Here is a 72089-nt window from a genome sequence, read left to right on the forward strand (position 1 = left end):
TCCAGGGATCCAGAGTCAGTGAACCAGAGGGTCCAGTGAGAGACCAGGAGCTCAAGGAGCTGAAGAACTACAAATAGAAGTTGTAGTGAAGCTGAGAGGACTGTTACGATTTGTGTTAGGAACTGTTAAAGACAGCAATCCTGCATGTGCAGATGTGGCGCCTTGCTGGGGCCCTTCCCAGTACGGCTGTCCTCCTATTGAAGTCTCAGAGTCTGCCAATTGAAATTGCAACTGCTTAAGGGTGTCCTGGCCCTAACCCTCTTTCCCTCATAAAAGAAAGACTGTAAAATAAATAAACATCTCTTTTGCATTCAAGAAGTGTCTGGCGCCCAATAACCTTGCACCCACTATGCCTCACGACCCACTACTCACAGAAGCATGTCAGCTATCTTTGGCCTTAGAGGCCCTCAGTAGACTGGAAGAGGCTAAAGACTTTGCTACATTTGTGTCTACTTTAATTGTCTGCCTAGAGTTTAGAAGCTTGAATACAGGCACTAAGCCCAAAACCAAAAAAAGTAATATATCGATGTGGTGGCTGCATTCATTTTGTTTTTTCAGGCTTTTTTCTCTGGTGATCTGGTCAGTAACACAGTTCCTGTATTAGGCCCCATTCACACCTGAGCATAGCGTTTTCAGGCAGAAAGTCACGCGATTTTGATGCATTTTTGCCACAATTTTGTACAGGTCAAAAGGTCACCAATGTAGTAACCAGAAAAACGCCCAAATCTACTTAAATATTAAAAAAAACAGAACTTGTTTGAGCTTCAGGCGTTTTGGAGCTTCTGGCTTCAAGTGTTTTGGAGTGGAGAATAATTGATTTTTTCCCCTCCAGCGTTTTGTAGCTTGAGGATTCAAGCTACAAAACACTCAGGTGTGAATGGGGCCTTACACATGGTCGGAATTTCCGACAACAAATGTTCGATGGGAGCTTGTTGTCGGAAATTCCGACCGTGTGTAGGCTCCATCAGACATTTTTTGTCGGAATTTCCGACAACAAAAATTTGAGAGCTGGTTCTCAAATTTTCTGACAACAAAATCCATTGTCGGAAATTCCAAACGTGTACAGACAATTTCGACGCACCAAATTCCACGCATGCTCTGAATCAAGTACGAGACGGAAGCGCTCGGTCTGGTAAAACTAGCGTTTGTAATGGAGATAGCACATTCGACATGCTGCAAATTTTTTAGTCTTTTAATGCAGCGCATTCTCTTCTTCTTTATAATGCTAGAATAATGAAGTTGTTTTGCTGCTGATATTCACACAGAGTTCTCACAAACTGATTTCTTTATTATTTCTTGTGATCTCATGAATAATCATTTGTATTTTTTCGCCAGATCTCCAGAATAATGTTTATAATATATGTTTATAGTGATCTCTTTTTTTTTTTTTTTAATCGAGATCTCCTGCTTTTTTTTTTTTTATAGTGATCTCTATAATATTTTTTGTCGTTTTGTGTGTCAAGTTACCACAACACCATTATTATCTCGCATTTTTTAACCTCAAGGAGGTTGGTTGGTGTCCCTTGTTCAGGGCTAGTACAAGGGGTGGGCAGAAGGGGAGGATGCCCTGGGTGGGACCATTTACTGGAGGAAGGGGGTAGCTTGGGACCGCTTTGATCTGTGGCTGCAGCGCTCCCCTCCCACCTCCTCCTCTTGTTTGTCACACAGCGCTGGGAGCGCTGTGTGTCAGGGAGCTGGGTCTGTGTGTGTGTTCGGTGGCGCCATAGCAAGGTCCCGCCCTCCTAGACCGGCTCATGTGGTAGCAGATTGAACCAGTGTTCCGCCTATCACATGACCCGGTTTAGGGGGGCGGGAACTTGTTACGGCGCCGCCGAACACACACACACAGACCCAGCTATGTGACACACAGCGCTGCAGGAGATATCCGCTGTGTGATCCAGGGCAGGCTATGGTGTGTCTGCATTCATAGGCACAGAGGCTGCTATTGGCACAGAGAGGCTGCTATTATGGGCACAGTGTCTGCGATTATGAGCACAGAGAGGCTGCAATTATGGACACCGAGAGACTGCGATTATGGGCAGAGAGGCTGTGATGATGGTCACCGAGAGGCTGCGATTATGGACACCGAGAGGCTGCTATTATGGGCAGAGAGGCTGCGATTATGGGCACCGAGAGGCTGCGATTATGGACACCGAGAGGCTGCGATTATGGGCAGAGAGGCTGCGAATATGGGCACTGAGAGGCTGAGATTATGGGCAGAGAGGCTGTGATTATGGTCACAGAGAGGCTGCAATTATGGGCACAGTGAGGCGTCATTGATGGGCACAGTGAGGCGGCATTGATGGGCACAGTGAGGCTGCATTGATGGGCAGAGAGAGGCTGCAATTATGGGCACAGTGAGATGGCATTGATGGGCACAGAGAGGCGGCATTGATGGGCACAGAGAGGCTGCAATTATGGGCACAGTGAGGCGGCATTGATGGGCACAGTGAGGCTGCATTGATGGGCACAGTGAGGCTGCAATTATGGGCACAAAGAGGCTGCAATTATGGGCACAGTGAGGCAGGATTGATGGGCATAGTGAGGCGGCATTGATGGGAACAGTGAGGTGGCATTGATGGGCACAGTGAGGCTGCATTGATGGGCACAGAGAGGCTGCAATTATGGGCACAGTGAGGCTGCATTGATGGGCACAGAGAGGCTGCAATTATGGGCACAGTGAGGTGGCATTGATGGGCACAGTGAGGCTGCAATTATGGGAACAGAGAGGCTGCGATTATGGGCACAGTGAGGCGGCATTGATGGGCAAAGCGGTAGGCTGCATTTGATGGGCACTGGTAAGACTGCATTGATCACTTTTATCATGTCTGCAGTCTCTGACCATCGCCTGCATCATCTCCTCAGTCTCTAACCATCTCTTGCCTTATATCATGTCTGCAGTCTCTGAGGGGAGTTTGCATAATTAGCACCCTGGGCACCAAATGACCTTGTCCCGGCACTGCCCTTGTTACCTGCCTACTCACAAACAAACTGTCCTTTTTTAATTAAAACACATAGCCAAAGATTTGTTCAAAAAAATAGACATTTATTAAGGGGTCATAACAAAATAAAGAGGAAGGCAACGCTGGAAAAAAGGGGAAATTAGGAAAGCCTTTGTGCCCCACGGCACACATGAACTATTTGACAGGCAAAATTGGTAGCCTGAGGAGTCAATTTAATAGGGAGCACACTCCGGTCCAGGACTCCAACAGATCAGGAACAGCAGCAGATGACATATATGTCCCCAGGCTGTGGGCTTACAACTGCCTGCTTCTTTTGCCATACCAGACTGAACCCAGGCCATCACTCTCTTGTCTTCCTGAACTCAGGCCATCACTCTCTTGTCTTCCTTCCACGCTTCCTTCCACGCTTGCTTCCAGGTTGTGGCTCTGGTGTTGGAGTTTTGGCAGGAGGTGGAGGAGGAGGAGGATGGTCCAACTCACACAGGTGGGTTTTGCTCGTGAGTTCGCCCAACAATTCCTTATTTAGGGCCATATATATCACCTCACAAAAGAGGCGTTGGCCCACCTCCATTTCCTGCATTTTGTTGGCAGCCATGCAGGCATAGGCCTCAAGAAGACTGGGGGGGGTTCTGAGGGCTGCAGAAACCTGTCAAAATTAACCCAAGTGCTGACTCCTCCACGTTCCTCCCCTTCCTGGGCCTTTTTTGTTGAAGGCAGAGGGGAGGGACCTGGGATTCGGTCAGACTACTGGGCCCGGCCACCTCCTGGCTGCCACTTACCTCCGCCACCTACTGGCTGCCACTTACCCCCGCCACCTCCTGGCTGCCACTTTCCACAGCCTCCTCCTGGCTGAGGAGTTCCTGTGTATGAAAAAAGGGACATAGTTTTAGTTTATTGTTCATCAATCATACACAATTTTGAGAAATATGTTGAACAATGCTATACCTGACTCAAGCTGGGCTCCTCCACATCTTCTTCCTGGGTGGAAGGCCCAGGTTGGACATCGGAAGCCTCAGCTGGGGTGGAAGGAAGAGTGAAAGGAAGGGTTGAGAGTGCTGGTCTGATTTCAGTCTGGTCTGACAGAAACCGCAGTCTGTCATAGTACCACAGCCTGGGTACATAAATGTCATCTGCTGCTGCTCCTGATCTCATGGAATCCTAGACCTTCTTGTGCTCCTTATTATAAGTGCTCCTCAGGCCACCAATTTTGCACTTCAAATAGTTGATGTCTGCCGTGGGGATCTACGGCTTCACAAATTCAAGCAATTTATCCAGTGCTGCCTTCCTCTTTATTCCATTAGTATAAAAAGGGTGTATGAAAAAAGGAAGACACACATAAAAAAGAGATAAGAAAGGCTGCGCACCCCGAAAATTGCATTAAAGAAAAATAATTTTCCCCATGGGGCTTTAAAACAGCAATGCACATAATGAAAGGAAGTTCTTAATAGATGTATAAAAAGTTTTATCCAATATCATGGTTTGAAGTACAGTATAGAGAATCATCTGGTACAGTAACACACATCTTATTCCCCAGTGCAGTAACAAACACATATTAATACACATAATTAGGTTACATAATGTTACATAAATAGCAAGCCCCGACGCGTTTTGACCTGTATATGGTCTCTTCAGGGGGACAGTTGGATCTAAAAAAGAATTACATCAATTAAATTCAAATAGATAAATATATATATTATTGTGCATCACTTGGATTAGACCAAGATAATGAGTCTTTACCGCTAAATGGTGGAATGGGTGTTCTCTAGTCCAGGATATGTGCTGAGGGCCAATGGAAACACCGGAGGGCTCGGGGGGCCACCCTCACTCTCCCAGGAGAGCCAGCCTCAGGGGGCTTACAAGGAGCCACACTTAGCGCGCCCCCCGGGAGGGGGGGGGGAAGGGGAGATGAGGGGGAGGAGCCCACACCTGCAACAGAAACCCAAGAATAGCCATGTATTAGTTAGAGGAAGTTTGATAATTAACTTGGTAATGTACTGAGTGTTTCCAATTTGTCTATGTGGAGACTGGCGTTGGATAGGATTTTTACTATGTAAATATATTGAAATGTTAATTCCATTCCATGGATGTAATCGATAAGATTTAATGATCGTGTGATCCAACAATGCAGTGGTATGGTAGGTCTGTTATACTATTGTAATGGATAGGTAAATAAGAAGGATAAAATGGGTGAAAAAGAGGGAAAAAGATGTGTGTGTGAAAAAAAAAAAAAAAAAAACACAGCAACAACGATGGCCTAAATGGAGAGGAGTGCATTGTGTGGTGGAGAATGGTGTGAATGAGGTGGTGCATGGTGTGGTAACATGACATGGTGCTTGCTTGGTGCCTGCTGTGTGAAAACAAAAATGAAAAGTGAACTAAAAAAGTGAAAAGCCAATCAAAATGTGAAAGTGTGTGTGTAGGATGGTGGAGAGTGCTGTGTGGAATGAAGGTGAAATAACCAAAAGTTTACCTTATCAGTTGTATAAATCGTGTAGGCTGAAGGTAATGTTGGACTTGTTGATAGGTTCAATGTGATAAGCTTGGTGGCGATCATGCAAAAATAAGGGCTCTAGTGTAGAAAGAACCTGGCAGCAGTAGCATTCATCCTGGCCTGTAGGAGATCATGATCTAATTATCAGGCCTCCAGTCTCCCTTTATATCCAAATTCAGGCAAATGGGATAATCATGTGCAGGTGCAAACCCCCCACCCACACCGCCCCCAAGAAAAAAAAAACAAAAAAAAAAAACAAAAAAAAACAAAACCCGGAGGGATTGGCGCTGGAACCGCTGATGGAGCGGCCCCTGTGTGGCTCCCTCGGCGTCCCGGAAGGCCTACAGGCCCCGACCACTGTCGTCATCTCCGCCGCAATGCGCGTGACGTCATGACGTTGTGCGTTTTTGTCGCACTCCGTCAAACGTCCGGAGATGAACACGGGACGCCGCCGGCAGGATAGAGCTCACCTTAACTGCAGCGGTGAGCAAAAAAGGGGGCACGCAAAGGAATTCGCATGCCCCCCCCCTTTTCCTGCCGGGAAGCCGCGAGGGGTCAGACTCACCCCAAGAAGGGAGAGGAGGCACCACCAACACCCGCCAGTCCAAAAAATGGCCCTCAAAACAAAAATACTGGGGATGGTGTCAGTAGGACATGAATGACTGACTTCATGGGATCACCAACATAGCACACAGCAAATGTTGATGGTCTGGTATGTTTTTTGTTTATTTTGCATTTTTAACATTTTTTAAATTTTTTACATGGGCTGTGTGTTGGTTCCAGGTCCCCACGTTCCTGCATCGAATGTCAGTATGAAAATAGGTAGAATATAAATAAAGTTTGTCAGCAATTGCCATATAAGGCAATTGAATATCATGCAGTGTGGGGGTCTAAGTTAGATTCCCCCTCATGCATGGGATTTTTAAAAGTTGACCGAGTGGGAACAATTGATTAACAATGTGCAGGATACGTGAAGAGAAGGAAACACACAGCCCATGTCTTATCTCTAATGTGTCAAGGTGGGGAGGGGTGTTTAACCACCCAAAATTGAAATATGAAAAAAGGAAGACACACATAAAAAAGAGATAAGAAAGGCTGCGCACCCCGAAAATTGGATTAAAGAAAAATAAAAATAATTTTCCCCATGGGGCTTTAAAACAGCAATGCACATAATGAAAGGAAGTTCTTAATAGATGTATAAAAAGTTTTATCCAATATCATGGTTTGAAGTACAGTATAGAGAATCATCTGGTACAGTAACACACATCTTATTCCCCAGTGCAGTAACAAACACATATTAATACACATAATTAGGTTACATAATGTTACATAAATAGCAAACCCCGACGCGTTTCGACCTGTATATGGTCTCTTCAGGGGGACAGTTGGATCTAAAAAAGAATTACATCAATTAAATTCAAATAGATAAATATATATATTATTGTGCATCACTTGGATTAGACCAAGATAATGAGTCTTTACCGCTAAATGGTGGAATGGGTGTTCTCTAGTCCAGGATATGTGCTGAGGGCCAATGGAAACACCGGAGGGCTCGGGGGGCCACCCTCACTCTCCCAGGAGAGCCAGCCTCAGGGGGCTTACAGGGAGCCACACTTAGCGCGCCCCCCGGGAGGGGGGGGGGGAGGGGAGATGAGGGGGAGGAGCCCACACCTGCAACAGAAACCCAAGAATAGCCATGTATTAGTTAGAGGAAGTTTGATAATTAACTTGGTAATGTACTGAGTGTTTCCAATTTGTCTATGTGGAGACTGGCGTTGGATAGGATTTTTACTATGTAAATATATTGAAATGTTAATTCCATTCCATGGATGTAATCGATAAGATTTAATGATCGTGTGATCCAACAATGCAGTGGTATGGTAGGTCTGTTATACTATTGTAATGGATAGGTAAATAAGAAGGATAAAATGGGTGAAAAAGAGGGAAAAAGATGTGTGTGTGAAAAAAAAAAAAAAACACAGCAACAACGATGGCCTAAATGGAGAGGAGTGCATTGTGTGGTGGAGAATGGTGTGAATGAGGTGGTGCATGGTGTGGTAACATGACATGGTGCTTGCTTGGTGCCTGCTGTGTGAAAACAAAAATGAAAAGTGAACTAAAAAAGTGAAAAGCCAATCAAAATGTGAAAGTGTGTGTGTAGGATGGTGGAGAGTGCTGTGTGGAATGAAGGTGAAATAACCAAAAGTTTACCTTATCAGTTGTATAAATCGTGTAGGCTGAAGGTAATGTTGGACTTGTTGATAGGTTCAATGTGATAAGCTTGGTGGCGATCATGCAAAAATAAGGGCTCTAGTGTAGAAAGAACCTGGCAGCAGTAGCATTCATCCTGGCCTGTAGGAGATCATGATCTAATTATCAGGCCTCCAGTCTCCCTTTATATCTAAATTCAGGCAATTTTCTAGTATAAAAAGGGTGTTTTACCTGCCAGAGACAGGGCAGCTCTCTGTACATATCAATGAATTGGGGGAGGAAGTCGTGATCGTTGAATCGATCCATTTTATCTGCAAGACACAACACAAGACAAACCCTAATGTCAGGCTAAACTCGCATAATATTGTCCCAATATAGGCCTCAATCTCTAAGCAGTATAGGCCACTTATGCCCCAAGTTAAAATTGTACCTTCGTTACTCCTTCCTCCGCTCACAGATCGTACGTGCGACGCACACGTGTTCTGCTTTATATACACTGCGCATGCGTTAAACTCCGCCCGCCACTGACCTTCTTTCTAGTCTATTTCCCGCCCCTTCTCTTTTGGCGCAGTGGGAGAGCACATGATGGAGAAAGAACAAGTGCATGCAGACAGCAGCAGCAACGACGAAAGCCCGGAGCCACGAACGTCCTGATCCCGGAGGAGATTTAAAGCCTCAAATATGGCCTTTGTAGAGATGGTGGAGATGGTGGACATCTTGAAGAGGGCCGACTATGATGGGAAGCATGGACTATACCTGAACCCAAATGTGAGAAAGGCCAAAATCATGACTAAAGTTGTGGGAAGTCTGCACAGGAATTTTGGGGTACGACGATCCAAGGATCAATTGAGGAAACGCTGGTCAGGCCTGAAAATGAGGGAGCACGATCAGTACAGAATGATCAAGAGAGTTCTGCAAAAAAGTAAGTATTTGTCGTGTGTTCCTATTATTATTATTACTTTAGTGCTGCTCCATGCTTTTTTTTACTGTTGTACTGTTTAAAATGGCAAGTTTCAGGTTCATAGGCACAGTAATCGTTCGTGGTAAACATCGTTCGTTCGCCCACTAATACGATGTTTTTGGCAGGTGCAGGTTAACTACATTTGGTCATGCCTATTTATATTAAACGAAGTTTAGTACATTTTTGTCTAGATGGGTTTGTAACTAGAATGAAATGCAAACTTGATTCAGTGTAAGGAGAGGACACTCAGCAGCTGTTTACACATCTGGACGCAGGAGCACTAGTATGGGACACCAGAACAAACTTTTTAGGGTATCCCACACAGGTGCTCAAGGGTATACTAGGGGTGTCTCCATGTGTGAAACTTGACCAAAACAGGTAAGTATTGCAGCTTTAGAAAGGGACATAAAAAATGTCTTCAGCTTGGAACTCTGCCAAAAAAGACAATTGTACGACACTTCCAAGCAATGTTTCATTTTACTATTTCTGGCCTCAAATATCTGTGTACTAAGTATACCTTTTTTTTATTCACATAGGGGAGAAAAGACTCAGGACATCAGAGGACACCAGGGACCCCCAACCTCCTAAAGAAGGGGAAGTCACCACACCACAACCAGAGGATGTGGAGGAAGGAGAGGTTTATGAAGTGGGCGAAATAGTGACCACAACAGGTGAGTGTCTGAGAACACAGCTTCAGGTAATAGATGTATGCCTGCATATTTATAATACTTGGTGTGTTTTTTAATTTTAGGTGATGTGGATGTTGTGGAAGAAGAAAGTGCACAGATCCTCATCGGGGAGATCATGGTGTGCAATCGGGAATTACAGAAAACCAAGGAAGACATCAATGATGTTGAAAAAAGACTCAAAAACATCATTGATGTTTTAGGCAGAATCTAAAACACACCAAAATTAGTCAATTTTTTATATTTTTTATTATTTTCCTAACTTTTTAAAAGTATATTGAAAGCCAAATTTTGAAGATGCACACAGTGTGTCAACATGTGCTATCTGCCATCACAGGATATCAATGTACGCGTTTTGTGGGTGCAACCCCTTCCACAGCAACTAAAGTAGCTGAGAGGAAGGGGTTGCACCCCCGAAACATGTCCATTGATCCCCCATGATGGGAGCTAGGACATGTTGACATTATGCATGGGATCAGGAGGGAAATCCCCATTTTGACTCTCAATTTGTGTGCATCTTCAAAATTTGGCTTTCACAGGGGTGAAATCACCTGATCTGATGAAGGCAAGGTCAACACAGTTTGGACATACTAATGTCTGATATTGCCTTCAATTTATCAAAGTTGAACTTTGTAAGTTCCTGAGTTGTGTATTGTTTTATGGTTTTAAACATGCCTGTTTACCCCAAAAAAGGATATTTCTACTGTCAAACAAAAAAAATGTTTTTCAAAAAATATGTTGGTTTGTTGTTTGTCAACAATGTGTGGCTTCTTCTTTCAATGCTCAATACCAGTTTTTGGAGTAAGTTGGTGTTTACAGTGACAATGGGGGTTATTTACTAAAGGCAAATCCACTTTGCACTACAAGTGCACTTTGAGTGCAGTTTCAGTGCAGTTTCAAGTGCACTTTTGCAGTGCACTTGTGCAAAGTGGAGTTTCCTTTAGGAAATCACACCCATGGCGCTGAAAATGATAAATATTTTTATCATTAATGCATTACATACATTACCAATAAAAACAAGGTGTGTGTGTAGCAGACCCACAACATAATAGTTAGCTGAAGAAGAGATTGTTACCTCATGTATCAAAGAAATTATGTTTGCACTATTGAAGAGAGCCTGGGGAGCTGATCGGTATAGCAGAGAGGCTCGGTTCTGGTGGAAGAGCTTTTGCCAAGAGATGTCCTGATGATCTCCCGCCACTCTACTACCTGGCCAGGCTCTTCTTCTAGCAGCGCCTGCAAGCTGCAAACCACAGGAGCTGTGTACCTATTCTGCACTCCAGGTCAGGAGTTGCAGATATCCCCACTGTACCAATCTCAGGATCTCTCCTTCCAGTCACAGTGCTTTTCAGAAAGCATTGACAGGCAGTTAGGAGGTGTTATATCATCTCTTCACTGCCTGATTTAGACCATTAATGACGCTTTACTGTGGTGTAATTGTGTGCATTGCACGCAGTTGTGACACAGCCCCATTGAACGTGGGCGAGTTTGAAAGTGGTCCCGCTTGTCAAGCTCTTCACCACGAATTAAAAATGCTGTGGCCATGGCATGTGAACAGACCCATCCTACTGTTGTTTTACAGTTTGGGTAGTCGACTTGGCGGCAGTAAAACTGCAGCACAACCGCCCATTTTTAACCCACCCCCAGACTAGCTATCAGAAAGAAACCTATTTAATGACCTATTTGGTACTTATTATTCCAAGTGTTTGTTTTCTAGATGTTTGTGTACATACGAACCTTCCAAGGTCCAAAATAAATATTGAGTAGAATTAGGTTTGGCCCTCCACAACATTCAAAGTTTCTCATGTGGCCCCAGGGGAAAATGAGTTGCCCACACCTGCTCTAACATGTGCAGGACAGCTATATCTGCAGGACAGCAGAAAAACAACAAACTTACTGGCAGGATCACCAGGTGAAAATTGCTTTTGGGTTTAAAGTGTTACTAAACCCACAACAGTAAAATCAGTGTATATGCAGTAAAGCATGCTTGTTATACTCACTGTGGAACCTAAGGGGTTAATCCTATTCATTGTGTAAAAAGGATGCTTGATCCTTTCTTCTTCCTCCCCTTCTTCTACAGTCCCCAAACCGTCTCTTGATAGAACAGAGCCTTGGGGACAGGCTGCATATGCTCAGTTTGGTGTGTATTGCTAGAGAGTTTTTTCTTTCTAGGGAGAGAGCATGTGATCAGCACAGGGCCAATCAGCCCTGTCCAGACAGAGGGTCAGGGGTCTTGCAGCCTCATAGGACAATTGGGGGAGAATGAAAACTCCTGCTGCAAGCTTTAACCAGACACTGATATAAGTCACAATACTGCTCTAACTGCTAATGAGAAAAGGTATTTAACAGTTTGTATTTACTAAAACTATTGCATTTCCATGTTCTGTGTACTGTGGGAGAGCAGATATAGTGAATGCAGGGTCTGTTTTGTAACACTTTAATACTGCTTCAAGTAACCGAACATAAGAAGTTATATACGGATTGGTTTTGTTACACATATAATGCTAAGTATATTGCATACTTGGTGAAGGTCACAATGAGATTACAGTAAACTCATGACTAATAAGTCAACGATTCCCAATTCTTTGCTCTAGAGTAGACAAATAGCAGTAGACAGGTCAGTAACACAAAGGATATTAACATTACTAGGGGATTCTCCATCTGGTCAGGAGGTCTCTATTACTTATTAATAATGACGTTACCTATTAAGCTACAACTACATGCTCTGTAACTGGATATACAAAACGCATCAAGAGAAATAACTAGAAACCTTGTTTTTTTTTTTGGGTGGGGTGTTTTACAATGCTATTATTTTATTATGTGTCATATTTATGGCTATTTATGGCTTTATACAAAAGGGATTTTATGAGCACATTTAGTTCCTTATACTAATCCATCATTACTATCAACCAGTGGTGAACCAGTGGTGTGTGCTTCCCCTAATCTATGCGTCCTGTCCTAATCTACATGCAGGGCGCCGAATGCATGGATCTCAATGGGGTTTTTTTTTATTTTTTTATTTGACGCACATGATTAGAGGCCATCCAGTTGTTTGACATTAGGGAATTAATATTCGCTAATGTTTAACTGCTTCTCCTCCCGGCCAATCAGGAAGGGGGTCCTGAGACCCAATTGGCCAGTGAGTCTTAGGACTCCCGGCCAATCGGGTTTCAGGACCCACTTCCTGTTCAGCCGGGAGGAGAAGCAACGGCCCCGTTTCTTCCCCCTGACCCATCCATAGAGGGGGGGAAGGAGCTAGATTTGGGGGCCCCTGCCTCCCCCGCTCTGCTCAGCCATGAATTCAGCCGAGTAGACCTTGACATGGCTCATCACACTCGCAGTGCTGGAGTCCTCCAAGAAGACAATCATAGACCTGGAGGGCTTCCTGCAGGCATCCCTGATGGACGGAGTGGTGCTGTGCAGGCTGCTGGAGAGGCTTCTGCTAAGCACCATAGTCAAGGTATGGGCAATCCCTCCCCTGACATCTACCCGCCTAATCCTATGACAGCTGGCCTGCTCCACACCAGCACTGCACAGGTTAAGTGCGGAGTGAGAGGGCCAGGTTTGTTTGCCGCTCTCCAAAATATTGAGCACCAGCCGCTACTGCTATGAACACAAAAAATGATCACATTATTTTAGCACATATTTTGGCATTTATGGTTTTTGTTTACATACTGCATATTACATTTCTTCATAGCATTATCTTTGTTCCTATCCTATTAACCATGACAACTCTGAACCTCTAGTACCACATTGCACAAGCATTGAACGCTCACCATTGGATGGCCTGGATCACGATTTCAGCCTGATGACTCAACTAATGTATGTATTTGTAAAAGTGCTTTTGCCATGCTTGCTACTAAGTAATGCATATCCACCCATGCGAGTGAGAAATTCACCCAGCTTGACATTTCCTTGATGTAGATTTAGATACAGAAATATATGCTTTATATGTTTTTTTATTTTTCCTCTTTGCATATGCAAGACCGATTTAAGCTGAACTTAAAGCTGAACTTTGGGCTAAATACAGTACACTGGTGTTAGTTTCTTGCTTCTGACTTGCATTTGTGAAGCAAATTAGAAGGATTTGGAATGCAATGTTTGACATTTGATTTGCATCTTATGGAGCAGTGTCTAGCAATTTGAATGGCAGATGCTTTTATTTAAACCACAAGCCAATGGCGTTATAGTATCCAGTGAATTTACAACGTAATAAACATGTAAACAGGGCAAGAAAGCACACACAGGAAACCTTCTGCTAAAGGCCACGTGCTAACGCGTTTCACCACTTACATGGCTTAATCATGGAGACATATGTGTGCAGTGTGGAGCAGAGGCAAGCTCCTGGGTTTTGGTACCTGACTGTGCTGTAGGACAGTGGTATGTATCCTCTATTTATTGTTGCATGAATGTGGAGCCATATCCTATCAGGAATACCGAGTAATAACGCTGGTGTGGAGGAAGGAGAAAAGCAGTGGGGCAGTTTATATGAGAGATCTTTCTTGGGAGGCTACTGATTGGAAAGTGGATACAAAGTAGCTGGTCGGATATGGAAGAGATGAGACCACAGCTGAAAGAAAGGAATTGTTTGAGTCTTTCTGACTCATGTATGAGGTGAGCAGGAATAACGGCTGGTGAAGGTGTGCACATAATCTGCTGAAGACACGATATGCACAGTGGTGGATGATATATGAATTGAGCAGTGGCGGTGCGTCCATAAAGGGCGCAGGAGCGCCGCCCCCTCTCTCCTGCACCGCTCTAATCACCATAGATAGATTCATGCATTGCATGAATCTATGGTCACTGCTGATACCTCCTATTCAGGTGCCCGGCCCATTTTCTGGCACAGGGCATCTGAATTAAACCGGCGGGGGTGTTTCTTGGAAGCACCTGATTAGAGCCATAGGCTCTAATAGGCGCCCAAAAATGTGAACAGCAGGCGCAATGCTGTGCGTTCGCTGTTCACTCAGCTGTGTGTTAGCAAAGTGAAGGAATTCGCTTTGCTAACACTGAATCCACCTCAGCCAATTAGGTTGCCGGGTCTGTTACCGGTCACCTGATTGGCTGAAATGTCAGGTGCTGTGAGAGAGGATGGAAGAAGACATGGAGGACGTGCAGGAGACCGCTGCTGACCGGCTCCGAGGTAAGTGCCGGGAAGCATCTGATGGGGCACACTAACAGCATCTGATGGGGCACAGTAGTGGAAATTGATGGGCACACTGGCAGCATCTGATGGGGCACAGTAGCGGCAATTGATGGGCACAGTGGCAGAAATTGATGGGCACAGTGTCAGTAATTGATGGGCACAGGGGCAGAAATTGATGGGCACAGTGTCAGTAATTGATGGGCACAGTGGCTGCGTTTGATGGCACAGTGGCTGCATTTGATGGCACAGTGGCTGCGTTTAATGGGCACAGTGGCTGTGTTTGATGGCACAGTGGCTGCGTTTGATGGCACAGTGGCTGCGTTTGATGGACACAGTGGCTGTGTTTGATGGCACAGTAGCTGCAATTGATGTTTTTTTTTTTTTTTTGCAGTTTGTTTGTGCCCCCCCAAAAATTTTGAGCAGCAGCCGCCACTGGAATTGAGAAGTCACAATAATTCAACGCAGAAAAGTTTCAGCATGTGATCCTTAATTGTACATATTATTATATAGATTTATTTATTTATTTGAATATAATTTGATACCACTGGATATTTCACATGATAGATTAATAGTGCTGCACTTATATATATTTTTTCTTTTATACGTTGTATGGTGAGGTGAATTCACTGGAAGTGTACAGCAGCTGTGGAGTACAAATTAGTAAACTTTATAGTTTATTTATAGCACAAAACACTTTAGGTAGGTAGCACTAATTGTCTTTTATACACGATTCATATAGACTAACAGCTTTTACTTAAAAGTACTGGAAACATTCTGCATTTGACTTGCTTTGGAGTCTGATGTTCACAATTTCAAATAAAAACCTCATCATAGTATTTAGAAACAAGCCAAATGTAGGATGATTGCAGGTGCTTTTAGCGAACAATAGCTTACCTTTGAGATGTGGTTGAGATGCGTCTAAGCTGTTTCTTAGTTACTTTAAATTAGTTGTTTTTACTTGCATTCACACTGAATCACTTAGGCCCCTTTTACACTGGGGCGGTTTGCAGGCGCTATTGCGCTAAAAATAGCGCCTGCAAACCGACCCGAAACAGCCGCTGCTGTCTCCCCAGTGTGAAAGCCCCGAGGGTATTCACAATGGAGCGGTGCGCTGGCAGGGCGGGAAAAAAAGTCCTGCTAGCAGCATCTTCGGAGCGGTGAAGGAGCGGTGTATACACCGCTCCTTCACCGCTCCTGCCCATTGAAATCAATGGGACAGCGCGGCTATACCAGTGGCAAAGTGCCTCTGCAGAGGCGCTTTGCGGTGGTTTTTAACCCTTTCTCGGCCGCAAGCGGGGGGGTAAAACCGCCCCCGCTAGCGGCCAAATACCGACGGTAAAACGCCGCTAACAATAGCGGAGCTTTACCTCCGATGCCATCCCCGCCCCAGTGTGAAAGGGGCCATAGGGAAATGTTAGCATTCTGTTTGTACAGACATAGTGCAGCAACCATTCTCTAATATTATGCACATGTGATTTGTAGTTCTGCCACTGAGTGCTAGTAGTAATATTTTTAAAGCATGCATAATGTAATGTTCTTCCTAGTGGAACTACATGGTTTTGATGTAATGTCCTGTCTCTTTTACTAAAGGCAAATAGACTGTGCACTTTTCAAAGTGCAGTTGCACTCTGCAAGAGCAGTTGCTCCAGAGTTTAGTAAATGAGCAGAAACTCTACTGACTTCCATTAGCCAATCGTGTGCAAGCAAAAATGCTGTCTAACTCTTTCATTTTCCTGGCACGTGATTGGGTTTTCATTGCAAAGTGAAGCCTCGCCTCATTTACTAAGCTCTGGAACAGCTGCAACTGTCTATTTTCCTTTAGTAAATCAACCATGTGTCCACCACTATTTTGACTGGTAAAATCATATTTGCAGCAGCTTTTCAACAGATTATGGACCTACCTACAGCCAAAGTACTAAATACGGCTGCAGATACAGATCAGAGTCACAGTTAACAGTCTGTGATAAACAAAAAGGATAAAAAGTTTATAAATAATAATTACTAACATTGTTTCACCCAAATGGTAAATCCATAAAATGAGGATGCTGCTGATAAGAGAGGAAGAGCCCAAAGCAAACCTACCTACAGATGAGTGGACAGAGAAAGATCAAAAAGCTCAAAGTATTATATCCCTGAGTATAGATAATGGTCAAATTGTGCAATGATGTGAGGGTGATACAGCAAAAGAAACATGGGAAGAGCAAATCTTAGCAATGTAAATTAAATCTACATTGAACACAGTGCATTTTATATATATATACATATATTTTCCACTTGTCCACTCACATCTTGCGAGTGGAAAATGATGGGTAGCGAGTGTGGGCTGAGGGGAAGAGAGAGCTGGCCGGATCATCAGAGAGCAGAGGAACATCACTGTAACGGCTCTCATTTAAATTGCAGAGTGTCCTCCGCACTCGCTGTCACATACAGCCCCGCCTCCTGGCACGGGTACTTTGATAGACAGAACTCCTGTCCAATCCCAGGACGTGTGATGTATATCAAAGTACCTGGGCCAGGAGGCAGGGCTGTACAGTGCCTTGCAAAAGTATTCCCCTCCTTGGCATTTTTCGTGTTTTGTTGCCTGGAATTAACATGGATTGTTTGAGGATTTGCATCATTTAATTTACAGAACATGCCCACAACTTTGAAGATGTTTTATTTTTTTTATTGTGAAGCAAACAACAAATAGGACAAAATAACAGAAAAAGTCAATGAGAATAACTATTCACCCCCCTAAAGTCAATACTTTGTAGAGCCACCTTTTGCGGCTATCACAGTTCCAAGTCACTTTGGATAAGCCTCTATGAGCTTGCCACATCTTACCACTGGGATTTTTGCCCATTCCTCCTTGCAAAATTGCTCTAGCTCCTTCAGGTTGGATGGTTTGCGCTTGTGAACAGCAATCTTTAAGTCTGACCCCAGATTTTCTATTGGATTAAGGTCTGGGCTTTGACTAGGCCATTCCAACACATTTACACCCATACATTTTGGGAGTCTCCCACATGCCTTTTCGCAAACTCAAAACGTGCACTTTTGTTTCTTGCTGAAAGTAATGGCTTTCTTCTGGCCACTCTGCCATAAAGCCCAACTCTATGGAGTGTACGGCTTATTGTCGTCCTATGTACAGATACTCCAGTCTCTGCTGTGGAACTCTGCAGCTCCTCCAGGGTTACCTTAGGTCTCTGTGCTGCTTCTCTGATTAATGCCCTCCTTGCCGGTCCGTGAGTTTTGGTGTGCGGCCGTCTCTTGCCAGGTTTGCTGTTGTGCCATGTTCTTTCCATTTGGTTATGATACATTTGATGGTGCTCCTAGGGATCATCAAAGATTTGGATATTTTTTTATAACCTAACTCTGACTTGTACTTCTCAACAACATTGCCCCTTACTTGTTTGGAGAGTTCCTTGGTCTTCATGGCAGTGTTTGGTTAGTGGTGCCTCTTGCTTAGGTGTTGCAGCCTCTGGGGCCTTTCAATAAGGTGTGTATATGTAATGACAGACCATGTGACACTTAGATTGCACACAGGTGGACATCATTTCACTAATTATGTGACTTCTGAAGGTAATTGGCTGCACCAGAGCTTTTTATGGGCTTCATAACAAAGGGGGTGAATACATACGCACATGCCAATTATCATTTTTTTTATTTCTGAAAAATAGTTTTATATATATATTTTTCTAATTTTACTTCACCAACTTAGACTATTGTGTTCTGATCCATCACATATAATTCAGATTAAAAAAAATAGAACTAAAGGCTGTAATGTAACAAAATAGGTAAAAAGCCAAGGGGGGTGAATACTTCTGCAAGGCACTGTATGTGACGGCGAGCGCGAGGAACGCTCAGCAATTTAAATGAAAGCTGTTACAGCGATGTTCCCCACTCTGTGATGATCCGGCCGGCAATCCTCTTCCTCTCCTCTCTTCCCCTGCACAGATGAAGCAGCATTCATGTACACAGGTCGGCTGCATTGCTGGGCACAGGTGAAGCAGCATTGGTGGTAACAGGTAGGCTGCATTGTTGGGCACAGGTGAAGCTGCATTGTTGGGTACAGGTGAAGCAGCATTGATGGTTACAGGTAGGCTGCATTGTTGGGCACAGGTGAGGTTGCATTGATGGACACAGGTAGGCTGCATTGTTGGGCACAGGTAGGCTGCATTGATAGACACAGGTGAAGCAGCATTGATGGACACAGGTAGGCTGTATTGTTGGGCACAGGTTAGGCAGCATTGATGGACAAAGGTAGGCTGCATTATTGGGCACAGGTGAAGCGGCATTGATGGACACAGGTAGGCTGTATTGTTGGGCACAGGTGAAGCAGCATTGATGGTTACAGGTAGGCTGCATTGTTGGGCACAGTTGAGGCTGCGTTGATGGACACAGGTAGGCTGCATTGATGGGCACAGGTAGGCTGCATTGATGGACACAGGTGAAGCAGCATTGATGGACATGGGTAGGCTGCATTGTTGGGCACAGGGGAAGCGGCATTGATGGACACAAGTAGGTTGTATTGTTGGGCACAGGTGAAGTGGTATTGATCATTGATGGATACAGGTAGGCTGCATTGTTGGGCACAGGAGAGGCTGCATTGATGAGCACAGGAGAGGCTGCATTGATGGGCACAGGTGAGGCTGCATTGATGGGCACAGGTGAGGCTGCATTGATGGGCACAGGTGAGGCTGCACTGATGAGCACAGGTGAGGCTGCACTGATGAGCACAGGTGAGGCTGCATTGTTGGGCACAGGTGAGGCTGCACTCATGGGCACTGATAAAGTTGTTGTTAATGTTTATTTTTATAACTTAATTCTGCATAAAACATTTAAGTGTAATTTCATGAGTGAGCGGATAGCACCATCTCCTCCGCCTGCTACGTAGACTCATCCCCTTCATTCCAGAAAAGGAGACAGCAGTAGTAGTTGGAACCATCATCAACTTCCGTCTCGACTACGCAAACTCCCTCTACATAGGTCTACCTAAATACCAGATTCAACGCCTTCAAGCCGTCCAAAACACGGCAGCAAGACTGGTAACGGGAAAAAAACCCTGGGAATCCATCTCCCCATCGCTGAGGACCCTACATTGGCTAACTGTGAAGGATCGGATCACTTTCATGACCCTCTGCCTCACCCACAAATGCACACAAAGAAATGCTCCTCAATACCTTTGCGAGAAAATAAAACACTACACACCCAATCGCAGCATCCGCTCAACCAACCAAAACCTCCTCCTCATCCCCAAGTTCTGCTACAAATCAAAAGGAGAACGAGGATTCGCAGTCCAAGGACCTCAGCTATGGAATGCTCTACCCACTAACATCCGCATGGAAGAAAACCATCGGGCCTTCAGAAAAAAACTGAAGACCCACCTCTTCTAAATATGCAGGACAACACAGGACGGATCAGCGCCTTGAGGCGATTCAGTTTGCATTTGTAGCACTATACAAGTCATTCATTCATTCATTCATGAGATAATTTATGAGACGTGTTTAGGGGCGGAATTAGGAGCGTGACAGGTTAGGGGTTGGATGGGGCAACTGGTGGCGAGTAACCCTTGAGTCCTGGCTAGTAGCTCAGGACTTGAAATTTTGAGCCCTGTATATACAGTATATATATATATCTATATATAGATCTATTGTCAAAAGTTTTGGGACACCGCCTTTACGCACACATGAACTTTAATGGGATCCCAGTCTTAGTCCGTAGGGTTCAATATTGAGTTGACCCACCCTTTGCCGCTATAACAGCTTTAACTCTTCTGAGAAGGCTGTCCACAAGGTTTAGGAGTGTGTCTATGGGAATGTTTGACCATTCTTCCAGAATCGCATTTGTGAGGTCAGGCACTGATGGTGGACGAGAAGGCCTGGCCTACAGTCTCCTCTCAAATTCATCCCAAAGGTGTTTTATCGGGTTGAGACCAGGACTCTGTGCAGGCCAGTCAAGTTCATCCACCCCAAACTCACTCATACATGTTTTTATGGACCTGATGGGTGTCACTGATGGGTGGAACTGAAGGGCATTGATAGGTGGCACTGAAGGGCACTAATAGGTGGCACTGATAGCTGCCACTGATGGGTGGCAGTGATGGGCACTGATGGGTGGCAGTGATGGGCACTGATCGGCACTGGTAGGTGACACTGATAGGCAGCACTGCTAGGTGGCACTGTTGAGGCACTGATTGGCACCACTGGTGGGCATTGATAGGTGGCACTCATGGGCATTGATAGGTGGCACTGATTGCTTTCACTTATGTACTGGTGTGCACTCATTGATGGGCACTGTGGGCACTGATTGGTGGGCACTGATTTGTGGCACTGGCAGGCGGTACTGGTGGGCACATATGAGGCAGCTTTGCCTCTTCCTCTTCGGGACCGATGTCCCTTCAACAGAAGGCAGTGATCGGCTTTTTTTTCTCCTCACGCTGTCAGCGTGAGAAGAAAAAAAACTGATTACCGATCTTCTGTTAACATCACGTGATCAGCTGTCATTGGCTGACAGCTGATCACCTGGTAGGGGTTAAACAGTATAGGCATTTATTTTTAATGTTTTACATATACAGTACCTATAGCGGCAAAAGGGGCCAGGCTGAAATGATCTAGCAGGACTTAATTCTCTGACTAAAGTTCCCCTTAAGGTAAAAAAAAACCTTCTCTGTACAGCTCCCCCCAGACCCATCTTATACCTAACTGAGCCTGCTCTCGATCCAGCGATGTACCCAAGATCAGCGGTTCTCTCAGCTCTTTTCACTGGACAAAGGCAGCAGTGGGAGCCATTGGCTCCCACTGCTTTCTATCACAGCCAGGGAGGACAGACTGGGGTGCAGAGCTGAGCGGTTTGAGCGCACCAAGCGGCTTGCTATGGGGGCACTTGGCGGGGGGGGGATGAGCCAGGAGCACTGACGAGGGACTCTAGAAGAGGAGGATCAGGGCTGCTCTGTACAAAACCATAATCTAAAATATGGACTTTATATAAGATATACCTTAGTAACGTTGGAATGCCTGTGAGTCACAGAAGAACAAACCAATCTATTAACCTTCTATGAGGAGGTGAGTTGCCATCTAGATAAAGGAAGGCCCATAGATGTGGTGCATCTGGATTTTGCAAAAGCATTTGACACAGTTCCCCATACATGTTTACTGTACAAAATAAGGTCCATTTGCATGGACCATAGGGTGAGTACATTGAAAACTGGCTACAAGGGCGAGTTCAGAGGGTAGTGATAAATGGGGAGTACTCGGAATGGTCAGGGGTGGGTAGTGGGGTCCCCCAGGGTTCTGTGCTAGGACCAATCTTATTTAATTTGTTCATAAACGACCTAGAGGATGGGGTAAACAGTTCAATCTCTGTATTTGCGGACGATACTAAGCTAAGCAGGGCAATAACTTCTCTGCAGGATGTGGAAAACTTGCAAAAAGATCTGAACAAATTAATGGGGTGGGCAACTACATGGCAAATGAGGTTTAATGTAAAAAAATGTAAAATAATGCATTTGGGTGGCAAAAATATTAATGCAATCTATACACTGGTGGGAGAACCTCTGGGGAATCTAGGATGGAAAAGGACCTGGGGGTCCTAATAGATGTGTCAGAAACCATGAATCAGACTGAAACAGAAGTACAGTTAAATCTCACTTGTTTAATAATATTAAAAAAAGGTAAACGTAGTTAAAACATAGCCAGAGTTCAGGAACCAGAATGGATAGTCAGACAAGCCAAAACATCAGGGAGCCAGAGATGCCCGTTAGAAGGAAGGTCTAATGTGTAAGCCACTGGGCTAATCCTGCGAAGAATACGGAAAGGCCCAATAAACCGAGGTGCGAACTTCAGAGAGGGAACAGGAAGTCGGAGGTTGCGAGATGACAGCCAGACCCTGTCCCCAACCTGGTAGGAAGGCGCAGGCAGGCGTCTGTGGTTAGCATTGAGTCTGTACCTATCATTAGCATATCACAAAGCCTGCTGGATGTGCTCAAGTGGAACGAAGACCATGGAGATGCTCCTCTAACGCAGGAATACTCTGCGGAACAAATGAGACAGGCAACATGGAAGGTTGGAAACCATAGTTCGCCATAAACGGGGACAATCGAGAAGCAGAATTCAAGGCACTATTGTGAGCAAACTCTGCCCACGGTAAGAGGTCTGACCAGTTGTTATGATGGTCAGAAATATAGCAACATAGGAATTGCTCCAAGGACTGACTGGCTCGTTCTGTGGCCCCATTAGACTGTAGGTGAAACACAGAGGAGAAAGCAAGCTGTGCACAAAAGGGTTGCCAGAACCGGGACACAAACTGACTACCCCTGTCTGAGACAATCACCTTGGGTAGCCCATGTAAGCGAAAGATCTCCCGAGTAAGAATGGAAGCCAGTTCCTTAGAAGTGGGCAACATCTTAAGTGGAATACAATGAGACATTTTCGAGAATCGGTCAACCACCATAAGGATAACTGTGTTGCCCCGTGAGTTTGCGTAACTCCACAATGAAATCCATAGACAGGTGGGTCCAGGGCCTCTCTCCATTGGGTATGGGTTGTAGGAGGCCCACTGGAAGGTGTCGTGGAGTCTTACTCTGAGCACACACGGAACAGGCAGCTACGAAGGCAGTTACATCAGCTAGTAGACTAGGCCACCAGAATTGTTGGGAAATGGCTCAAAAGAGTTGATTCTTCCCAGGATGGCCAGCAACCTTGGGAGAATGGTAAGTCTGGAGCACGGCAGTACGGAGAATCTCTGAGACAAAGCAGGGGTCACAAGGTTTCTCAGGAGGAGTATGAACCTGAGCAGTGTCAGAAACCATGAAATTAGACCGAGACAGAAGTACAGTTAAATCACACTTGTTTAATAATAAAAGTAAAAAGAACAAACTTAGTCAAAACATAGCCAAAGTTCAGTAACCAAAACGGATCGTCAGCTAAGCCAGGAGTCAGGGATCAAAGTAGTAGAACAGCAAGCAGGATCTGTAGCCTGTAGGGATGTCAGCAAAGCCAGTCTTTAAACAGGAACGCAGGAGATAGTTTCTTGTGATGTGACCTAGGCGAAGGCAGAGCTCCTCTGGACTGGACAGCTTAAGTAGGCAGGACTGACGAGCAGGATCAACAACAGCTGGGTAACTGTGGAGACAGATGGGAGCTGGCAATTAGCTGACAGCTGAGTGGCCAGCTCAGAGAAGGAAGGGCTGAGCCCAGCCCTGACAAGCAGCAAGAATTTTGTCACCCAAAGGAGAAGTGAGACTGGTGTGAACCGTAGCCAGAATATGATCAGGAGGAATCACAGGAACCGGAACCGACTCCATCTTGGAAGTGGAGGAAAATTGTTGTGACAAAGCGTTAGCCCTTACATTCTTAGTACCGGGTAAGAATGAGACAATGTAATTAAAACTAGACAAGAAAAGAGCCCATCGTGCCCTTCTGGTGTGTAGGGGTTATTTATGATCAATGCTGTATCACTGATATATTTATGTTTGATGTGTTAATAAATTAAGTATATGCTGTATTCCTCTGTCAGCATTTCAGAAAAGACAAAAACATGTTTGGTAACAAGAATATATGTTAGCAAGTTAAGATAACAAAGTGTTTTGTAAGCTGTTGTAGATGGTATTCACCTTGTAAGCAGTTGTATGAATATGTTAAATCATTGAGTGCGATCCACTGATAAAAAAAGGCCAGTCATGGTCGTGCGTAATGACAGAGAAATGGTAGACACTGATAAACCAGATAAGCTAGGTGTGTCGACCATAGAAGGTGTATAAAAGAAGAGATGTTTGTCATGCTCATCGGGACATTTGCTAATATACACACGTTCTGTATAATGCTTTTATTCCCCATATATATATGCTAATAAACATTTTTAATTTGGAACCAGTCATGTTTCCAGGTATTTTCCCTTTACAATCAATGGTGCCGTGACCCGGATTGCTAAACTGAACACAGGATCTGTGGTCCACCTGACGTATAATTGCAAAACAGACAAGGGCCCAAGGGTGAGTGTCAGGGTCCTTACCTCGGCAGGCGGGGCGCCCGCGGTGGTGTGCGTCAGGGTGCGTCGGCGCGCGTTGGCGCGCGCGTTCCTGCGGACCTCGCCGTGCGGGCTCCTCGCGGCACCGGTGTGTGTGTCCAGGATCGTTCCACTGTGCACGCCGGTGTGCGGGGGCGCGCGCGCGGGCGTTGGCGGGCGCGCGTGCCTGTGTGTGCCGGGGCACGCGCGTGCACGTCGTTTGGCGCCAAAAGCCCTATTTAAGCCAGTGAGTTCTGGTGACCAGTGCTGCCTAATCAACAGCTAGTCGTTCCAGAGCCTGACCGTGTACCTTGTCTGTTCCTGCTATACCTGTTGACCCGGCCTTGTCCCCCGACCTCTCTCTGAACTCTGCCTGCACCGACCTTTGCTTGTCTGACCATCCGCTTGCCTGTTCCACTGTACCTCTGCCGTCTGCCTGTTGCCAAACCCGGCCTGCCTCCTGACCATCCATCTGCCTGCTCCCTGGGATCCTATCAGCCTGTCTGCAGACTTCCTGCCTGTTGTCCACACCAGCCTGCTCTGCTCAGTGAAGGTGCTCCAGCCTACTCCAGTCTTTCCAGCTGTTAACCCTGTGACACCCGGACTGCAATACCAGGACAGCCATACAGGCCTTCATACCACTCCGTACTGTCGCACCCCCTGTTTACTCTACCAGGGGGCCGATAGTCGGAGGGTAAGGGAGCCTACTCTCTGCCCGACAGGACTCGCCGGTCTGGTAAGTAGGAGCCTGATAGTATTAGGCAGCCATGACCGAGTCCGGGCAGGGGGCCTCCCCCATGGATGAACTTTGCCGACATCTGGCGGGTCTAACCCAGGCTGTGAAAAGCCTACAAGAGGGATATTCCAGCTTGGAAGAACGTGTACAGGCCTTGTCCGCACCTTCCGGTCCACCAGGGTCCGCAGCAGCCACCTCAACACCTTCTGTGGTCATGTTACCTCCTGAGCCAAAAGTACCAGTACCCGAAAGATTTCTCGGAGACCGAAGTAGGTATCGTGCCTTCCGGAATGCTTGCAACCTTTACTTCGCCCTACTGCCACGCACGTTCTCCCTGGAAGCCACTAAGGTGGGCTTTGTTATTTCCTTACTTTCTGGTGAACCACAAACATGGGCCCACCGACTCTTGGAGCAAAAATCAGTCGCCTTGGATAGCCTGGAGGCCTTCTTTGGAGCCATGTCCCAACTATACGAAGACCCCCAGCTCACTGCCACCGCGGAAGCCACCTTACAGGCCCTTCGTCAAGGCCGTCGAGCAGCTGAAGACTATGCCGTCGAGTTCAGACGCTGGAGTTCTGACACGGCGTGGAATGACGCTGCGTTGCGCCACCAGTTCAGGATGGGGTTGTCAGAACCCCTCAAAGATGAGTTGGCACGAGTAGGGGTACCACAGACCTTGGAAGAGCTTATCAATCTGTCCATCCAAATAGACCGTAGACTGCGAGAACGACGTACTGAAAGAACCACCAGTACCTTTCGTCCCACCTGGATGATTCCACAAGTACCCTGTCCTCCCAGCAGATCTCCCGCTCCACCACCTGCCTCAACCTATGATGCTCCTGAACCAATGCAGCTTGGTCTATTCCGTCCTTCTTTGACCCCAGAGGAGAAGACACGTAGGCGGGCACACAACCTCTGCCTCTACTGCGGGGAATCGGGGCACTACGCCAGCGGTTGCCCCAACAAGATGCGTAAGTGTCGTTCTGATGTTCGTACCTGTGCTACTATTGTACCCACTATGGGCACGCACCTAACCATTTCTGTCACTTTACAGCTTCCCGGAAAGGCCATCCAAGTCCCAGCTATCATTGATTCTGGAGCCTGCAGCTGTTTTATCGACCGGACCTTTGCCTCTCAACATGCCATTCCTCTCCAAACCAAAACTCAAAGCCTTGCTGTTCATCTTGCTGACGGTTCTGCTCTCCGCTCCGGCCCGGTCACTCAGGAGACCGTCCCCTTAGAAGCCATCATGGGCCAGCAACACCATGAATATCTCTGTCTGGACGCCATCTCGTCCCCCCTCTTTCCAGTCATTCTTGGAATACCTTTGGCTACAGGTGCACAACCCCCAAATCAACTGGGCTTCAGGTAATGTCGAGTTCCTCTCTGGATATTGTCTTCAACACTGTATGCAAGGGACAGGCCGTGAGGTTACCCAACTCCTCTGTCTACATCCAGATGTTGATCTGCTTCAAGCTATCCCTGAGCCTTACCGAGACTTTGCGGATGTGTTTAGCAAAAAGGGGGCAGAATTGCTACCCCCACACAGGCCCTACGACTGCCCAATCGAATTGCTTCCTGGAACCGAGGTACCTTTTGGCCGGATCTTCCCCCTGACTGAGCAGGAGCTGGGCACCCTGAAGCAGTACTTAGATGAAAATCTGAAAAAGAAATTTATCCGCCCGTCCACCTCCCCGGCCGGTGCGGGCTTATTTTTTGTGGAAAAGAAGGATCATTCCCTGCGGCCATGTATTGATTACCGCGAATTGAATAAGATAACGATTAAAAATCGCTACCCGCTCCCTCTGGTACCTGAGTTATTCCAAAGGCTGGGCACTGCCAGAATCTTTACTAAATTGGATCTCCGGGGTGCTTACAACCTAATCCGCATCCGAGAGGGTGACGAGTGGAAAACTGCGTTTCGCACTCGTTTCGGGCATTTCGAGTACCAGGTCATGGCCTTCGGTCTTTGTAATGCCCCAGCTACGTTCCAGCACTTTGTGAACGACATCTTTAGAGATATCCTGGACCTCTACGTCATCGTTTATCTGGACGACATACTCATCTTCTCCTCTTCTTTGGCGGATCATCGCAGGCACGTCAGGAATGTTCTCGTCCGGCTCAGGCAACATAGCTTATACGCTAAACTGGATAAATGTGAGTTCGAACGCCAGAGTATCAAGTTCTTGGGACTCATTATTTCTGTTGAAGGAATCAAGATGGACCCACAAAAAGTATCGGCCATCCTGGACTGGCCTGCTCCTACAGACAAGAAAGGGGTCCAACGTTTCGTAGGATTTTCCAACTTCTACAGGAAATTTATTAAAGACTTCTCTAAGATCATTGCACCAATAACGGAACTTACTAGACAGGGGGCACGATTCTGTTGGTCGTCCCGAGCACAGGCAGCGTTTGAGAAATTAAAGGGACTGTTTACTTCTGCTTCTATTCTCAAGCACCCGGACCCTGCGTTACCGTTTGTGCTGGAAGTGGATGCTTCTGAGATCGCAGTGGGGGCAGTACTTTCTCAACGTCAGGGCCCCAAGGCCCTCTTGTTTCCTGTAGCATTCTTTTCCCGTAAACTCTCGTCATCTGAGAAAAATTATGATGTCGGAGACCGGGAACTGTTGGCCATCAAAGCGGCTTTGGAAGAATGGCGCTATCTACTAGAGGGTGCGGTACATCCGGTTCTCATCTTTACCGACCACAAGAACTTGGAATACCTAAGAGCAGCCAAGCGACTCAGACCACGACAGGCTAGATGGGCACTTTTTTTTTTCCCGCTTCTCCTTTCATATCACGTACAGGCCCGGATCCAAGAATGGAAAACCTGATGCCCTATCACGAATGTTTCACGACTCCAAGGAAAGTACTCCTCCTGATACTATTTTGCCTGCAGGTAGTTTCTTACTTCTCCAGGGAGATTTAATTTCCAGGATTAAACAGGCCTCCTCTGAAATTCCTCTACCTACTGGAACCAGTTTAAGCGATGGGTTGCTCTGGCATGAAGGCAAGATTTTTGTACCTGAAAGATGTAGGGTACTGGTACTGGAACTATGTCATGACCACAAGCTGGCGGGTCACTTCGGAGCCCGGAAAACCTCAGAATTGGTGCTACGCACCTTTTGGTGGCCTTGTCTCCTGGAGGACTGTAAGAGGTATGTGGGTTCTTGCCGCACTTGTGCCCAGAATAAATGCAACCGCTCAAGGGCCTGGGGTTTATTGAGACCCTTACCGATTCCTGACAGACCTTGGAGAATGCTATCAATGGACTTCATTGTGGAGTTACCCCCCTCTGAAGGTTTCTCAACCATCTTTGTGGTGATCGATAGGCTATCCAAGATGGCACACTTCATCCCTATGAAGGGTACTCCCACAGCCGTAGAAACGGCGAAGATATTCGTCAAGGAAGTAGTAAGGTTACATGGGGTGCCCGCGAATATTGTATCCGACCGGGGTGTTCAATTTACCTCCCGGTTTTGGAGAGCACTGTGTGCCGCTTTGGAAATTGAATTGGCGTTCTCCTCGGCCTACCACCCTCAGACGAACGGCCAGACAGAAAGAACTAACCAGACGCTGGAGCAATACCTCCGTTGTTTTTCTGTATTTACGCAAGGCGACTGGGTGTCCTTGTTACCAGTCGCTGAATTCTCATATAACAACTCCCTACACTCTGCCATCAACCAGACTCCTTTCTTTGCGAATTATGGATTCAACCCTTCTTTCCTTCCCAGTTCTATCCCGGAATGTTCTCTACCCGCAGTAATGGAAACTATGGAGTTCTTTTCTAGTAACTGTAAGATCTTGCAGGAAACCATGGCCCAATCCCAGGCTTCCTTCAAGAGGATGTTCGACAAGAAAAGGCGAGGAGAACTCGTCCTTGAGCCTGGCAACCAAGTGTGGCTCTCTACAACTAACCTAAAGTTGGCTTGTTCCTCCAGGAAGTTGGGACCTAAGTTCCTGGGCCCGTTTCGGGTGAAAAGAAAGGTGAATGATGTTGCCTTTGAACTTAGTCTGCCAGAGTCCCTTAGAATCCACCCGGTCTTCCACGTTTCGTTACTGAAACCAGTTATCCAGGATCCTTTTCCTGACCGTAAGGCCAAGCCACCGGAGGCTGTTTTGGTCAACAATGAGGAGGAGTTCGAAGTCGAGGCAATCTTGGATTGTAGGAAGAGGCAGAATCAGCTCCAGTACCTCATTAAGTGGAAGGGGTATGGACCCGAGGATAATTCTTGGGAACCCGAAGGTAACCTACATGCCAACGAATTGCTACGAGCCTTCAAGAACTCCCATGCACCCAGGCTGGCCCAGTTGGGCATCCGGAGGCTGCCCTTGAGGGGGGGGCACTGTCAGGGTCCTTACCTCGGCAGGCGGGGCGCCCGCGGTGGTGTGCGTCAGGGTGCGTCGGCGCGCGTTGGCGCGCGCGTTCCTGCGGACCTCGCCGTGCGGGCTCCTCGCGGCGCCGGTGTGTGTGTCCAGGATCGTTCCACTGTGCACGCCGGTGTGCGGGGGCGCGCGCGCGGGCGTTGGCGGGCGCGCGTGCCTGTGTGTGCCGGGGCGCGCGCGTGCACGTCGTTTGGCGCCAAAAGCCCTATTTAAGCCAGTGAGTTCTGGTGACCAGTGCTGCCTAATCAACAGCTAGTCGTTCCAGAGCCTGACCGTGTACCTTGTCTGTTCCTGCTATACCTGTTGACCCGGCCTTGTCCCCCGACCTCTCTCTGAACTCTGCCTGCACCGACCTTTGCTTGTCTGACCATCCGCTTGCCTGTTCCACTGTACCTCTGCCGTCTGCCTGTTGCCAAACCCGGCCTGCCTCCTGACCATCCATCTGCCTGCTCCCTGGGATCCTATCAGCCTGTCTGCAGACTTCCTGCCTGTTGTCCACACCAGCCTGCTCTGCTCAGTGAAGGTGCTCCAGCCTACTCCAGTCTTTCCAGCTGTTAACCCTGTGACACCCGGACTGCAATACCAGGACAGCCATACAGGCCTTCATACCACTCCGTACTGTCGCACCCCCTGTTTACTCTACCAGGGGGCCGATAGTCGGAGGGTAAGGGAGCCTACTCTCTGCCCGACAGGACTCGCCGGTCTGGTAAGTAGGAGCCTGATAGTGAGTAATAAAAATTGTCTCACTGTATGTCTGATTTGACCTTGTGCAGCCAGGGGAACGCAGATCGTGTGTCAAAACGCAATCAATGAACCTGGGCAAGAGGGGTGATATTCTATGTTCTGTTTGTCTACTAAATTATATGAATGGGTTCCTGAGCCGTAGCCATTAGGGCTGCTGGCTGTAAGTCCTTCGGGGCTCAAGAAGAATTAAGGCTGTGCTGGCTTAACGCCTGGCCAGTCCAACGGAGGTGTGTGAAAGTGTGAATGTTTGGGGAAAGTTGGGGTCTCAAGGTGAGGAGAACCCCTTTCTGGGCAAGTGTGAAGAGTGAACATTATTGTCTGTTATATGTAAAAAAGTGAAACTGTTGTCTTTTAAGTAACGCAGAGTGCTAAATTGTTTGTGAGTGTTGATTAGAGGGTTGCCTAGACGTCAAAAGCTGGCCTGGGTTCATAGGCTAAGGTGAGGCCATACATGTATGCGCTGCTTTGATGCCTATGACGTCACAGGTGCCTTCTGAATGAAAGTATATTGTCTATATGTCATAGAACTATACTAATTGTTGATGTTCATGCATACTAATTGAAAGGTATTAACGGCTACCCTGTATGAGTGGGTTTTGCTAACAGGGTTCATAGAGTAAAATAAGACTTCTGCCTAAATGAATAATACTGGTAATCTTTGTGCAAATTCTCTGTTTGTATTTGAAATATTGACGGTGGCATTGGGGGCAATTGCTTGGGTTCTATTAGCAATAATTGTGCTTATACCAGGAGAGGATGGAGAATACACAAAATTGCATAACCTTGCTGATGTGTCCAAGCAATGAATGTGAGCAACTTGGTGTGATAGTAGATACATTGTTCATCTGTTATATTATAGTGTTTGTGGTGTGTATGCTGCTGAAAATCTGGCGAGATAGACAGCGTGGTTTCCCTGTGTGTAATCTCCAATTCATGCTGTAACAAACTGTGCCATAAAAGTCCAGTTTAAGAAGGGGAAATAGACCGTCAGGACAGATCCTCCATACTGGGTGCAGTAACAGCCATGGGGTTCTGCATTCGGGGTGGTTAAGTGGGAGGGAGAAGGTGTCCTGTCAGAAGGGCTCTTATCAGACCTCTGTGGTCCTGCATTGAATAAAGTATTCTGTGCGGTCAAGTGGGTAAGAGTTCTGAACAAATTGACCCTGGGATATAGCCTCATCCAAGAAGGGGGTGAGGGCGTGCTTTCAGTGGAGGAAAGCACAAGGGGAGTATTGGCCAGCTCCTATAGGAAAGGAAAAGTAACTGGAATCTTACTGATGATCCAGTAATGGGGAATTAGGTGGGAGGAGGTGCTAAGGTTTACGGGGCGCCATTGACACCCCGGGAGGAAGTTTTAGAGGGCGTGGTCAACATCACCCGGTGACCACACCCCCTTATGACGGCACAGTCCCAGCATGCCGAGGGACTGTGATGGCATAAGGGGGCGGGGTCACCGCCTATATAAGTCATAGCGGGGCGCTCAGAGAGCATTCCAGCCGGAGACAGCGTTGTGTCAACATCGGAAGAAGAGAAGAAGCAAGAAGAGAAGAAGGCAGAAGTCCGGGCCACCGCTAGCAAAAGAGCGGCAAAAGAGCAGAAGATAGCGGAGGAGCCCGGCAGAAGAACCGGAGAGACCCCCGAAGTCGGAAGAAGACCCCCGTCTAATAAATTACTTTAAAAACCTGTGTAGTGTTTTTTTTATTTAAGAACAGATAAAAGGGTAAGTACAGCGCTGCGTTAGATCAAAAAAGAACACTGAGGTAGCAGCTAACACACCTGTAGACTCAGGGTAGAAATAATAACAAAAGAAAAAAGTGTAGCGCTATAAACTCAATAAATGTGTACATCAAAGGCCCATAAATGCACATATACAGTGAATAGATTTGGTCAAACCATATATGACTATAAAAGTGAATAACAATATGTAGTTAATCAGCAAAACTATTAAGTGTAGCAATGAATAGTGCACCATGTAGGCAAATATAACAGTGACTAATATGAAGGAAACAGTGACAGTTCCATAAATTCAACACCTCAAATAATATATGAGAAACCTTAGAACAAAGTAGTCCATTTCAAAATTGTGAAACATTTGTGAAAAGCACCAAAAGTCTATGGGGGTAGTGCATAAGCAATGATGGAGAAAATGCCTCCCAAGTTCACAGGTGGGTATTTAAACCAAATCTGGCAAGTAAATGGACAGTAGAAGAACCGTAGGTGCATAAAAGATTTAAATCAGTGCCGGGGCCATCACCAGGAAATGAGGAGGCTTACCGGAACTCAATGACCCGAAATGGCATATGCCATACAAGTCAAGAAAGCTTGATGACCAACAGGTCTGGACAGTATGTCTTGTCAGATGTCATCAGCATACAGCAGAAAGGGATATCAGCACGGCTTCCACATCCATAGACAATCCTTGAAGATGAGGTTCTGAACATGCCTGGTCTTCACCAGAGCTCCTGTTGGTGGAGATGAAGTTCTGTGGCTGACACTCTCAAGCTGCGGGCCTCACATGAAAGAGAGACAGGCGGTCTCTAGGAGTCTGACCGTGTATGTCTGCAGGAGGCAGATGTGGCCCGCGACCAAGCAGCACACAGCTTTCCAAGTAAGCTCCAGGAGTGAGTTTGACTAAGTAAGATTGTGACGAAAGCGAGGGCCGCAGCTTGAGAGTGTCAGCCACAGAACTTCATCTCCACCAACAGGAGCTCTGGTGAAGACCAGTCATGTTTAGAACCTCATCTTCAAGTAATGTATATGGATGTGGAAGCCGTGCTGATATCCCTTTCTGCTGTATGCTGATGACATCTGACAAGACATACTGTCCAGACCTGTTGGTCATCAAGCTTTCTTGACTTGTATGGCGTATGCCATTTCAGGTCACTGAGTTCCGGTAAGCCTCCTCATTTCCTGGTGATGGCCCCGGCACTGATTTAAATCTTTTATGCACCTACGGTTCTTCTACTGTCCATTTACCTGCCAGATTTGGTTTAAATACCCACCTGTGAACTTGGGAGGCATTTTCTCTATCATTGCTTATGCACTACCCCCATAGACTTTTGGTGCTTTTCACAAATGTTTCACAATTTTGAAATGGACTACTTTGTTCTAAGGTTTCTCATATATTATTTGAGGTGTTGAATTTATGGAACTGTCACTGTTTCCTTCATTTTAGTCACTGTTATATTTGCCTACATGGTGTACTATTCATTGCTACACTTAATAGTTTTGCTGATTAACTACATATTGTTATTCACTTTTATAGTCATATATGGTTTGACCAAATCTATTCACTGTATATGTGCATTTATGAGTGTTTTTTTATTGACACTTTTTCCCTAGGTGAATGGGTAGGGGTACCATGTACCCCATACTCATTCACATAGGGTGGGGGGCCGGGATCTGGGGGCCCTCTTATTAAAGGGGGCTCCCGGATTCCGATAAGCCCCCCGCCCGCAGACCCCAACAAACAACGGCCAGGGTTGTCGGGAAGAGGCGCTTGTCCTCATCAACATGGGGACAAGGTGCTTTGGGGTGGGGGGCCCGCAGGGCGCTCCCTCCCCCAAAGCACCCACCCCCCCATGTTGAGGGCATGTGGCCTGGTACGGTTCAGGAGGGGGGGGGCGCTCGCCTGTCCCCACCCCCTTTCCTGACCGACCGGGCTGCGTGCTCGGATAAGGGTCTGGTATGGATTTCTGGGGGACCCCACACCATTTTTTTGGCATAGGGGTTCCCCTTACAATCCATACCAGACTGAAGGGCCTGGTATGCTCCTGAAGGGGGAACCCATGCCTTTTTTTAATTTAAAATTTGGCGTGGAGTTCCCCCTCAAGATTCATACCAAACAGTGCCGGGCATTGGCGGGGATCCGAGTCGGATCCCCGTGCTTGTCGCTCATTGGGAAAGGAAAAATCATTTTTCCTTTCCCGATGAGCAGCTCGGCGCTGTTATCCGCAGCTGACACAGTGCACTGCGATTACCTGTGGTTATGTGCGGATAGCTGCGCTAAATCGCTACTGGACGCAGTCAATTCTATTTTTTCTATCCGCATGGAACCGCATGTATCTAAATCGCAACTAAACGCAGTGTGTGAATGGGGCCATAGGAAAGCATTGTGTGCTTTTAGCTGTGGTAGAAAATCCGCAGCTAAAAGCACCATTCTATCCGTCTGTGTGAAAGGGGCCTTACCAGTGACAGAGCAGAGAGCTTATAATGGTAACAGTGAATTAACAGGGATTAGAGTTCACCATGTTCCCTGGACTCCTGGGGTGATGAATACTTTCCTAAATTCAATCCCCAAGCCCAGGCATAGTCCTCATCTTTTTGCTAAGCAGCTGCGCAACATAGCTACAAGCTACAAAGCGAATTGGGAGGACGTGTTACGAATCACAAAGGGGGTGTCAGGAATAAGTGATGCTGATCTTATGATACGGGAGGCAGGGTTAGTAAAACCAGAAGAGTTGGGGAACTCCAAACTGGACACACCAGATTTGGCATTAGAAGAGTGTGAAAAATTGAAGGAAAAGATAGGGAAGATTTTCCCGGCAGCCTCTTTGAATAAGGTGAGTTCAGTGACACAGGAGAGTAAAGAGGAAGTGCACCAATACACTGATCGGTTTAGGAATGCAGTCCTTGAGACTGGGCAGGATCCAGATAGTCCAGCCCTGGCCTCAATGATTGTCACCATGTGGGGTACAGGTTTGAAAAAATCTGTTCAGGAAAAGTTAATCACCCGTTATCCTGAGTGGAAGACCATGGGCCTACAAGCTCTGACCTCAGTGGCATCCCATATCCAAAAGAATATGGATGACATGGAGGCAAGAAAGCCACAAGAGGTGCTGCTCTCCTACCTCCCACCCTAAGAAGCCCCACAGGGCGGAAAAGGGAGGGACAGTGGGAGATTAAAAGCTACGGGTATGTGTTTCTACTGCCAAAAACCTGGCCACATTGCTAGATGTTGCCATGCACAGCAAGCAGGATCTGGAGCTAGAAGGAATGTCAGCCAAGCAAGTCTTTAACAGGAACACAGGAGAGCGTCTCTAGAGATGTGACCATGGTGAAGGCAGAGATCATCTGGGCTGGACGGCTTAAGTAGGCAGGACTGACAAGCAGGATATAGGAGCTGGCAATTAGCCGACAGTTGAGCGGCCAGCTCAGAGAAGAAAGGGCTGAGCCCAGCCCTGACAAGATGATAGGCTCAGCAATAGCATGCAATGCCAAGCTGCTGCTAACAAAGCAAACAGAATATTGGCATGCATTAAAAAGGGGATCAACTCCAGAGATAAAATGATAATTCTCCCGCTCTACAAGACTCTGGTCCAGCCGCACCTAGAGTATGCTGTCCAGTTCTGGGTACCAGTCCTCAGGAAGGATGTACTGGAAATGGAGCGAGTACAAAGAAGGGCAACAAAGCTAATAAAGGGTCTGGAGGATATTAGTTATGAGGAAAGGTTGCGAGCACTGAACTTATTCTCTCTGGAGAAGAGACGCTTGAGAGGAGATATGATTTCAATTTACAAAGACCATACTGGTGACCCCACAATAGGGATAAAACTTTTTCCCGGAAGGGAGTTTAACAAGACACGTGGCCACTCATTAAAATTATAAGAAAAGAGGTTTAACCTTAAACTACGTAGAGGGTTCTTTACTGTAAGAGCGGCAAGGATGTGGAGTTCCCTTCCGCAGGCGGTGGTCTCAGCGGGGAGCATCGATAGTTTCAAAAAACTATTAGATAAGCACCTGAACGACCACAACATACAGGGATATACAATGTAATATTAACATATAATCACACACATAGAAAAAATAGAAGGATGGCTAATCTGTGCTTAAGGTGCCCCATCCAATAATATAGAACAAAAGAAAGGGGTTCCCCTAAGTGGACTTTACAGGCAACCATAAAAGAATATATATATGCAAAAATGATATAAAAACAACAATTTTATTTAAACATGATTAAAAATAGAATGAAAAATTGATACACTAGTTTGTTACAATACAGTTCATTATTATCATTATAGATGACAAATTTTTTGAAAAGACCTCCTTACACCCAACGCGTTCTTCAGGGATGTAACGGAAGGAGGAATTCATCTAAAGCATAATTTAAAAATTGAATAATGTTTCATTCTATTTTTAATCATGTTTACATAAAATTTTGTTTTTATATCATTTTTGCATATATATATATTCTTTTATGGTTGCCTGTAAAGTCCACTTAGGAGGACCCCTTTCTTTTGTTCTATAATCACACACATAGGTTGGACTTGTTAGACTTGATGGACTTGTGTCTTTTTTCAACCTCACCTACTATGTAACTATGTAACAAGTAAAAGACGTTCATATAGCAGCACTGCTACTGTATGATCACATGAGACACTTGTTAAGGCACTTTATGATCGCCCAGATAAGTTATTAATATTATTCATTTCCACACAAGAGGGTTAGAAGGGCTCTGCTCATGAGGGTTTACAATCTAAAATGGAGGGATAAGTAATATAAAAGGTAATAACTGTGTGGGGATGAGTTGATGAAGAAAGAACAGTTCAGTTGTTAGGCAAAGTTTACCTGGAAATATGTTAAGGCAAGCTTATGGATGAATATAAGCAAAAACAGTTGTAGTAGGGTGTTGAGAAGAAGCAAAGAAAAATAGAGTGTTTGGTGGACTGAAGCGAGGAGGATTGCTGTCCTAGTAGGATAGTAAGACCTGCTTGGGAAGCACAGTATAGGCTTACTGTTCTGCATCCCCTTAGGGCCCAACCAGGACCATTTTCCCAAGAAGGGCCAAGCCAGGAGAGTTAAAGAGCCTTACTAGAGTTTTCCTTTTGTGGGCCCAGAACATTGGGATCCTCCTGTAGATTAGGACTGAAACCATCAGGAGCAGTGGAGCCCCTCATGTAGTGTGTACAGGTTTTTCGCCATGTGGTCCAAAGGCTGAGGAGTAGTGAACCGGAATAGTGGTTTTGTTGCAAGGTTTCAGACCCTCCAACACTGAAAAAGTGCTGTAGACCCTGGAGTTGGAACTGGCTTTACAACCTGCTACAAGGGGGTGCTACAATTTTGGTTTAGTCTGCTGGATAGGCTACCCACCTGGATAGAGATGTCATCAAGAGTCTGATTGGATGGTGCTATGTGCAGCAGGTATAGTGCCGCATATATGTTCCTTCCAGGTTGAGGCACAAATATTTGTATCAAAATACAGTGAAAACCCAGGCCTTCTTCCACTATGTTGGCGCTATGAAGCTGGTAAATCTAACATTAATAAACACTATGCATTAATCACAGTGATTTAATGAACCACAGCAATATTAAAGTGTCAGCTGCCGCTTAAAAAGCAATAAATTGCCAAAAAAACCTGTTCATACAAAATAGTAAAATGTCCACAAGTATTTCAGTGAGTACAATGATTACTAAAGCAGCGCTGCTGTCATCTCTTATTATGACCAGCTTTCATATGATAAATGCACATGAGAAAAAATGAATGACAGATGGTGATAAAAGTCCAGGGAGACACAGATGGTGGTCCTAATGTGATATTGAAGATGTGCACCTCACACCAGATTCCTCAAGCCGTGCGTCACACTCCCCTTAGGGGTTCTCACTCATCAGAAAGAAGAACACATCAGGCCTTGATATGTTACCAACGAATGTCATCCACGTCTTGGAGGGTGTCAGAGCTGTACTGAATATCCCATAGGTACTCGGATAGAAAAAAACTCACAATATTGTAACTCCATTTTTTTATCCTTTATTCTTCTCAAATGACGGGCTCTATAAAAACTGACAGTAAGATGGTTCTTATCTTACCAGCATTAAAAGGTGTTATTCACTGCACAGGAGAGATACAAGAAGAGATTTTCGTCTATCTAGGAAGACAGTGTCCACCGCTTACTTCCGCTTGTCTCTTCCAGGCCGTGGAACTCAAAACGTCACTTCCGGTCGCCGTAAGGTCACGCTCTGACGGGTTTCATCATCACGACTTCCTCTGAGGGCGTGGCATCCGGTTTACATATCAACAAGTTGCAGCCTAAGCATTAACCCCTCAAGCACCAAACCGCTCATATCTGCAAAATTGCACTTAGGCGCCTGTCACTACTTAGCTTGGAGGTCAATGCATAATCTGTGTAAAGATCCACATAACTTGTAAACCTAAAATTCAACATAGAGCATATCTGAGCCCAGGTCGATATATTACTCAATTAAAGATGCATATACAATACATATGACCCATAGTGGGCTCCATAAGCAAACATGTGATTAGGTTTCTAGTGCATTTTAGGACCATTATAACAGTACTATCACTACTGTGCTTCTTAATACACATAATTCAAAACACAAAATTAACTAAGATGTATATAATAACAACATAAGCAAAAAAACTACACATTAAAACTATATATTAAAAAAAATTCACATAAAATTACAAATATAAAATTCATAAAATTATATGCACACAACCTCATCTATAGGGAAAGGAAACCCTGGATAAACCTGAATCAGGAAAACCCAACATTACCAGGTTGTACATTAAAAATTCTGACAGGACTAAATATATTCAATAGTATGCAAAATCAGGCAGGATAGCTACAATAGTTCTAAATATGATCAATTCAAAATTGTGCTAAATCAGGCAAGATATTTTCAATAGTCGCTAATGAAGCAGTTTATATCCAACTCCACATTTAACCCTTTGGGGGTAAGAGTGTCAATTAAAAAAATCCAATAAATTTCACGTTTGGAGAGTTCCTTAACCATATTGGAACCTCTCCATACTGGTTTCACAAGGTCTACTCCCCAAAATGTCAGACCTGATTATGATGGAGCTTAAAATGCAGCGACATAATATGGTCCTTAAACCCGTATTATGTGTTGTATATGTTCTGCGATTCGGACCCTCAAAGGTCTTTTATCACGACCCAGGTACATCAACCCGCAGGGGCACTACAAAACATAGATTACAAGTTATATTGCATGTATTAAATTCCTTAATAACACATTTTTTGTTATTCACAGTTGATGTAAATTTATCTAGGCCTCTCACAGGTATAGCCACATCTCTGCATGCCTTACATTTTTGGCATGCGAAGAAGCCATTTCTGTCCCAAAATGAGGAAGGCCTAGTGGGGGGGATCTAGAACCTTTTTTACTACTCTGTCTCCCACATTAGGGGCCTTTCGATAGATACATTTGGGCATCAGAGACAGTACTGGTTTAATGGTTTTGTCTAAACACAGGATTTGCCAATGGACCTTAATGATGAATTCTATTTCTTTATATTGTAAATGGAACGACAAAATGAAACCCCAATCATGATCTGTATGTGTCCTAACTATTACCATATCTTTCAAACACTCCTCTCGTGGGATAGCCTTTATCTCATCCACAACTGTGTCCAGTTCTTGAGGATTATAACCTTTTCCTACAAAACAGTCTTTCAATATTTCTGACTCGATCACAAAGTCTTCTACTGTTGAACAATTTCTTTTTACATGCATCATTTGGCCCTTAGGAATATTCCTTAACCACAAAGGGTGATATCCACTTTGGAGGGGTAAAAAACCATTATGGTCTGTTGGTTTAAAATAAACCTTAGTCTCCAATTGATCATTGATATGTTTACATCTAAGAAGTTTATTTGGTCTTTACTCCACTGGCTAGTTAATTTAATGTTATTGCTGTTCAGAAACACTAGATAGTCAATCAAAGATGATTCTGGCCCCTCCCAAATGAACATTAAATCATCAATTTATCGCCTATAGAACAAAAGCTACTCCCTCTTTTTTGCAAAAACTTATTTATCTTCCCATTCCCCCATAAATAAATTAGCTTTACTGGGCGCAAAATTTGCGCCCATAGCTATGCCTTTCCCTTGGGAAAAAAACTGATTATTGAACCAAAAATATTTATGGGAGAGGCAGAAATCTAGGGCATCTCTTAAGAATATTTTATACGGGTACTGCTTGGAACAAGGAATTTTTTCTCTTTCATTGTTAATACATGTGATCAATAACCATGTTCTACCAGAGCTTCCAATTCTTTATTGTATTGTGAGGTGGGATCATTATGCAATCTTTTATATTTATCTACATCTGACAGCATTTCTGCTAGCTGGTTGTTGTAGAACTCTTTAGAGAGAATGAACATCCCCCCACCCTTATCAGCTGGTCTGATTATCACATCATTCCTGGTTTCTAGCATCTCTATTCCTTCCCGTATAAAACTGGGATTGACACCTTTTTTAGGGGCTACTTTTTCCAAATCCCTTAACACCAACCCTTTAAAAACTTCCAAGTGGTGTACTGCTGTATTAGGAGGGTTGAATGATGATTTATTCCTCAGCCCACTGCTATTGAGGAATTTGCACTTGAGCTCGCTGGATTTGAATTTTTATTTAAAAAATATTTTTTAATACGGAGTTTCTGTCAGGGCTGGGCTCAGCTCTTCCTTCTCTGAGCTGGCCGCTCAGTTGTCGGCTAATTGCCAGCTCCTATCACTCCACAGTGACTCACATGTTGATGATATCCTGCTCGTCAGTCTTGCCTACTTAAGCCAATGATCTCTGCCTTTGCCTTGGTCAATATCACAGAGACTGATCTCCTGCGTTCCTGTTAAAGAATTGCTTGGCTGACATTCCTTCTGGCTCCAGAACCTGCTTGCTGTTCAACTATGCTGTTCCCTGGCTTCCTGACTTCTGGCTTGTCTGACTATCCTTTCCAGTTACCGAACTTTGGCTATGTTTTGACTACGTTTGTTCTATTTACTTTTAATATTAAACAAGTGTGATTTAACTGTATTTCTGTCTCGGTCTGATTCATAGTTTTTGACAGTTTCCTCATGTATTTATGTACATCGACGTATACATCAAACTTGTTGATGGGTCTTTTAAGGCCACATTTCAGACCAAGATGCAGTATAATGGTTTCTTTATGGGTCAATTGGATAATACTTAAATTGTAAATTCCCATCAGTCTATTTCCTGCCTTCTTTTTTTGCTGGACTCTAGATCCTGCCCTACAGACCATGCTTCTTCCTTCCTTGGACCTTGTTGCTGGGCACAATCCCAATTCTGTTGTTCTCTCCAATGTGGTTCTCTGTAAATGGGTGCCGGTGGGGGTATAGGGGTGGTGGCCTGCCTCTTCAAGGCGGATAACCTCAACCTCTCAACCTGCTCCCCCTCCCTCTCCCTAAAAAAAGACATGGTGAATATGCCATCATTATAATTGCACAATGGTTCAATGGTTCAAATATTTATATGGCCTCTAAGTGTTCCCATAGCCTTAGACCTATCTGGGGAGGAGTCAGGAGTATACAGGATGCCAGGAATGGGTCCTGGATTGGGCGTATGTTGTCCCCATTGTTTGGGTTTTGGTCCCTTTAAGGGGGGTGACAGCAATAGTTGAAGTACCCGTGCAGGTTGAGGGCTTCCGGGATGATCCGATAGAGAGGGAAAACTGATTTTACAGTTTTACTAGGGTTGTTAAGTACTCATACAGGTCCGTATGGCTATAGATAGACATTTTGGGTAGAAAATACCCTCCAACCCTGACTGTGGGTACTGTTGTCCTGAAACAGTTAACACACCTGCAAGAGAGGGCTGAAAAGCCTGGGAAATTGTCAGCGGATGTCCATGAAATGTGGTGTAGAGCAGCACAGACTTGTAAGAAGGAGTTGTGTACTGTTTGGTCTATTGAGACAATACTGAGCTGTGGTGACCCTTCTTTGGACTCCTGGTGCAGTCGGGGACTTTAAACCCTGTTATGGGACAAGGTTTAGCTGGCAGTAAACCGAAGTTATGTCTTACACCTGAGGCTGATGGACTATTTTGTTTGTTTTGATGCTGAAAGTTTATCTTTTGAAAAATAAATACTGTTTGCTTTTACTAACGTGGCTGACTGGCGATCCGGACTCCCTCAAATATTACAGGGGATAGAACAAGGGATGTAGTTTAAGAAAAGAGGAGCCACTTCTGGGAGAAAAAAGTCAGGACAGTTTTCCTGCTGAGATAGGTGGGGGCCGCAAGAAGCATGTAAAGAGCTATTGTGTGTCTTCCCCCTCAGGTCAAACCAGATATTTCTCCCCAGTGGAGCTTATCCAGGACAACTGGAAACCTAAACAGTGCAGGACTCATGTTAAAGTTGTCCTTTTTGTGGTAATGGGACCAAAGCATGAATGTTTACTGGATTATCTTTGAAGTACTGAGACAAATTGTTTATCCTGAAATTGATCATTTAAAGTAAACAGATTCAAGCACCAATCTGACTAATGTTTCTCTCTTTATTTCTATGGACACAGGGGTAAGCCTAAGGCGAAGAGTGGCTTGGTCAGGAAACATATGGTGGTCTGTTGAAATTGGGACAGCCAGCTTGGTGCTGGTGAGATGGGTACCCCCGTGAGACCATGCTTGTCATATCTCATGATCCTCTTTGGTACAATATTTGGACCCAGCCATTTGGTGTGACCTCCAACAGATTAGGCCTAAAATTACTGTAATCTGAGGGGCCCCTAGTAAGCAAGTATTTGTATGTTTCCTGGTGTGGCCCCTAGTGTGTGAGTGGGGTCTTGGACTCACCACTACTGAATGCTTTTGCTGTATGACCCCCATACGGAGGCTAACTGAAAAACTTGCCTTTAGAAGAATCTAGACCCGTAACAGTGATATACCTACTGTGACTGTACAGATTCCTGTCCTAGTGATTGTCACCCAGGATTCTCAAATAGGTAGGTTGAGAGGCTCCGGGAGGATTATTTAATTTGGAGGAAACTGTTTTATCAGTTTCCTCTGTGGTTGGTAAAATCCAGTTGGGGACCTGGAGCCTGGAAATTACACAGCGACCTGGGTGGGATGGAATCTCCAATCCTGGGACCGGGTTTTGGGAACAGCCAGGAGTCTGGCTTGTTGATTGTACAGGTGGGTCCTGGGCTTATAGAAGAGCCAGGACCAGGGTTCTGGTCTCCACCTTCGCGAGGAGTCCAGGCGTGCAAGGGAGAAGTGTGCCTGTTGGCACAGGACAGTCTGACAGAGCAGACGGAGTTCCCAAGCCAGTTGGCTGTAGCAGCCAGGAAGCTGTAAGAGAGAGTGTCACCAGAGGTACAGAGTGGGTACCAAACAGGGACAAATTTACAGGGTCAAGAGGACCGAGGTCAGTGCTGAACAGCAGTGCTGAGCAGAGAGCCAGGTGGCTCGGTATTTTCCCACTTGTTATTTCATTATTGCTTTGAAATTGAAACCCCTACTGGATGGACTGTTTTTTCTTTTACTTCAATAAACATGGGCTAAAAAAGCCCTTAAGCTGCATATCTGGCGTAGACTCAGCTCACTGGTAAGCTTTACACTGAAGCTAAATAACCCCCAATATTACACTACCAACAGTATAACTAGGGCGCTGTGAAAAACAAATGCAATATATTACACTAAATTCCTTATTACCTTACAGTCTGCTGCTCTGATCTCCAATTCAATCAATGCAATCATCCTCTACCAATACCAATCAAACCCTACAGCCAGTACCTAAACACCCCCATATGACAGTGCTTGGGCCAGGTGTTTTGCAGCTAGAGATCCAAGAAAGGCATTGTGGTAAGACAAAGGGAATGCACATGTGTGATGTATTCACTGGAGGAACTTAATATTCACCAGGGCTGTGGCTTGGATTAAAGCATCAGACAGGAACTGAAAAGAAGGTGTCTTCTACATAGTGAAAAAAGGGGAGTTTGTTTCTATGTGTTCCTTTAAAAGTGCTTTGGCCCTAGTTCACTTATGGGTCACAGGAGTGCAGTTAGTTCTGCACTCCTGTAACCCGTATTCAGCCGACAGCGGGCTAAAGTCTACTAGCGGCTGATGTTACTCAGCTGGTCAAGGCTCTGGAGGGATTCTACCTTTAATATCAGGATTCAATCAGATGCCTGAGTGGCAACTGGCTCAGCCTCTCAGTGCTCTGCTAAGATTCTGAGCCAGCAGCTTCTGCCCCCTCCATAGCTTTGTGCTCCAGTGAGCCCTGGAGTGGCAGAGCAGAGGAAGCCAGTGACTGACAGTCACCAGCTCTCTGCTTCCTTAAGACTGAGAACTGAGCAATCAGCAGTCTTTGATTACTTAGCTCTCGGTCTTCAAAGAAGCGAAGGACAGATGCAGCATCCACCAAGGTAAGTATGTAAGTTTATATTTCTTAAATCCTGCACTTCTCTTTTAAAGCTCTTTCGGCTATACTTTTCTTGGGAATTACAGGAGTGCAGTTCGTTCTGCACTCCTGTGACTCGTTTTCAGACGACAGTGGGCTAAAATCCGCTGTTGGCTAACATCACAAAGCTAGTCCAGGCTCTGAAATGATCCCGACCATATATGCCCAGAAGCCTGTACCAGCAGCTGGCTGAGCCTCTCAGTGATCTGCTAAGAGCCTGAGCCAGCTGCTCTCACCCCCTCCACAGCTCAACGCTCCAGTGAGCGCTGAAGGGGCAGAGCAGAGAGCTGGTGACTGACAGTCACCAGCTCCATGCTCACTGAACACTGAGAACTGAGTGGTCAGTGATCTTTGATTGCTCAGTTTTCAGTCTTAGAGCAAGCGGGGGACAGATGCAGCATTGGACCAATGCTGCATCCACCTTCTGTAAGTGAGTATAATTTTTTTTTTCTTTTGTTAACCCATACTTCTCTTTTAAGGGGTACCTCTAGTAAGTACCTATTATGTTAAAGTGCATGTATAGCCACAAAGTTTTCTTTGAATTTTGAATACTGTGCATAAGTTTTAGAACAGGGGGTTGTGGGGAGGACAAACTTGAAAGCATTGATTTGTAAAGGAGTTTTAATTGCAGCGATCTCTTGCAGGTTCATACAATGTGTCTTTAGTCTATGACTTCCCAGTTTCCAACAACTCTTATAGCATTTGCAGTCTTTCACCATCGCTCATAGCATACCCATAGTCTTTGACCATCTCCTGTTGCATATCTGCAAGGTCTGACAAGTTTGTGAAGTAGCGCATTCACTGCATGTTATGTGTGGCCCTTTGGTGACATCAGGGGCCACACTCGAGACCACTACATCAAGAAGGCTGACCACCACTGAGCCAAGAGAAACTTTTACGTGGCACTGTGGCTTGACACATTATTTAGAGCCTATTCAGACAGGTGCTGAGACCTGCTTCTTGCTGCGTTTGCTTAGACCTCAGAGCTGCATGCAGGCAGCCCATAGAAGTAGATACAGATGCATGGACACAGTCGCATGTCAAAATTTAACATGCGGGCAGGAGTGGGTGCCCAAATTCAAACGCACAGTGTCTTAGTTTGGATACCTACACTAGCTCCTGTCCACATGTCAAATTTTGACATGCAACGGTGTCCATGCAGCTGTGCAACTGTGTCTACTTCTATGGGCTGCCTGCATACAGCTCCATGGTAGATGTACACACAGCAAAAAGTGGCTTAGCAAGGAGGACGGATCTTAGCACCCACCTGAATGAGCCCTAAGGGTGATTTCACATAACATCATATATATATAGTTAGGCCCCATTCACACCAAATGCAGTGGGACTGTGCTGGACCGTTTTTCCAGTGCATTACCACCACATGACAAGGCAAAATGCCTTGTCTCCCGTGTGCCTAATACACACCACTGAGTGTGCTGAAAAAGAAGAGTTCATGCACTACTTTTTTTCAGCTCAGTGCAGTTGAACTTAATAAAATGTTTGTGTGACATTTCAATAAGGATCTGGACTGCTCTGTGCAAAACCATTACACAGGGCAGGTAAGTATAACATGTTTGTTATTTTTAACTAAAAAAAAACAAAAAAAAAAACGAGACTTTAAAATCACTTTAAATAAGCAGCTCCAACAGCACTTCCCAACTGTCTTTTTCTAATACCCCAGTGCCATGAACCATAAAGCTACCATGTTATATGTAAACTGATGTAGTAATGTGGCGTTTAACATGATATTTATAGTGAAGGCATCAGAAAGTGAATTCCTATGAGGTCTCTTCCATTTCACACAGAGCAGCTCTTCAAACACTTTCACTGACAATTGTTTCATTTAAAAGGGTTTGAAAGGTCAAGTCTATAAAGACATCCAGTAGAGAACCGCAGCATCTTATCACATCTGCCTCAATGGCAATGGAATGATCTGTTGAATGAAAATGATCCAGACGAACAACATAACATAATCATGCTTCTACAAAATGAGAAAAAATGGAAATGAGGAAGTTAGTCAATTTATCCTATTCAACAGAGTTGCAAATAATAAGAAGCATATGCTGAATTTACAAGGGCAGATGGATGAAGCAATAAAAAGGTTAAAGTAGTAGTAAATCCTCAGCGTATTTAGCTTATTGCATTGAGCACAATAAAAGAAACATTCACCAGTAAACTATTTGTTAAAATTCTTACCTCAGCAGTTTACCATTTTTAATTCTGCTGGCTCCTGCCCTCTCGGTATTGCTTCCCTGAACTTCTGGTCTTAACGGGAAAGAGACAGTGGACGGCGCGGTCTCCAGTCTGTCTGTTACCTTGGAGAAGGTTGGACAAGGGAGGAGAAGGGGAGTGCCTTGCCATCCTAGGCTACTGAGCCATTGGGCTGACTGGGTAAGGAGACACAACTCTAGTCCTTGCATGCAAGGGTGGCTCCATAGGATGCTGCCAGAGAAGGGAGTTACCCTGAAACAGGAAACCTGGGGTCATGGGGGGAGCTGAGAACTGTAATGTGGGGGGGGCTGAGGACATTAACCACATGCCGACTGGCTCACGCCGATGTACATCGGCAAAGTGGCGCGTTCCCCTGAATCGCCGTATGTTTATGTCGTCCCCTTTAAGAGCCTCCGGAGGCACACGTCTGCAGCACCGCGGGGGATCCAATGCGCGTGGCCCATGGGCGGGATTGCCGCCGCCCACCCGCTTTTGCGGGAATGAGAGCTAGAACAGGGATTTTTGTGTGTAAACACACACATCCCTGTTCTGTCAGGGGAGAGGAGACATATTGTTTGTTGCTACTAAGTAGAAACAGTGATATGTCTCCTCCCCCAGTCAGTCCTATCCCCATACAGTAAGAAACACTCACTAGGGAACACAGTTAACCCCTTGTTAATTTTTGTTTCTCAGAAACCCATTACTTAGTTTTAATACCTGTTACTCCTACCAATAGTTCTGTTATTTTCCACTTCCTTTAACAGGCCAAGCTGTCCAGTAAAGTGTCTGTTTATTTACCAGATCTAGAGGTTCTGGTCCCATGTGCAATCTTAATGCTGTTGCATTTAGATCAAAGAAACGCCCATGCACTTATTTACTTATTCATGTTTTAGGCAAAGACAACATGACTCATGTAGCTTGCTAAGGGATTTGAATTCCCTATTTGATCCCCAACAGCCATTTCTCGTTTACCCAAATATTTGCAAGAACAATTTTGAGGGTGTCCGTTCTAGGGAAATTAATTTGTATTTACTTTTATCTGCTCTACAATTATGTCGGAACTGAGAAAACAAAATAAGCCACATTTATCACCCATAACCTAAAAACATTAATAAAATGTGTTTTCTGACAAGCTGAAATAAAAGCTCCCACTTTGAACTACAAGTGTATGTGCAAGTGTTCAGAGCACCACACACAAAAGCAGTTAATGTATGTACATTGTGATATTATCATCTACTTTATGGTTGACTTTACAATGTTGGCAATTATGATACAATCAGATCCACATGTATTTGTGATACAGTCCAGTTTCTGAGTTTATACACATTGCAGAATATTCAAAATATACAAGACATGGTTGCATAAATATGACAGCTGTGGTCATTGTAACTGGGATTTATCAATCAGGACACAAACAAATTTAGTCATGTGTATTCTAGAGCAAATACAGCTGTGTCTTGTCTCTGAAGAGATTTGCAATAATTACTGTTATACTTGCTTTAATCAAGATGGGTTTTAAACAATACAAGGTTATTATGTAAGTAAAATACTAATTAATTACAAGCTTATGGAAAAGTGAGTCATCCAGAAGATTCTTACACTTCACCTAAGTTCTCAGTCCCAACCTGTTGGAATACACTGTTCATGTATTTTTTGTGCAACTACAGATATAGTCTTCAGCCAGTAGATGGCAGTGTTTATAAGTTTGTTCATGTATTATCTATAGTTAAACTCTATGTCCTGCAGGATCTGTCAAGCAGCAAAGCCCATGTGGACCGTGCACTGTCTGTCTGTTCTGTAGGGCTATATACAGAATTTGTAACAGGTTATGGGCCCAGACATAGCTCAGATACCAGAATAAGGAAAGGGATGGTCAGCACTCAAGATGACATCTAAAATAGTATTTCTTTATTAAATACATGTACAAAGCTGTAAAACATCCTATGCGTTTCGGACGTTAGTCCTTAGTCATTGCTAAGGACTAACGTCCAAAATGCTTAGACTGTATTACAGCTTTGTACATGCATTTAATAGAGAAGTACTATTTTGGATGTCATTCTGAGTGCCAACCATCCCTTTCCTTATTCTGGTACTTTGGAGGTGTCAGATGCCTCAAGGTCTGAGCCCTGGGCGGAGCTTTTATGTAGGAAGGTTGCAGCGCCTATACACCTGTTTTCCATAGCCCAGATACCCACCCAGAGAGAAGCTGAGAACCCAGTGATAACCTGCTACAGCAAGTGCAAGATACAGCAACAGAAAAAAGACTGCAAAAGAATAAAAGAAAATGGCAAGTAACACGGGGGCATGGCCTGGTACAGCATGGAGTAAGATGTGCAGGACCCGAGCTCCGTCCAATACTCCTTCTTTACATTAATTCTGCTACTCAGCAACCTCCTGCAGCAGAAAGACATACCCCCCTGGGGGCCCTCCACACACACACAGACCTGATTCTGCGGGCCTCTGACCGGACGGGGGTCTGAACGGTGCAACGCTCCTCCACACGGCGGAAGCCACAACTACAGGCCGCGGCTTCAGCCTAGTCTTCGGATCCGGCGGCCATCTTGCTCATTCGGGCCTCTTCACCAGCACTGTTTCCTGGCCTCTCTGGTGTCTGGCTCCCTCACTGCACACAGATCCTGCTACATGGGCTTCCGGCCGAGGTTCTGAACGGAGCGGTACCCTCCCGCACAGTGGCAGCCCCAAGTCCAGGCCGCGGCTTGGGCCTAGTCCCGAGCTCCGGCGGCCATCTTGGTCCTCCCCGCCTCTCAACCAGCACTGTATCCTGGCCCCTCTGGTGTCTGGCTCCCTCACCACACGCAGATCCTGCTACACGGACTTCCGACCGGGGGTCTGAACAGAGCAGTGCCCTCCCGCACAGTGGCAGCCCCAAATAGGCCGCAGTTTCGGCCTAGTCCCGGGCTCCGGCGGCCATCTTGGTACTCCCGGCCTCTCCACCAGCGCTGCATCCCTCCTTTCCTGGCTTCTGCACTCAATATAGTGGATCGCCCAGCCCACACACCGCTCCTCACAACCCCCCCAGGGACTTCACAGTGCACAGGTCTACAGACGACTCCTGCATCCTCCAGGTGAGTGGCACCCATCTTGCTACTCCCTGACAGACACCCCTGACCTTCCCACCTTCCCTCCTTTGCTTGATCTGGACCCCGGCTGACAATCTCAGTGCCCCAGCCTGCCAGAATACTGTCCCCACCCAAGTTGGCTGGGGGTACTCGGATCCATCGGGGGTGAGCGGCGATTGAGGCCCCCAGCTTACCCTCTGTGCCAACTTCAAAACCACTCAGCCAGCTACATCTGCCACTTCTTACTAACAGTCATGGCCCCGACGAAACCCAAGTCAGACGCGACTGCCAAACTTGATAAGTACCACCGACAGGATAAAGACAACCTGGAGGAGGATGGCGGCACCGCCAGCACGGATAGAGTGCTGGAAGCTATCTCTGCACTCCAGGCTGCCCTCACGACCAAAATCGAGGAGGTGAAGGTAGATGTCTCCCTGGTCCAACAAGACCTGCATAAGCTCAAGGAGCGAGTTAAGACATCTGAGACCAGACTAGGAGAAGTGGAGGACGCAATCCCGCCATTACAGAATACCTCTGAACACATGCAATACCAGATCAACCAACTCCTGGCAAAGCAAGATGACATGGAGAACAGGCTTTGTAGGTGCAACCTTCGCTTCATTGGCCTGCCAGAGGGGACGGAGGGGAAAGACCCTACTACATTCCTGGAATAATTACTAATCACAACGTATGGCAGAGAGGCCTTCTCGGCCACGTTTGCGGTCGAAAGAGCGCACCGCATGCCTGCTAGGCTGCCACCACAAGGTGCCCCCCCACGCACATTTATCGCTAAATTGCTGAATTATAAAGACCGTGGCACAACGCTGCGCATGGCACAGGTAAAAGGTAATATACCCATTGGAAACGTCAAGGTAGCCATCTTCCCTGACTTTTCCACTGAAGTACAGAAGCGCAGACAAAACTTCACAGAAGCCAAGAGACGCCTGCGTATCAAAAATTTTAAATACTCAATGTTATTTCCCGCACGCCTTCGTGTGGAGGATGATGGCCGAGCCGTTATCTTTGAAACCCCTGAGGACACCATCGCCTGGCTAGAACGCCGAGATAACAACAGGAAAGAGAATGATTAACCTACCATATACAGCACATGGCCACGTACTGCAGCAAGGGACCACAGGCCTCTATCCTTACAACATGAGGGACATTGTCCCACATATCTCAGGTACTGTACATCCTCTATTGAACCTGCATCTACATATCTCCCCTGAAATGGCAACTCTCTGTCTTTCCTGTGCACATCAATTGCAATGATGACACCATATGGCGCCCAGCCCACCCAATAACCACAGTCAATCTACCTTACCCATGTACACGTGCTTGTACCTTGAATGTTATGGCCGAGATGCACAAACTACCCAGGCTACAGCCGCATACAACATTAACATTCTCCTTTACAGAACTCGGAGAACTCGGAGACACAAGTCCTAACATATGCGAGACTAACTCAGTGAAGTTTCGCTCCCCCTTGCACTGGCAGAGTGACCTGGCTTATGGGCATAGATTCAGTCTGAAATTCATTCCATTATGCCACACAAGCCTTACCACAACATGTCCTGGGAAGTTTGATCCTAGGGAAATATTTCCATACCACCCTTTATCACTCAGGACCCTGATTCAGGTTTTTTTTATGTCACTGTTTTACTTGAGTGAGGTGTCTGATCCACCTCACACACTAGTTCGGGTTTTGTTATGGGTATATGCCTACACCAGTTGGGGTCGGTGTTGGGCCGGGTGGGGGGAGGGGGGATTATTATAATAGGAGTACAATGCAACAATTACGAATGCTACCAGTTACAGAATGCAATGTTCAGTATAGTCCTGCATGACCTAATAGCTAGAGAGATTACTGACATGTGTAGGGTGAGGACCCTCTCTTGTGTGATACCGTGGTACTACATGATCAAAATCCTATATTATCTACAGTATACTTTACCACTTCTCTTAAGCTCCTAACGTGGAATGTTAGAGGTCTACGAGACAGAAATCAAACGTTCAGGTGTTCTATCGTGTATTAAAAAGCAGAAGGCGGACATTATAGTCCTCGTTGAGACACACATAGATGGCTGCTTACAGCTCGCCCTTAAATGCCCATGGATTGGGTGGGCATATCACTCAACTTATACAACACACACAAGAGGGGTGTCCTTGCTCATAGCCAAGTCCCTGAATTTCGAGTTGTGTGATCTCAGCTCAGACCCAAAGCGTCGCTATGTTTTACATGCGAGGGCCACTCTGACATCCCAAATTAATAAACTAAAATCAGCCACAGCGGAGAAGACAGATAGGGTACTGGAGGACCTCTCACTTGCGGAACGTCAGTACGAGGCTGACCCTTCTCCTGACAAGGCCTCCCACCTTAAACTACAATCCAGGGTAGTTAATCAGTTGCAATATGAGATGTCTAGAAGAAAACTTTTTTTCTCTAGGCAGAAACTTTTTGAACATGGAGAGAGAGCAGGAAAACTATTGGCGTACATGGCTCACAGTGAGGACAGGCCCCCAGTAGTGATTTCCCTGCAAAACCCATCAGGTGAGATGATAACTGACCCTGCAACTATAACAGCAATGTTCCACAGGTTTTTTTAGCTCCCTGTACACCACTACTACATCCAATGACTCAACACCCATTGATCGCTTCTTAGAAGAACTCACGATTCCACAGCTGACCACAGATCAGATAGAAACACTAGAAGCGCCACTAACGACCGAGGAGATAGCCACGGCAGTCGCTAGCTTTGCTAGATCCAAGTCCCCAGGGTCTGATGGGCTACCCAATATTCTCAATATAGTGAGACTCTCATACCTCATCTGCTTGCCCTTTACACCCACCTATTTGAGACCTTTACTTTACCAGCATCCATGAGGTAAAGAAATGATAGTACTCATTCCAAAACCGGGCAAGGATCTGCGTCTCCCCGAATCCTATAGACCCATCTCCCTGCTTCAGGTGGACATCAAAATCCTGGCCTAAATTCTGGCGCTACGTCTCAATCAGGTTATCCTAGACTTAGTACATGAAGATCAAGCTGACTTCATACCTGGTAGGAACACCTCATTTAATCTTAGAAAATTGTTCATAAATATGCAAGGCCATTATGACAATGTTGGAGAAAGGGTTGTGGTGACACTTGACACTGCTAAGGCATTTGACTCGGTAGAGTGGAACTATCTGTGGAAATGACTGGCACAATCTGGCTAAATTTCTTAGGTGGATCCACTTACTATACCAGGCCCCAGTGGCCAGGGTAACGGCCAATGGGTGGCAGTCGGATACCTTTGAACTTTCCAGAGGCAAAAGGCAGAGCTGCCCTCTATCCCCCCTACTTTATGCCTTAGCCACAGAACCACTAGCAATATCCATCAGATGTAACCCATTGATACAAGGCCTACGTGTGTGTGACCTAGAAGAAAAAATAAGCATGTATGCAGATGACACGATACTGTATCTAGCAGATTCAGGCCCCTCCCTGGCTGAAGCCTTATGAACTATTGAACACTTTGGTTCATTTTCGGGGCTCAAAATTAATTGGGAGAAGTCTCAAATTCTCCCACTCGATTTTGCTCCCTAGACTGAATTCCAGACCCGATTTCCCCTACAGCGCGTGGATAGTATCAAATACTTGGGTGTGAGCGTTACTAGGTCCCCGATTGATTATGTCTCTCTCAATGAGAAACCATTGTTTGCCCTGATCAAATCCAAAACACAAATATGGGCGCACCCCCCTCTCGGGATACTGGGCCGTATCAACATTATTAAAATGATACTCCTCCCTAAAATTCTATATATCTTATGGCACACCCCTGTGTATCTCCCACTGAAATATTTCAAAACCATGGATGCAATTCTCAAACCCTTTGTCTGGGGGAAGAATGGACATAAATTATCATAGCGATTACTTAAAAACCCACTGACCTGGCTGGTACGGCACTACCAGACTTCGCTCTATACTACCTAGCGTCCCAACTATCCCAACTGTTCCATATAGATAAGACTGACGGAAAGAGATTTACTTTGCTTCTATGCCCAACCTGGGCCCAATTGACAAATGACCCCATCTGCGCTTTAGCAGCTGACGCCGAAGGTACTACTAAATCAGAGGAACACAATTCCCTATTAAGCCACTATAGGAAGATATGGAGACTGGCCTCCATCAAACTAGACATACCTACACATAACGACTATTCTCCCATCTGGCACAATAAGACACTACAGGAATTCTTGACTATACCGGACTCGGAAACATGGTGCAGAAGTGGAATTTTCTACCTATCACACTTACTTACTGCTGCCACATTAAAGACATTCGATACATTAAAACTAGAATTTGCACTCTCGAATCGCATGTTTTTCCGATTTCTACAGGTCCGACATGCAATTCGCTCCTAGTTTCCAGAATCATTACCTAACCCTACTTGTAATCCTATAATGGACATAGTCAAAAGTGTAGATCTCCAGAAATTAATATCACTATTCTTTAATATGCTTCATACTCCCTCATCCACTAAAATAGCTTACAATATAAAATCAAGATGGGAGGGAGACCTAGGAATCCTGGAAGACGAGGACTGGAGTGAAGCATTGGACGCATGCAAAGCTGTCTCACCCAAGCTATCTGACAGACTGACCCAAACATACATCCTACACCGCGCATACCTCACACCTATAAGAATAGCGAAATTCACCCAGGGACAACCCTCCCCATGTCTATTATGTAGTTGAGAAACAGGCACATTCTACCACCTCCTGTGGTCCTGCCCCTACATACAGGGCTTCTGGAAACAAGTGGTAGATTTTCTTCATGACAATATGGGATCTCCGCTGTCCCTAGACCCCAAACCATGCCTACTGGGTATTTTCCCAGATGCTGACACTGACAAATACACCAAAACTTTTATGCAGGAGACCCTATTTTCTGCCCGGAAAACTATTGCTAAACTCTGGATGAGACAGGTTCCCCCTAGATTATCTGACTGTAAAACTGACGTTAATAGCACATTGCCCTATAAAAATTTGTCTACATTAATAGAGGGTGCTCTGCAAAATTTAACAAAGTCTGGGACCGTTGGCTTAATACAACTGACACATGTGTGTAGCACTGCAGAGCACATCTTTAACTTACCACCCTACTGGACCTGTACCATACAGCTCATTCTCTTCAAATCTGTATAATAGCAAATGATATATTGATACCCCAAAAGATCTACTGTATTGCCACATTGTAACAGTCTTTATAATTGACTAGAGACTTCTGGCTATCACCTACGTGAGTAATATGTATAATAATTGTGCTGAACAAAAGACATAATATCTGTGCATTGGAAAATTTTATAATTTTTTTGGGGGGAAATAAAACCGTTTTAATTAAAAAAAAAAATGGCAAGTAACACAGGTGCAACAAGGTTTTCATTTGCAAACCTGACAAACCAGAACTACCAGTCTTGAAAATTCAAGATGCAAATGCTGCTAATAAGAGAAGGTACATGGAAATATATAAACTAAGTCAGGCTTGAACACCCTTTAGATGAGTGGATAGAGAAAGATCAAAAAGCTCAGAGCACAATCTCTCTTAGCATAGAAGATGATCAAATCATACATATATGTAAGTGTGAAACTGCTAAGGAAAAGTGGGTAGGATTACAAAAGGCGAAAAAGCTAATCTTAACAATAAACTGTATTTGATTAGAAAGCTAGACCAAACCCAGCTGATGAAAGGCCAGGATATGCAGGATTGCATGAGGCACAGCTTGGAAATGGTGGAATGATTGAAAGGTATAGGGGAAGGAAATAAAAGATTTTCATGTTTCAGCACTATTACTAAGTGGCTTACCAGAAAGTTTTGAAACGCTTGTCACAGCACTTGATGCACATCCAGATAATGAACCGACATTGGAATATGTTAAGGGCAATCTTGTGGATAAACATAACACATAAATCATTAATAGTAATGGAGCTTCTGTTGCTGCTTTAAAGTTTGCTTTAAAGACAAAAATAGAAATAAAAACAATAACATGTAACAAGAAACATGTGCATATTTTGTGTGCAAGAAACATGGTCATTTAAAAGCAGATTGCAGAATCTGGAAAGCTAGAATGCCAAAACAAACTAAAAACAAAAGGCCAAATTGTGAAGGAAGAAACTGATGTTGCCTCAGATAATGAGTATGTTTTTCAATCCAAAAGTTGCACCTCATCTTTGCAGGCATGGTGTGTTGATTCAGGAGCTATGGGTCTTATGACAAATGACAGAAATTTATTTATTCACCTTGATCAGAGTAAAATAAAAAAATCAGCACAGCTAATGGGCATATAATGAAATCAGAAAGAATAGGAGACGGTTTTCTTTACTGTCCTATTTCCCAGAGTGTCACCAGAAAGATACCTGTGAAAAATGTCCTCTCTGTCCCTGCTTTGGATCAAATCTTTTGTCAGTGAAGAAGCTCTCAAAACAAAGCAATGTAGTGACCTTCCAAGATGACAGTTGTGCCATCACAAAATGGGATATCTTATTTGCACAGAGTAAAATTACAGATGAACTATATCAGCTGAATTGCAATGAGGTGGTTAATTCTGCCAAGAAGGAAATGCATTTAAACAGCATTTACACATGGCACAGACAATTTGGAGAAGTCCTGACATAATAAAGAAATACATTGGAATACATAGTTTGTTTATTTTCGTGCAACTACTACAATTAAATTCTTTAGTCAGTGTTTTTTGAATTTTTAGCTGCATCCATGGTTAAATTCTGTGTCCTTTCTCTGTATAAAGGTTCCTGTTCCTGTGTCAGGGAAAAAGCCAGAATCAACCCTGTCAGCTTCGCCGTTTCCCTGCGCGCATGTGCGGCGGAACGGCGCTTTGGTGCACACACGTTCACGGCTCAGCTGAATGGCGTGCGCACATGCGCACTAGCACTCACATAACATGAATGCTCTGCTGGCCTATAAAAGCTGCCTGACTGTTCAAACAAATTGCTGGTTTATCTCTCAGCTTCCTTGTGAACTTGTTCCTGTTTCCTGCTTATCGATTGCCTGTTGTGACCTGGATTGACCCGGATTGCCTTGACCTACTCTGATTCTCCCCTGGACCTGACTTCTGGCTTGTTTAACGGACTCTGCTTATCTCTGGTGTTTGACCCTCAGCCTGTACCCAGATTTTGCCTCCAGTCTCCTGTGCCTTGACCCTCAGCCTGTGACCCGGATTGTCTCCTGTCTCCAGTGCCTTGACCCTCTGCCTGTTTCTGGATTGTCTGCTGTCTCCTGTGTTTGACCCTCGGCCTGCTCTTGGATTTCCTCTGGACTCTGTATCTTGGCTTCCAGCCTGTTTACAGACTTGTCTCTAATGCTGGTCCCCCAGCCTGTACTGGACTCTGTTTCCCTGCCTACCCGCTGGGTCCAACACCTGCCAGCCCTTGCATGGCTATCAAGTTCCTCGCTGACCTTCACGCAAGATCTGCCCGTCCTGCTGGTAGCTTGTGCCTCTTTACCCTCTTCACCCTCTGTACCATCTCCAGGGGGTGGAGTGCGCTTAGTCGCAAGAGTGAACCGCTCTCTGCATCTTGGCCTCAGTGAGTACCCATTTCTGACATCCCGTCTGCAGTTAAGCAGCAAAGCCCAGGCGGACTGTGCACTGTCTGTCTGTTCTGTAGGGCTATCTACAGAATTTCTAACACAACCATCTGATCTGGCCATTTAAAAGACACGTGAAAGTGATCTTTTATATGTTTCCCTAACATTACATCATGGTGATTTCAGTGTGGAACATCCTCTTGCTGGCTGCAACAAGAGAATTTAGACTATCTGTCAGTTAATGGGGGGGCTGGTGAGGGAAGAGAGTTTACACAATAAACTCTTACCACTGTGGTCCCCAAAAGACAGAAGTGTGATTCGTCAGTGTGATTCGAACTTCCATCATCAATTTACAGTATATCCACAATGTCAGCACTGAGTAGAGTGGTTACTTAAAGTGGAACTGAAGTAAAATAATTTAAAACTGGTAAAGTAGAAGTTCACCCAAAACCTAACTCTAAATCTACTGGCAGCCACATTCTAAAACAAATCTATCTAGCCCTGTTAGGAAGAGATTACTATACATACCTTTTTTGAAGCCGATCCGGATCTGTCTTCAGAGGTGGATGCTGTATGCAGGAGAAAGCTGACAATGGCTGGGAAATGCCTGGGAAGTGACGTCACTCATGTAAAAGGCATAATTTTTTTGCTAGAAAATTACTCAGAACCCCCAAACATTATATATATTGTTTTAGCAGACACCCTAGGGAATAAAATGGTGTTTTTTTTTTTTTTAACGTTTTTTTATGTCACGCAATAGTTGCTCAGCAATTTTTTTAAATGTTTTTTTTAAGGGAAAAAAACAGTTTCTTGAATAAAATAAAAAAACACCAACATTAGCCCGATTTTTAGGTATAATGTGAAAGATGATGTTATGCCAAGTAAATAGATACCTAACACTTTAAAATTGCGCACACTTTTGGAATGGCGCCAAACTTCAGTACTTCTAAATCTCCATAGGTGACGCTGTCACATATGAAGCAATTTAGACATTGGATGAAAGGTTTAGCAGCGGGAAACACTTTTTGAAAGATAAAAAGTGCATTTTATATACAACTATATAGATCAGACCAAAATGAGGGACAAATGAGGAGGAAAGAGCGACATAGGGACTTTGTTCCAAATCAGGGACTGTTGGGAGCTATGATATATCCTGCTGTGAAAGATCTACGGCACTGCTGCCCTTCACTGCAAGTCTCAGCAGATTTGGAGAGAGATTTAGTGATGTCACTACTGTACTGCTCTCCTTGCTGGAGGCCCTGACATGAGGAATCAAAGCCCTGTCTGTACCAAGATGGCTGCCTCCATACAGTGCAGAACAAGGCATGGGAAGTCAGTAATGGAAAAAGATCAGTAGGAGGATGACAATGAGCAACACTGGTGAATAGTCATTTGCTATTCTTCTGTCTATTTTGGGCACAGCTTCGAGAGTTCAGTTCACCACTAACACCTTTACCACTAGCAGCAGTGTTTACTGTCCTGCTTGAAAAGTGATCCACAGTGGATTTTTTTCAGAGGACAGTACAGTATAGGGAAGTTTGCAGGTATTTAGGATACAATACTGCTGCCTCCTGATTTTTGTTTTTTTGCCTTTTTTTGTACTGCCGAATGGTGATTTTGCATTGAATGACTGCACCACAACTGTAAAGCAAGTGTTTGGCTCACAGTTGCAGCACAATCCCATCTACATACATGGGAGACAGGAGGTGCCACCTATTAAACTTTGCATTTCATCTTAAAATTGCCACACTGGGAACCAATATTTTTCTCAGTAGAGCAGTTTTTTCACTAGGAGATTTTTTTTCTTTGTTTCTGGAAAATACGGAGATAGTACAGTAAGTGAGTAATGGGGAAAGATCAACTGAAGACTTGGCTTAAAGTGACATTAAAGGCTACAGTTTTTTATTTAATTAAAAAAGAGGTTATAAATACCTGCTCTGTGCACAACGATATTGCACAAAAAGGTCCCTTACCTCCTCTTTTGGAAAACCCCCACTGTTACTGTCAGCTTCTTCTTCTTTCAGGTGCCTCTTGTAGCAAGTTGGGTTGGTAAGGAGGCACCTGTGCATGCGCACTCCCAAGCCGGATTGTGTGCGTCCATCGACACACACAGCATTGGTAAACCACGCCCCTCCTCCTTCTCACAGGAGTTTGACTGATGGAAGCAGAAGCCTATGGTCCCACTGCTCTCAGTGTCTCCTGTGGGATCAAGAAGTGAGGAGAGAGGTGCTAGAGCCAGAGACAGTGCTGGAGCAATGGAGTCAGGTAGGTGTTTAGGGACAAAGAGGGATAGGACAGGTAGTAGGGAGTTTTTTTAACCTTAGCATAGAGAATGCCTTAAGGTAAAAAAAAAAAAAAATTGACTTTAGAACCACAAGTAGTGTCAGTCCCACAGATTTAGAGTCAAATATGTTTTAATTATGTTTAACAAAACAGAAGAACATAGATAATTACCAAATGTTCATTACAGAAAATTGTACAACATAAGTCACGTATCCAGTGCATGTTAAATGAAGTACCATCATGCAGGTATCTTGCAATATCAAAAGGCTAAGATCCTTATGTCTTGAAAAAAACATATTCAATTTGGGAAATAAAACATTCAAATTTGGGGTGAGAAGACATAAAAATAGAAAAAAGAAAGAGGAGAGAAAGGGAGAGATGAAAGAAAGGAGAAAGGGGGGAAAGTTCAAATATAGAGCAAGGAGAGAGAGGATCAGAAGGGAATTGAGCAAACCCTAGTGAAGCAAACCTGTGGGATGGAATCAGGGAGTGTTTCCGTGTTGGCTATGGGGTGCCAGCATATTTTTCAACGAGTCCGAGGTAGAAAAGGCAATCCAAATGAGCCATAGGACCTTAAATTTTTCATATGTGTCATTGTCCAGGGCTAGCATCTCTTCCATATGCATGATTTCATTGACCATTGAGACCCACAAAGACAAAGGAGGTGTGGTAGTTGTTTCCAAAATAGAGGGATAAGCTGTCTGGTGGCTGACAAGAAAAAGCGCAATAAATTGCATTTTTGGGAGGCTATGGAGCCTGGAAGCATGGATAATAAAGCTATCTACGGGGTGGGTGCCAGTGGCCGATCATAGAAGCTGCTATGTATGGTAAAAACCTGTGACCAGAGGGGTTGTATTCCTGTACAGCTTCACCAAATGTCTAAATAGTTTCCCTCGGCCGAACTGCATCTCCAACATGAAGCAGGGACCGGTGGAAATACTTTATGTGGAGATTGAGGGTCCTTGTACCATCCAGAGAGGAGTTTAAAGTTAGTTTTTCCTGGGTATAGCAGGATATAGAGGATTTGTGCGTGAAGTGGAATGACTTTTGCCAGTCAACTAAAAAGAGCTCCCTTCCCAAGTCTGTGGACCACCTTCTGGTGTAAGAGGGGGGTTGATCATGTAGCAGTGAGTGTTGTAATTTGTAGATAGTAGAGAGTAAGTGTCTGGGTGTTTCTGAGAGAGAGCACAGCTGTTCATAACCTGTCAAGGTTCTATGAATTTGGGAGGAGGAGAATAAATCACAGCAGAAGGAGGATATACAGTACGAAGGGCCGTAAGCCAGTTACCATGGTCCCTTGGCACAACAGGGGTACCCGAGGTGGGACTTACAAATTCTACAGGCTAGGTAGAACGTGAGTATGGTCCTACCCAGGGCCGTCTTAATGAGAGGGCACACCTGGGCACTGCATGGGGGCCCCTGCACTTTCCTCAAAGAAGCTGCTCCTTGAGCCCACGCTGCCTGGAAATTGGGGGCCCCATGATGGCACTGAGAGTGATGTATACACAGGGAAGGCAGGCTGGCAGTGGTGCGCCTTGCTGTTTAGAACGATACCTATTTCACAGCCAGCAGGGGGGGGGGGGGGGGCCAGAGCACCAGAGATTCTCTGACCCCGCCCCATGCAGCTTGAATGCTTGAGACTCGGAGACTGCGGGGTAGGAGCTGGAGTGGGAGCTGCTGAGTCGGCAGCACTGAGAGCCTGCCTGCGGAAGTGGCATTGTGGATGGTGTCATGGTGAGCCCACCTGTCCAGCACTGTTTGCACCGAAGGGCTTGGAGTGCCCGGAGGGATGCTCCTTCCTTAACCCCTCCTTCTGCCTGCATGACTTGATTGATGTAGGTGAGTCCCTGTCACAGGTGGTGTCACTGGTGTCACCTCCACAGGTGTCACTGGAGGTGGGCACATAGCCAAAAGTTCACATGCACTGTATCTCCACTGGAAAAGGGGATACTACATGGATGAAATAATGGTGCTGGGGGATATCAAGGGTATATGGGGGAAAACAATGCTGAGGGGGGATCTGGGGTGTATAGGGGTAGCAATGCTTAGGGTATCTTGGGTGGCTATAGTGCTAGAGGTATCAGGGATGTAGAGAGGCCACAGTGTAGGGGTTATCAGGGATGTAGTGGGGTCACAATACAAGGGGTATCTTATGGTATATGGTAACAGTGCTGTGGGGAATATCTAGGGTGCAGAGAGGGATCAGAGTGCAGGGGGGATATCTGGTGTGTAGAGGGGTCACGGTGCTGGGGGGGATATCTGGGGTGTAGAGGGGTCACAGTGCTGGGGGATATCTAGGGTGTAGAGGGGTCACAGTGCTGGGGGATATCTAGGGTGCAGAGGGGTCACAGTGCTGGGGGATATCTAGGGTGTAGAGGGGTCAGAGTACTGGGGAGTTATTTATTTGGGGTTGAGAATCTAGGGGTGTGGAGGTGGTAACAGGCTAACAATTTTAGGGGGAAACCTTGTGTGTGTGTGTGTGTGGGGGGGGGGGGGGGGGATTGGTTGGGTGGAGTTAGGAGTGCTGGATGTATATAAGATGTAGAGGGGTTACAATGTTGGGGGTATCTGAGGCCCTGTCAGGCTGGATGGTGCCTCATGATTTTTATTGGCAGCCGTGTCTATACTTGTTACAACTGTCCTGAGCATCATTCTAGCGGATATTTTATATGCACAGGACAGCTTTGTTACTTTATGTATGTAGTATTTTCCCATTGTTTCATTGCTGTACAGAATGATCATGTAGTTAATGCGGAGCTCCACAGCTCCACCCAAAAGAGGAAGCTTCGCTTGTCTGCCTCCTACCTACTTGATGTCTGTTTACCTGCACTGTGTCCATTGTAGGGGCCCCAGAGCATTACTTTGCCCAGGGGCCCATGATGCTATTAAGACGGTGTTGGGCCTACCACATTGGACTCTATACCCTGAGGTAGCACGGGGTGGTCAAACAATTACGTGTTCGGACCAGAAAAGTTCAAGAAAACTCGGAAATCCTTAATCTGCATACTTGTTATGGGTCAGTGCTTCAAAATACTAAAAGAATGAGGATCAGCATGACAAGCGCACAGCATTTTCAGAATGAGATGTGACCAATAGTAGTCCAGTGTTTTTCCTATTGCAGGTTTATTGTTTGAATCTCCTAGAAAGGACAATTCTATATTGCATGCTGACACCTTGTGGACACCTGGAGGTACACCACCAGCAGACAAGTATTAGTGAGACCAACATTCAGGCATCATCTTTGATCATGTACTTTTTAAGACATCTACCTGCGTGATGCAGGCAGTTATAGCAAAAGCAAAGAGACAATAACAAGATCACAAATGTCATTAATATTTTGGCTGGTATTTGTGCATATTACTAATCCTTCCAAGATTATAGCTCGTTTTTATTTTCTAACCTCTTAAAATGTTAAATTAAACTCTATGTACATTTTCACAATTACCTTTTCTTATTTGTTCCCTTTTGGTCCATTAAGTATACCAATGCAAGAAATACTTGTTGATCCTGCCAGAAATCTTGTGAACTGATAACTCCCTGTACCCTTTGCTTTCGCCATTCTGTTATCATTTACATTAATCCCATCTCACTTTGCGGGCTACAACCCCCACCCCCCATGTAATAGAGGAGAAGAGAAGGGGGGGGCATCTATAGTCCTAACACACTTCTTGACCTAGGGTGATAATGCTGCTCCTCCACAGATACAGTAGGATGAGTTAGGCTAAATGCACACTAGTGTTTTTATAAACTCAAAAAGCGCTAGAAAAAATGCTGGATGGAAAATGCTGATAATAACCTTTTTTTGCGAGCTTGTAGGAGCGTTTTACTAGCTTTTAGAAGTTTTGGAAGCATTTAGAAGCATTTGCATGTTATTCAAGTTTTTACATTACACGATGAAAAAAAAAAAGCTAAAAAAAAGCTGTTAGGCTCCATTCACACTAACGCGTTTTTTGATGCATTTTGCATTTTGCAGAAATGCATGGGAATTTTTTAACATGGGTTCCTATGGAACATGTTCACATCAATGCCTTTTTGTACCTCTGCATTTTTGGAAAGGGTCAGGGACTTTTTTTCATGCAAAATGCAGCGTTTTGCATGTAATACAATTCAATGGACCAGCATCAAAAACGCATGTGCACCGTTTTTGCTGCGTTTTTACAGCGTTTTTGGTGCGTTTTTGATGCGTTTTTGTCGTTTTTTCTTTTTTGATTTTTAAAAATTTTTTTTTAAAAAACTGTAAAAAAAAAAAAAAAAACGCAAAACGCGGCAAAAACGCAGCAAAAACGCTGTAAAAACACTACAAAAACGCTGCTCAAAAACGTGGCAAGCATGAAAAAAAAAACTCCAAAAACGCTCAAAAGCAACATGCATAGGTGTGAATCGAGCCTAAGACCCCTTTCACACTGGGGCGGTTTGCAGGCGGTATTGCGCTAAAAATACCGCCTGCAAACCGCCCCTAAACAGCCTCCGCTGTTTGTTCAGTGTGAAAGCCAGAGGGCTTTCACACTGAAGCGGTGCGCTGGCAGGACGGTGAAAAAAGTCCTGCAAACCACTTCTTCGGAGCGGTGAAGGAGCGGTGTATTCACCGCTCCTAAACCGCTCCTTCCCATTGAAATCAATGGGACAGCGCGGCTATACCGTGGCAATACCGCGGCTATAGCCGCGCTGTACGAGGGATTTTAACCCTTTTTCGGCCGCCAGCGGGGGTTAAAACCGCACCGCTAGCAGGCGAATACCGCTGCAAGAACGACGGTACAGCAGCGCTAAAAATAGCGCTGTTGTACTGCCGGCACCCCCACCGTCCCAGTGTGAAAGGGGCCTTATAGAATTCAATGGACCAGCATCAAAAACGTAAGTACAGCGTTTTTGCAACGTTTTTACAGCGTTTTTGCAGCGTTTTTGACGCTTTTTTTTTTAACTGTAAAAAAACCACGCAAAACGCGGCAAAAACACTGCAAAAACGCTGTAAAAACGCTGCAAAAACGCTGCTCAAAAACGCGGCAAGCACCACAAAAAACACTGCAGAAACGCTCAAAAGCAACATGCATAGATGTGAATCGAGCCTGAGGAGCGTTTTAGTAGCATTAAGGCCTGGTTCACACCTATGCAGGTAGCAGTTTGCATATTCCAGGTGCATTTTGCATTTTTCAATACAGGCTTTTGATCCATTGAAGCCTATGGAACCAAAAACCAGAAAAAAGTCCCTGGCCCTTTCCATAAAATGTGAACTACATCCATAGGAAACCATGTTAAATGGACTGTAGTGTGTTTTTGCAAAACTGAAAACACAAAAAAATGCATAGGTGTGAACCAGGCCTTTGGAGCATTTTGGAGCGTTCAGCGTTTTTATTGCTGGAAAAATGCTCCAAAAACCCCTACAAAAACAACTTTTTTTCTGCTCCTAGACGCTGAAGCTCAGAAAATGCTAATAGCCTAAAGTAATGTGCATGGACACATAGGATAACACTGTTTAGCTTCCAGAAGCAAAAAAAAGCTTATAAAATGCTAGTGTGCATGGAACCTAAAGCCTCGTACATACGATCGGATTGTTCGCCAACAAAACCGTGGAATTTTGTCTGAAGAGCGTTGGCCCAAACTTTCCTGGCATTCACACGGCCACACAATTGTTGGCCAACAATTACGAATGAAGTGACGTACTACGTTGTTTTTCATCTCTTTAGCGCCACCCTTTGGGCTCCTTCTGCTAATTTCATGTTAGTAGAAGTTTGGTGAGTGTTGATTCGTGCTTTTCATTTCGCACTTTTCATTTCGCACTTTTCAGTTCATTTCTGAACGGCCATGCGTCAACCAGCCATGTTGCGGAATTGGAGGAGATAACGTGTTATTTATTATTGGCCTTGGAGTTATTGATTTGACATTGTTTTTTTGGTTGAATAATAATGATTTGATTTGGTATATTTTCTATATTTTTGGATGCATAGAATGCACTTTTTGGTTAAAGCGGGGGTTCACCCACACCGCCAAAAAAAAAAAATATTAAAAGCCAGCAGCTACAAATACTGCAGCTGCTGACTTTTAATACATGGCCACTTACCTGTCCCAGGGTCCAGCGATGTCGGCAGGGGACGCCGAGAACCCGCTCGGTTCTCGGCAGCTGCCGCCGCCATCCTAGGTGAGGGAATCAGGAAGTGAAGCCTTGCGGCTTCACTTCCCGGTTCCCTACTGCGCATGCGCAAATCGCGCTGCGCGTCCCTAGTGGTCCCCGCACTCTCCTGGGAGCTGTGTGTTCCCAGCAGACAGCGCGGTCGGGACGGGAAGAGGCATAGACTCCCATGGGAGTCTATGCCGGAAGTGGGTGCAAATACCTGTCTTAGACAGGTATCTGCACCCCCCTCCCCCCTGAAAGGTGCCAAATGTGACACCGGAGGGGGGGAGGGTTCCGAAAAGCGGAAGTTCCATTTTTGTGTGGAACTCCGCTTTAAGTTCTATTGGCAGATAGCATGTCTAATTTTATTAGTTTTTTTTAATGCACAATAAAAAAATTGTGGAGAATAATACTTGGCTATGTGTTTTACTTCAAATGAAAGTTGAAGTTACATTTAAAAAAATACAATGTAAAATTGACAAGAGACACCAACATAGTTGTATCTTTGATCTTAAAAACTGTGGGATAATGGTGTTGTGGTAACTTGCCCAAATAAAAAAAAAAAAGCATAATAATATTATTCTTGATATCACTAGAAAAAAAAGCCTTTGAAATTTTGTTTGCAATAACTCCATCAGTATCACCAGCAAAGCAGCTTCATTATTATCCCATTAAAGAAGAAGAGAATGTGCGCTGCATTTCGAGATTTCATAATTTGCTGCGTCATGAATGTTAATTCTCCATTACGAACGTTAGTTTACAAGACTGACCGCTTCTGGCCCGCCCTTGCTTCCGAGCATGCGTGTTTGTACTTTGGACTTTTGTCCGATGGACTTGTGTACACATGCTCGGAAAATCCGACAACACACATTTGTCTGCGGAAAATTTTAAAACCTGCTAGCCAACATTTGTCCGCGGAAAGTCCAACAACAATTGTCCGATGGAGCATACACACGGTCGGATTTACCGCCCACAGCCTGTCATCGAACATTTCCTGACGGAAGTTCTGATCGTGTGTACGAGGCTTGAGTGTTGTCACCTTAGAGAGGAAAAAGCCTGAGAAGAAGAAAACAAATGCAGCTAGCACATCTAAGGAATGGTAAGCTGTAATATATTCTATTTTTGTTCATTAGAACAAAAATAGAATGGAATTTATAAACCAGTTTAACTTCACTTTCGTAGAAAAAAATAGCAAATAAAAAGAAATAATATAGCATATACAAGTGCTACACAAGCCATATTGTAATATAATAGTATTAAAAATGACCTTTCCTTTTCAATCTGCAGCTCTGTAATTTTCTGTAAAATTCAAAGCAATATGGCAACCTGGAAGCCTTCCGTACAGAGCTGGTGTATAAAACTTCCCTAGAAATGTAATTTCCTGCTTGTATGATTGGCTCACCCTTGCACTACATAGTTCATGGCAGATCTAAAGGACATTGTATAATCAGATTGTATAGTGTATTGAGAGCTTTTACAGACTTCCAGGGACACAGTTCTCTTGTTTTCCTTGTCAAAAGAAGTTTATTGAGTATACAATGTTATAAAGATACATAAAGTAAGTTTACAAGGATCTATAAAGTAAGCTCATTGTTTTACAGTAGGGTTTATATAGGTAAATATCATGAAATTTCAAATATTAAACATTGGGTTCACGTAAACCTAAATTAAAGATATATATCATTTCCTTAGTTACTTTTGTAGGTATTTAAATGATTTATACCTACTATACATATTGTTTACAAGTAGAGTGTATATAGGTCAAATAAATTCTGATAATGAGCTTTAATCGTAAGGTGGAGAAAAGGAAAGAGAAAGAAGAAAAAGGGTTGAAAGGTAGAGGTATGGTCCACAAGGTTGTCCCGCTCGTCAGTTTATTATTCTTTTTAGTTCTCTTTGAAGCCTTAGAATGGGTGTCTCTGTAAGTCATTTAATCTGTTACCATGGCAACAGGACAGAGTCATTGAAGTTTGACAGGAACTGTTGTTTTATCCAAGGATGCCAAAGTTTTTCAAATTTTGGAATTTGATTTTGATCGATGGCTACCATCTTAGCATGGGACATTGTATTATTCATTCTGTGAATTGTTTCTGCTAGTACCAATGTAGGAGATTTCCATGCCTTGGCCACTGTTTGTTTTGCAGCCGTTATTAGTTGGATCATAAGTTTGAATTGAGAGAGTGTTAACCATTCCGGTTTTAGATTAAGTAAAGTTAAATATGGATCTGGTTGTATTATTTTTTTAAATATTTTAGATGCAATCACGAAGACTTCCTTCCAGAAGGTTTGGATTACTGGGCACGTCCACCATATGTGTAAATATGTGCCTATTTCTGGGCATCCTCGAAAACAAATAGCTGAGGTATTAGGTGAATATTTTGCCACTCTAGCGGGTACAAGGTACCAGCGAGTTAGGACTTTATAATTTGTCTCCAGTGCTAAGATGTTGGGTGAAGATGACTTAGATGTGAGCCATATGTTAGACCAGTCCGTGTCTTCTAAAGTTCGTCCCAGGTCCTCCTCCCACCTCTGAACGTAAGAGGGTCTATTAAGATTTGCTACTCCATATAATCGATTATAAAGTGATGAAATTGTACCTTTAGCAAATGGATCTTTTGTACAGATTGATTCAAAAATGGATAATTGGTTTAATGGTGTATCCCCCTTTAGGAATGGTGTATAGAAATTTTTGATTTGGAGATATCTAAATATCTCAGAGTTTGGTAGATCATATTTTTCTCTAAGCGATGGGAATGAAAGGAATGATTTAGATGCTATGAAGTCATTTAGTGTCTGAATGCCTGATGTTGTCCAAGCTTTAAAAGAATTTGGGTAGATCCATGCCAGATAAAAGGCCGGATTTCTGATAAAAGAAAGGAGAGGATTGTGTGGAGATTGTAACTGATATTTGGTTTTTAGTTTATCCCAGAGAGATAAGAAGTGTTTAGTTATGGGATTATGAATTTTAAAGCGATCTTTAGGATCAAGCCATAATAAATTTGATATTAATAGAGGGTCATTTTCTGAAGCCTCTATAAATACCCATAATGGGATTTCCTGTTTTGCATGGTATTTGGACAGACTGGCCAAATGTGCTGCTCTGTAGTAGTTAGTAAAATTAGGGTATCCCAGGCCTCCTTTATTTTTGGGAAGATGTAGTGTATGTATAGGTATACGTGGTTTAGAAAAGCCCATTATAAACGAAGTTGCTTTTTTTTGTACTATTCTCAAAAAATAGGAAGGAATTGAAATAGGGAGGACTCTGAATAGATAAAGCAATTTGGGTAGAATAGTCATTTTGATTGCATTAATCTTCCCTATCCAGGATAAAGGAAGTTGCGACCATTGTTTTATTAGATTTGTGATCTGTCTTAATACAGGAGGATAATTGGTTGAGAATAAATCAGAATGAGATGCTGTTAAATGAATTCCAAGATATGGGATTGATTTTTCTGCCCATGTGAATGGGAGTGCAGCCCTAGCCGGGATCAATTCCATGTTTGTGAGTGAAATATTAAGCACTAGGCATTTCTTAGGATTAATCATAAGGCCGGATAGGGCTGCAAATCCATCAAGAGCTGGTATTAAGTTAGGACCAGAGACCTGTGGTGATGATAGAAAAAGTAATATATCGTCTGCAAATATACATAATTTGTGTGTAATACCTCCTACTTCAATGCCAGTTATAGTTTGGTTTGTTCTGATGTATTAGGCCATGGGTTCGAGTATAAGGGCAAATAATAAGGGAGATAATGGGCAACCCTGTCGGGTACCTCTTTCGATATTAAAGGCTTCAGATTTGTATCCAGCATAATTTATATAGGCTTTGGGTTTATTATATAATGCTTTGATCCATGTTAAAAAGTGGGGTCCAAAACCCCATTTTTGTAATGAATATTGCATATATTGCCAGGATACTGTGTCAAATGCCCTCTTAATATCGAGAGATAGAAAACATAAAGGGATTTTCCGTTTTTTAGCAATATGTGCCAATAACACTGCCCTGCGTATATTATCGCCTGCCTGTCTATTTGGCATGAAGCCTACTTGATCTCTATGTATTAATTTTCCTATAATGCTATTGAGGCGTTTTGCTATTATTTTTGCTAATAATTTAATATCGAGGTTTAACAGAGAGATAGGCCGATAATTCACACAGGAAGTATCATCAGAAAGGGGTTTTGGGATCATACAAACAATTGCCATTAGTGTTTCTTGCCGAAAAGAATGTCCATCTAGAAGTTTGTTAAAAGTTTCAGTGAGAATGGGAGAGAGTATTTCTGAGAATGTTTTATAGTATAAAGCCGAGTAGCCGTCTGGGCCTGGTCTTTTGTTAAGTTTTAGGTCTTTTATGGCGTTAGCAACTTCATCTATAGTTATAGGCTCATCCAAACTGCTTTTTTGATTCTGAGATAACACAGGTAAGGTTATTTTTGAGAAGAAGGATTCAGCCTCTGTAGGATTAAATTCATTGTTTGTCTTGTATAAAGTTGCGAGATGTGAGTGAAATTTATGGACTATTTTAACTGGATTGCAAGTGTAAACATTTTTTGATAATTTCAAACGTATTGGTTTGAAAGATTTGTTAGTTGAATTTAATGCCCGAGCCAAATATGTACCTGGTTTGTTTGTATTCATGTAGAAATTGTGTTTGGAGCGTTTGAGGGATTTATCAACTGACTCAGTGAGAAATAGATCGTATTCCAATCTAGATTTTTCCAGATGAGATTTTGTACTCTGGGATGGATTATCTTGAAATGATATGTAGGCTGCATTAAAACTGAGTTCTAGTTTTTTTGCTAGATTTTTAAATAGTGGCGTCCCGTTTAAATAGTGCCATTTGTCTTTGTATTGTACCACGCAAGACAGGCTTATGAGCTTCCCACAGTGTTATTGGGGAGATGTCTGTTGTATTATTAATTGATATGTATTCCTTTAAAGCTTGTTCAATGGCCATCTGATGTAGTGGGTGTTTGAGCATTATGTCCGGTAAGTACCACGTTGGGTCATGCGCTTTTGGTATGGCTGAGGCTATAGTGGTGTATACTGCATTATGGTCAGACCACGGAATTGGAATTATATCTGATGCAATAATTTCTGGTATCATTCCTATTGTTAGAAAAATATGATCTATTCTGGTGAAGGTTTGATGAGGGTGCGAGAAATAAGTGAATTTCTTTTTCATTGGGTTACTTTCTCTCCATGAATCTACCAGATTGTATTTGGAAAGAAGTTGAGAAAAAGGTAATCTAGAGGTTATTTTGGATGGTGTAAAAGGTGATTTATCTAGAAATGGGAGGAGGACCTGGTTCGAATCCCCACACATTATCACTGTTCCTATTTTGTGTGTATTAATCACTTGTAATATATGTGAGAGGAATGGTGTAGGTTGTTTGTTAGGAGCGTAGTAGGAAATCACCGTGATTGCTGTATCCATTATATAACCCATGAGTATCAGGTATCTACCTTCTGGGTCTTTAATTTCTGATGATAAGGTGAATGGTGTGGATCGGTGAAATGCAATTAGAGTTCCCCTTTGCTTGGTACAGGCAGAAGCCGTGTAAATTTGTTGATAAAAAGGAGAAATATATTTTGGAGTAGAATCTTTGGTGAAGTGTGTTTCTTGGAGGCATACTATGTGAGCCTTCTTGTTATGGAAAGTACGGAAGGCTTTGGTCCTTTTTTGAGGGACATTTATTCCCTGAACATTCAGGGAAAGTATATTCAGTGGTGCCATGGCAATAGATCAAATAGTTTTGACTTACTTTTTGTTATGCAGAGCTGACTGCGCAGATCAACCTGTGTGGACTGAAGAGATGAATAGATAGAAAAGAAACCAGTGAATTCTGGAGTAAAGAGTAAACAAAAAACATATGAGATTAGATGATACATTGTATAAATTATTTTTTGCAAGTAATCACAATTTACCCGTGAAAGAGAATAAATATCTCTCTCAGGGGAATAAGTGCCTTCGTCACACTCCCACATAATATGGTTGGGAGAATGAGGAGGGCTAATGGGGGTACACGGATCTTCCGCTTACAGGAGAGAAGTGCTATGTCAAAAGACATCAAAATGATGTTTCATTAATTGGAGTGCAGAATATAGTTTTTGTTGAAATTATTTATTCCAGGGTGGTTGTATATGGTTAGTCTTGCCCTAGGCTAAATAATTCAGTTAGAAAGGTACTGTTAATAACTTTGGTATTGATGAAGATAGTTTGAATTATTTTGGGATTTTAACCCTTTTAGAGTAAACAATTACATATTTTATTCATATGTAACTGTTTAGATATGTTAACTCATAAAATTGAGGTTGTATTGCTTCAGATTAGAATAAACAAA

This window comes from Aquarana catesbeiana, linkage group LG03 (genome assembly GCF_042186555.1).
Source record: "Aquarana catesbeiana isolate 2022-GZ linkage group LG03, ASM4218655v1, whole genome shotgun sequence".
Lineage (NCBI taxonomy): Eukaryota > Metazoa > Chordata > Amphibia > Anura > Ranidae > Aquarana > Aquarana catesbeiana.